The sequence below is a fragment of the Aulonocara sp. 'chitande type north' Nkhata Bay genome, linkage group LG7 (assembly GCF_057382095.1).
Source record: "Aulonocara sp. 'chitande type north' Nkhata Bay isolate Kocher_YH1m ecotype deep benthic linkage group LG7, A_spYH_male_GT1.1, whole genome shotgun sequence".
In the NCBI taxonomy this organism is placed as follows: Eukaryota; Metazoa; Chordata; class Actinopteri; order Cichliformes; family Cichlidae; genus Aulonocara; species Aulonocara sp. 'chitande type north' Nkhata Bay.
In genome coordinates, this window is record NC_141350.1 from 43,262,129 (window position 1) to 43,323,076 (window position 60,948).

Genomic DNA, 60,948 nt, shown 5'->3' on the forward strand with positions numbered 1-60,948 from the left:
GTCCTGGTAAGGAGAATATATATCTTGTTGGTTTTATTCTTTTATTCTTTATTTTTAGGAATCAGACTTAAATGAAACAGGTAAATATTAATTAGTGGTTTTGCTTGCTTGTTTAATACATTTAATTAGTAATAAGGTTGTTATCATGGAATAATTATAATAATGCACTGACATGAATCCAAATAAAACTTCTAAACTTCTTGCTCAGTTTCATTCAAATGGTCAGCACACATATTAGTCAGTTGATAGCGTGATGATGATCCCACATTATAAAATGCCCATTTCCTGCTGTACAGCGTGTCCCGTTGTGTTGCTGGAATTCACTCTGAATATTTTCTAGATCATTTTCCCAAGCTCTATCTCTCATCTGAACAAGGACTGTCTGTCTCCTGCTGGGTCCTTTGTAGTGTTGTGGGAACAGTGTTGTGAGGATCAAGTGACAGAGAGACAGAGAGGTTCCCTTGACCGCTAATCTGCTACTGAAACTTTGCGAGCGTACACACACACACACACACACACACACACACACACACACACACACACACACACATACACACACACACACACACACAAAGCCACCCTGTCCTTCACTACGTTTGACATCCAAAAAACAGTTAACCTTTTGTAAAGTCAAGGAAATACCATGAACACCTGTTGCGTTGGTACTAATATTAGTTAGTTAGTTTATTTGCTTGTTTTAATCAATTTTAAATCATGCTTTTTATTTGTTCTTGTTTCTAATGTCTCTGTAAAGCACTTTGAATCACCTTGTTGTTGAATTGTGCTATACAAATAAACTTGCCTTGCCTTGCCTAATATTACTGACAGTAACATCATTGATCATTAAAAACCGATTACAAAGACGTGCCATTTGAAGGCGCATAGACACCTGTATCCTTCTCTGTTTGCTTCTGTTCTTTTAGAAATCCTCTATCAGTCTCTTCTTGAATATAAAACACATCTTATTATCAGACGTAAAAGAATATGTGAGAGTCCCACAGTCTCAGTGAGAGGCTCTTCTTCAGCCCATAGCCGAGCTGTGGTCATTTGCATTTAGATTTTATGCTGACTTGAGTTGAATTATGTCTGCACAGAGCTGAGACTGACAGACTGAAGAGTCTCCAGCCACGAAGTCAGTCATCTCTTGATGCAGATGCTTAGGATGAACAGCCACGAGGCAGCCGTGCATACGCTCATTGAAAGACTCCTTTCATCATTTTCAGTGGGCGATCAGTGGTCTTGAATATAAGACCCTACTTGTATTTCCATCAAAGTCTGCTGAAATGCTAGAATAAAGCACATTTGCTCAAGGATCACAAAAGAGCTTTTCTACAACCGGATCTCATGCAACACTACATTTAAATGACTGCCAAAGGTCAAACAGACTGGCTTTTGAAGTTATGATGTGTGTAATTTAAACATTCATCTGCTCTCTTCGAAGATATGAACCTGTAAGAGACTAAACCTCTGTGATTGTGCTCTGGTTCTGTTTCTCAAGTTTATGCATTTCCTCCGTCTTGTCTTCGTAGTTAAAAATAAACGTATAAGTACCCCAAGGGTAAGTCATGCTACATAGCCAAACTTAGCTAATATGTAATAACAGAAATTAACCATTTAATGTAAGATGAGAGCAGGTTTCAGCATTAAAGACAACTAAAAGTAATGGCTAGCAATGGAAATACACAACCAAAATAAATGTACATATGCTTTAAATACAAACAACTGGCTGAGATTAGTAGCTAACATTATAGCTAACTGTCAGCTAATAGCACAGAACTACTAAAATCAAGTTTAAGCTGCTCACTTGTTAACTTATAGGATGGATAAATAAATAAATAAAACACATTTAAAAGTTGTCATTAAAGTTATTCTAGTCAGTCTTGAGGAAAAAAATATCTATTTACCAACTGGTTGGCGAGTGTTTGCTGGAAGTCGCTGGCTGTCGGTATGAAATCAGCTGCAAAGAGGAGGCTACCTTTTTAATGTTTAATGCAGATTGCCACAGTTGCCTGTAGTTTGCTTGGAAGGTGCCAGTTGTCTGCAAATAGTCACAAAATACTTGCCGAGCAGTAGTAGAAGTTTTAAAAGTTTGAGGCAAACCTTAAACGAAGAATGTTCATCTTTAAAGTAAAATTTGTACTTCGTTGCCCCAACCAACACGTTTCAAAAGGTGCAGCTTTTACTCTGAAGGCGCTCAGAGAGTAGTTAGTGAATCTTTGCACTCAAGAGCACATGCTCCACGGAAACTACCAACCAACAAAATCAAGCTTTTTGCCAAATGGTCGGGTATCTGGCAAGATCTGTCGCTGGCTGACGGGGCAAGGCCTAGCATCAACCTCCAGCGACCATTTGCCATCAGGTTGGGGAATACACATTTTGCCCTTGCGACCAATGGTGTCCAGGGCTGTGTAATTGGCGTCTTGTTCAACTGACCTGACATTTGTCACATTTACAAAAAATGCTAGACAAGTTAACGCCATGCGGTTAGTGGTCACATGACTGCAAAACCTTGATATTGTAAGGTAAAAGCTGTCCAGATCCAGTTTAAATTGAGTTGATAAAGGGGCCGTGAGGCATATCAGAAAGGTTGGGAACCACTGGCTTGAAACACAACATTGTTTAACCCCCAAACCTTTTTGCTTTGTTCTTTACGCCTTCACAGCCGCCAATCATGGCCTCCAGTATTTCAATGAAAAGCTACTCTATTGGCCGTCAGCCCTCCTTTTCCAGCCGTTCGCTGATGGACACCGGCCGTGCTCGCTCTCGGGCTTCTGTGTCTTTTGCTGTAGCGAGCCCGCTCACCCGTTCAGCTTCCATCAGCCAGGATCTCAACGGGCCAGCAAGCCTTCAAATTAGCGGACTGCATGGCAACAGCACCAATGAGAAGGAAGCTATGCAGAGTCTCAACAACCGTCTGGCCAACTACCTGGACAAGGTCTGACAATAACACAGCACTCCACTGTTACGTTATCAGCCCAGGAAATAACACAAGCAGTAAGCTGAAAGACTTTGATCATTAACCTGTGTCCTCCCTTCTCTGTGGCTCTTTGTATCCTCCAGGTGCGTTCACTGGAGCGCTCCAACGCTGATCTGGAAATGAAAATTAAGCAGCTGATGCTCGAACGCATTCCCAAAGGTCATGACCTCGATTCCATGATGGCCCAAGCTCATGCTGTTGAGCAAGAGGTAGGCATCGAGTGGCAGGCAGGCAGGGGAAAATGTCAGGTCAGCATAAGATCTGAGTTTAGAAGGGGCAAACAAGGCTCAAGGTTATAATGACTGATCACTTTACATAGACAAAACATTCATGCAAATATCAGATCTATTTTAGCAGGAAGTGCACTAGGAGAGTCATCACAGGCAGAATCAGCTCATACTTCTAGTTAACAAGTAGTAAAAGAAGCCAGGCCAGAGTTAATGATTGTTTTGTGCTTTTTAAAACAGAATTAGTCACAGTTCAATGAAGCTCGAACAAATCCAACTCTTAATGTATCATTTAGAAACCTTGTTGCTATTAGTGTAACACACAAAGGTAACATGAACATACACTAAAGTTAAATTATATTATATAAGCTTTAGTCCAGGATTTAATGCTATTATTGACCTATGTTAATATTTATCAGGTGAGGAAGAAGACCTTGGAAAATGCTCGTCTCATGCTAGAGATCGATAATGCTAAACTGGCTGCCGATGACTTCAGAATCAAGTGAGTGATTAATGATTGCACCATGGTGATATAAAGCTGTTTTCGCAGAATGATACAAAGAGATGTTTCTGTTAATAATGTCATTGACGCCTCTGTCATGTTTTGGTCAAACATTTGCTCAATCAACAAAAAAATGTTTGCACATTAACACAGCGTTCTTTGGAAAAAGTTATTTAAGTACTGATTATTAAATTAAAAGATTACTGTAGGAACACTAAAAAGCATAAAAAGGATAGTATGTCAGCTAACATACAGTTTTCATTACATACAGCCAAATATTTATCAGTATATATCAGTAAATGTATATTTAATACAAAGTTTTTCTTATTATTAGAAAATGTTTGTGTTCTTTGAGTTTTTATTGCTGTATTAATTAATTTCAGGCTACTTTTGTAAGACTTCCTGACTGCATAGCCATTTCTTACTACTTTGACTAATAAATATTATGCAAAGGGAAGTCAGAAGCAGAAGTACAGCAACACAAATGCAAATGTTTAACTTCAGTTCAGTTCAGTTCAGTTCATTTTTATTTCAAACATTTCAAACATGTGCCTTCACAATCATTACAAAATATCATTCCATTATTTGTTTGAAAAGGAGTAGGCTGAAGTATTTACTTATTTGTCCCTACCCCCTCAAGTTTTACCTCTCATTCATTTAATTTTTTTTTGTCTTAAATTAAACAAACAACATATGAAACATATAAACATATGAAGTAAAACAAAACATAACATACATAAATCAAAAACAAGAAATTAGCAAGCCCCACCACAGTATAGTTTCTTTCATTCATTCTTTCATTATGAAAAAACAAAACATGACAAAACAATACTTTTTCCTGCAAACATGTTATTTCATATCCAGTACAGGCAGTTTCTACCGCAGTAAAAACAAGGGGGGAAAAAGCAGTTTATCTGTGGAGGTAATGAATAAAAGTTTACTGTAATATACGATGCTGCTCGTCTTTCCAAACTACTAGATGGGAGACTGAAATGGTGATGTGTCAGTCTGTGGAGCGAGACTGTATTGCCCTGAAAAAGGCCAAGACCGATCACGAGCAGATCATCGCCTCTTTGAGGGGAGATTTGGACAGCCTGAAAGAGGAACTTTACTTCCTCAAGAAAAACCATGAAGAGGTTAGTGTGTTTGCCACCATCCCCATGTTCTCGTTTTCTCTTCTCACTACTTGACATTTGTGTAGTCTCATTTTCATTTTGGCCCTCTCCCTTCCCCAGCCTGCCCTCACAAACACTTGCTTGAAACACGCTTGACCCACTTTGGTGGACTCAGTGGGCTTTTTTAGCGCCAACATAGACAGAAAACGATGTGTGGTTGAGGAGAGCGCAGCGATAGGTGGTCCTCTGGTTACTGTGGACAAAAGCAGCAGGTAGATCTGGTTGCTCACACCTGCTCTCTCTGTCCAGTCAGCTGATCCGAGGTGTTCTCCAAGGCAAAGATAAACTTACCCCCTCACACCAAAGGAGGAACTGATCTCCCTTTTACTGAAACAAGACTGTGTAGATCCTATTTAGTGCCACTTAGAGGCCACTAGAATAATGTGATGCAAAGAAAGAAGCAATATGTCCGAGACTGGAGGTTTTTAAAACCTCATTTTCACAATGAAACAATGAACTGCTGCAAATATTCAGCATGAATTTAACCAAATAAGAGTAGATTATTAGAACAGATCACATATTCTTAATTTTTATGTATTTTACCCATGTGGTGCTTGCTTTGTGAATGTGAATCTCTGGAATCTATGCCTTTTTGTTGAATATATGGCAACTCATTTAGATAAGCAGTGTCTCTTTGGGGAGCATTGGGACATTAGATAGACCCTAAGCAAGAATTCAGTGACTAAGCATGAAATATATAAACTATAATTCAAGTTTGTTGCCCAATAAAGTTTAGAAAAATGTGTATAAACATATATCAAGAGCTTTAGTAATACACTACTTTAGAATAAAACAGACTAGTGACAGAGAACAATGTAACAAAGAAGAGAGAGTGAAAGAAATCCACCAAGCATGCTTGAGCAGGATTATTTGTGTGCAAGTTGAAAGGCCAGGGGTAAGCTGAGCTCTTTCCCATTCAGTATTTATGAGAAACATCTAAATAATTAAAGTGCCATCACATCCTCTCTGTCACTCTGCGGTGTAGGGTTCAGCGATCTCTTCCACGCCTTCTTCATATGCTGACTGTGGAAACCAGTGTTGGTTACATTTAATTAGAAGTGACATTTAATACACAGTGCAACTAAAATAATTTGGTTTAAAAATGACAATGTGAGCAATGTAATAAAAACAATCTCCTGTGTGCCTACAGGAACTCGAGCAGATGAAGTCTCGTATTGCCAGAGATGAGGTGAACGTGGAGGTGGACTCTGCCACCGGGCCCGAGCTGGGCACCATTCTGTCCGAGCTGCGTTCCCAATATGAGGGCATTGTGAAGAGGAACAAGGAACAGGCGGAGCAGTGGTATCGCAAGAAGGTGTGGGGAGTAATATCTAGTGTGAATCACTGTAATAATGTTGAATGGTCCTCGCAAAGTTACACAAAAGGTCACAGAAAACACTTCTTTGCCAGCTGGAGACGATGCAGAATGAGGTGAAGGAGAGCAACGAGGCTCTGAGGGGAGCTCAGGGAGAGCTGACCGAGAGGCAGCGCTTCCTGCAGACCCTGGAGGTGGAGCTGGAGAGTCTGCACAAACAGGTGAGCTGGGATGCAACAGCAAGATGAAACAGCGCACGGACATACTGTAAATTCCTTTAGCTTCCACTCATCACCAACTGGTCATGTTAGATGGTTTTTCCTTCCGACTGTCTTGTGCTTGCTCATAGGGGTTGTCTAATTGTTGGAATTTTCCCAGTTAGTGTATTTACCTTTAAATACAAAGCACCTTACTGTCATTTGACTGTATGTAAAATCGAATTGAAAAAGTCACTGTGTAGACAGAGAATGTCTACACAGTGACTACAGCAAGAAAAGTCGCCCATCCCTAGGAAAGGTTGTGGTGTAGGTGAGGGTGTGGTCTTACTTCACTGCTGTTTTTCCTTTCTGCAGGCAGAAGAGTGACGTGTCTGTGTTTCGGTTAAAAAAAACCATTTTGAGTTGTGCAAACATAGCCTAATACCCGCAAGAGCAGTGCAAACACACCTCAGGCGTGATTCTAAATTTATGGTTACGAGTATTAACTTTTCAAAAAGCCGCACTGAAATATGGTGTTGTATTAAAGAAAGAGATTTGTCCAACAGCAACAGAAAATCCTTACAGATGTCCAGATAAGTTGTACATTTCTTTGTACATTTCCAGACCACTGCATCTTATATTCTGGGAAAAAATCATTTTGTTTTTCTTTCGTTTAATCCTGTGTTGACAGTAAACATGTTTTACCGTGCAGGGACATATCACATTCAGTTGCAAAATAGTATGGGGTGCGGTTCAGTGGCGAGGTGGGTTAATTGTGTCTGAGCAGCAAATGTTTGCTTTAGGTGCCAAGGACTTGTCCGTTCACAGGAGTTTGTTGATATGGGCTTGGGAAGCAATTTCAGAATCAGGCGACCTACTATGTCATCATATTACTGATCGCTGGTTACAACACAACACAGCAGAGTCACTGTTATGAGGAGAATCATAGGGTTATCATGTCCGGTGGACATGCCGGTGTTTTTTAACTTGATACTGATATCACGACTATGAGGAATATTCACGGCAATTCCGGATATAGATTGCTTTGTTTTGTTCCCTTTTGCTCCTCAGATAGCAGCTCTGGAGGGAAACCTCGGTGAGACGGGTCAAAAGTATTCTGCTGAGATGGAACGGCTGCAGGTCACCCTGAACCAGCTGGAGGAGGACCTCTCTCAGCTCAGGCTGGACATGCAGCGCACCAAGACCGACTACGAGCAGCTTCTTCGCATCAAGCAAAACCTGGAGATGGAGATCGCCACCTACAGACGCCTGCTGGAGGGAGAGGACTCGTAAGTATAGCAATACTAATAAAGATGTAGCGCATGTCTCAAAGGGAAATTATAATTAAGTATGCTTTACCCAGCCCTTTAAAATAAATCTGTATGTTAGCTTTGGCCAGCAGGTAACACAGAAACTTTAGTGAAGAAGTTAGAGAAGGACAATAACACACCTGATATACTCAGAGATTATGGTGCATCCTTGTAGTTTGATGTTCAGTCAGAATGGGGATAATTTGGCTACACTGTTGCCTTGATCACAATACCTGTATGATCATCTTACATCAAGCGTTTCTTAGCCTGCCGCCTGGCATTGTTGGGTGTAGCCGTTCTCAGATGTCAGCTTTGGTGAGAACACTGTTACTGTGGCAATGTTCTCAACAGACAGGAAAACTGACGAGAGTGTAAACTGTACTGCGTTGTTTATAAAACCTAATCACAAAAAAATATAATGATAAGCAAGTTGTAAGAAACTGAAGCTTGCTGTCAGTGTCCGGGCGTGTTTCATGCTAAGAGTCCTTTTAGGGCAGTGTTTTTCTGATTGGCTGCCCCTAACAAACCGAAGGTTTGAACAACAAATGGGTGGGGCTTTTGCACTCACAGCCAGATCTGTGTGCCTGAGGTGACTATATTAAGGATATCTGCTCTCACTGACATCAAAAAGAGCTAAAAACTGAAATAAAGCTGCATGAAACCAGCTATTATAAAATATATATAAGTTCCCTTTAAATGATTGCTTTGATTGTGTTAGTCTTGCTTTAATTGAAAGGTAATTCTAACAGGTTTTCTTTCTGCCCTTCAGAGTCAAAGAAGTCCCTCCTCCACCAAAAAGTGAGTGAGTTATTGAAAACTTTATGGAAGGAAAGAATGACCAAAAGTGAAGTTATGAGAAAGATAAGTCAAGCAAAAAAGGAAAACTGTATTCAAAGTCAAATGTGGATCTGAGCCAGCATTGTAGTAGACAGACAGACAGACAGACAGACAGACAGAAGGGTATATCTATCTTTTACCACACCCAGGAGGCCCACAAATAATTATAGTTATGTAAATATCCAAACAATGCACAAACCACTTACAGCTCAGCTCCTATAGCAACTAATGTGGGTCTGAAAACATTTCCCCCGTGTTGTGTGTCCTAATCTCTCTGACTTGCACTGCTGGATTAAGAAACTGGAGTGTGATGTGATGTGAGATGAATAGGTAACACAACTTTTACAAACTCTGTGCTTTAGTAGCAGTCACATATCATCCTATATGTGAAACTACTGAGATTTTACATTTTTTTAATGTATTTATATGCGTAAAAAACTAGTTTAGTCAGCCTCACATTCTCTTCTCATGTCTTTTAAACACAGAGGAGCCCGAAGTCCGCACCAGAAAGATCGTGAAGGTGGTGACTCAGACCATGATCAACGGCAAGGTGGTGGACGAGTCCAGCGAAGTGGAGCAGATTGAGGAGTCGAAGAAATAGAACAAGCAAAGAGCCAGCTGAAATTTTAAAATAAACAAAATAAGTAGAAGTTAGAACTTTTTTCAAAAAAAAGGAGAAAAGGAAAAACAAGAAAAATTAAGAGTCCGCCCTATTACTCATGAATTGTGAAAATGAAGCTGAGAGCATTGTTGGAGGTACAGTAATGACTGACTATGAATGTCCTGTGTTTCCTATCATCTCACATGAAACGTGATTCAGACGTCACTACAAACAAGCTATGCTTTGCATGAGTTCATTGACTTTTAGATAGAAATGTGTGAAAACTGACTGATCACTGCTAAACTCTGTTTTACTAATAAAGGGTTTTGTAGTCAAATGATGTTTAATTCCTAGTGCGATAACATTCATTTTACTAAATGAACCTCTGTTCCTTTTACAACAATTTCATGTCTGCTGTTTACTGTTTGCATTCTGAATACAAAGACAGAATAAATCCACAATGTGTCCACCTTCTCTATTCTTACATCACCTTTGATAATGGCCTAGATTTTGGGATTTTTTGAGTCTGAATTGAGCAACTTAGAGTCAGCCTAAAGGCTTCATGAGGCTATTCTTCAGCACAGAAGTGCTTTGCCATGTTAAACGTCTGTGAAGGTTCTCATTCAACCAGGTCATCTTAGTCTAAGAAGATTGGAAAGAAAAGCGCCTGGACTTCTTTAAGTTGTTTGAAGACATTTCACCTCTCATCCGATAGCTTTTCTTTCCCAGCTCCTTAGGCCATGTTTAAAAGATTTTATTTAATTAAACAAGTTTACTGAAGTTAAGCATAAAGTGCAGCCAGGTTTAAAGGGACAATATATAAACAGTCATGAAAAGTACAACCTAGGGCGATCGTGGCTCAAGAGTTGGGAGTTCGCCTTGTAATTGGAATGTTGCCGGTTCGAGCCCCGGCTTGGACAGTCTCGGTCGTTGTGTCCTTGGGCGAGACACTTCACCCGTTGCCTACTGGTGGTGGTCAGGGGGCCCGGTGGCGCCAGTGTCCGGCAGCCTCGCCTCTGTCAGTGCGTCCCAGGGTGGCTGTGGCTACAATGTAGCTTGCCATCACCAGTGTGTGAATGTCAAATCAAATCACTTTTATTGTCACATCACGTGTGCAGGTACATTGGTACAGCACATGTGAGTGAAATTCTTGTGTGCGAGCTTCACAAGCAACAGAGTTGTGCAAAATACAATAATGTAAACAAGCAAAATACAAGAATGGCTACATCTGAAACTAATAAATATATGTACAATATATAATAGTATATGCATTTCTGGATGTGTATACTAAATATTTTTCTACGTGTGTGTGTGTGTGTGTGTGTGTGTGTGTGTGTGTGTGTATACACATATTTTACAAATTAAATAGAGTAAACAATAAATAAAATATATAAAATAAAATGTACAGAGTTGAGACATGTGCAAAACAGTGGCATTACTGTACAGTATGGAGTGCATAATGTTAAAGTTCCAGTAGTGAAGCTGAGGTGTCTATGACGTGTTCAGCAGTCTGATGGCCTGATGGAAAAAGCTGTCTCTCAGTCTGCTGGTACGGGACCGGATGCTGCAGAACCTCCTTCCTGATGGAAGCAGTCTGAACAGTTTATGGCTGGGGTGACTGGAGTCCTTGATGATCCTCCCCGCTTTCCTCAGGCAGCGCTTCCTGTAGATGTCTTGGAGGGAGGGAAGCTCACCTCCAATTATCCGTTCAGAGCACCGCGCTACTCGCTGGAGAGCTTTGCAGTTGTAGGCGGTGCTGTTTCCATACCAGGTGGTGATGCATCCAGTGAGGATGCTCTCAATGGCACAGTGATAGAAGGTCCTGAGGATGCGGGGGCTCATGCCGAATCTTTTCAGTCTCCTGAGAAAGTAGAGGCGCTGCTGCGCCTTCTTCACTGTTTTGTTTGTGTGTACTGACCACGTAAGATCCTCAGCCAGGTGTACACCAAGGAACCGGAAGCTGCTCACTCTCTCCACAGCAGCGCCGCTGATGGTGATGGGGGTGTGTACTTCTCTGCACCTCCGGAAGTCCACTATCAACTCCTTTGTCTTTGCGACGTTGAGGGTGAGATGGTTGTCTTGACACCAGTGGGTCAGGGCGCTGACCTCCTCCCTGTAAGCCGTCTCATCACCATTGGTGATAAGACCCACCACTGTAGTGTCGTCCGCAAACTTCACAATGATGTTGGAGCTGTTAGTGGCTGTGCAGTCGTAGGTGTGGATGATGTAAAGCGAACTGGATGTGTAAAGCGCTTTGGGGTCCTTAGGGACTAGTAAAGCACTATACAAATACAGGCCATTTACTTGTGGTGCCAGACAAAAAGTATGGCGATACCAGAAGTAGTAGGAATCATCCAAAGTAACAGACAGTGCACACGAGAAGTGCGGAAGAGAGTGCAGGCGGGTGGAGATGAGTGTCGGGGGTTATTTGTGACAAATAGATGGCAGCAAGAGTGAAAGGGAAGGTTTACAAGATGTCAGTGAGACCTTCTGTGATTCATGGTTTGGATACGGTGGCACAAAACAACAATAATGTGGCATATAGTAGGGTGGGCCTTGATGACTGTTTCCCTCTTTTGTTACAGGATTGTGCCATACTGCTGCTGTCTTGTTGTGTCTTGTTGTTGTTATCTTACAAGCGTCTATGGACTGGCCATGACTGACTCCCGGTTTTATGGTCTTTTACTTGGAATTGTTTGATATCTTTTAATCTTGCTTTTATAAAAAACTGTATCTTAGGCTGTATTTGTTTTATTTATATCTCTTTTACTAATTTGTTTAACGTTTTATGCTTTGTTTTGTTGCTTTACTGGAGGTGCGGCCGATTGTTGAGGGGCTAGGCACGTGAGGTGGAATCCCCTTCCCAATGTATGAGATTGTACACATACAGATGGTAGATTGCACCATTTAGATTTCAGTGTGAGTGACAGTGAGGTTTGCAGTGGAACTACACGGGTGAGTAATTGGGGGCACCCTTGGGCACTGCTCTCTGTAGGGTTGCCTCCTCAAGTGGCCGGTCTCCACCATTTTTAGGTATTTTTATTGAGCCGTGATTGTTCTAGGGTAGCATCGTGGCAGCAGCCTGGTCATTTTAATCATTGTTTGTTAAAAAGGCATTTTAATTAACTGTCTTGCAGTCAGTTACCTTAAGAACTTTTCTGATTTTACAGTTCTATGCTTTTAGTAGTTTTTCTTAATACATTTTGATTTGTGGAATTGATCTGCCTCACCTCTTCTGAGCTTGGTAGCTAGTGTAACATTTACATTGGCTATAGAAATCTGTCCTGGGGTGTAACTCCCTCTCCAGGTGGCGTTGTCAGCATCTCATAGTCACCTTCACTGGTTATCCCTCCTTCACGCCACCACATGATTTTCGTTGGGAATGACCAGAACAGACAAGATTAGAGCATCATGGGTACATCAACTCACGGTGTGCTGCAGGGGGCTGGTGTGACAGAAGATGATGTGATGGATAGGGTGAGATGGAAGTAAATGATTTGCTGTGGCAACCCATAAAGGGAGCAGCAAAAAAAAAGAAGATGAAGAAGAAAATAATACTAATCATTTTTAGGGGTGTGCAGTTAAATTTTAACACAAATTTTGTATCGAACCACAATTTCTGTGACTCATTAAAAGTAAAGAATGATGATAGACAGACCTGGAGGGATGGTCTCACTAACTTGACATATATGAGCACAATGTATATGCTGTACAGTCTTTTTATTTATTTTTATTAATGTTTGGGTTAATGGTTAACCTAAAATCCATCCCCAGAACTATCTTAATATCTGAAAATGATGGGCTCAGTCAAAAGTCAAATTTTCTCTGCTGGTGTCGTCACAGTTGCTCCTTTTCAGGCAATGAAACCACGGCCTACAGCCCGAGCTATTCATAAACAGAAAACTATATTAAATTGGGCTCAAAATCCAATCAAAACACACTGATTAGAAAGCAGGATTTGTGAATAATGCTTTTGTTGTTTAATAATTGATTGTTGTTAATTTTCTGCAATAAATGTTTATTTAAAGAAGGCCAAAGTAAATTTCCAAACATGTTCCTCCATTAAAACATTGTTGGGAAAACAATTTCACTCTAAGAAAATGAAAAGAAAAAAATCAGAATGAAATGAGTATTAAATGGATTGTAACAGTTAGTTTAATTCAAAGGTTCAATGTCCAACAGGATCGCTGAGATAACGCAGAGAACAGGAAAGTACAAGGAGCCCACCTGGAGTAACTATCAAGGGGAATCCCGTTCAGATTACATCACTGTCTTTTGTTCTCAGTGTATTGTAAAGAGGATAATTACAGTCATGGTTCTGAACCAAAACCTGACTTTATTTATGCTTTATACATTTTTCTTGTCAATTACATTTTAGTTGCAAATACACTGAACAAAAATATAAACGCAACACTTTTGTTTTTGCTCCCATTCCCCATGGGATGGACGTAGAGACCTAAAATTCATTCCAGATACACAATATAACCATCCCTCCCAAACAGTGGTCACAAATCAGTCCAAATGTGTGGTAGTGGGCACATCTGCTATATTGAGATAATCCATCCCACCTCACAGGTGTGCCACATCAGGATGCTGATCTGACATCATGAGTAGTGCACAGGTGTACCTCAGACTGCCCACAACAAAAGGCCACCCTGGAATGTGCAGTTTTGTCTCACAGCAAAATGCCACAGATGCCACAAGCAATGAGGGAGCGTGCAATTGGCATGCTGACAGCAGGAATGTCAACCAGATCTGTCGCCCGTGCATTGAATGTTCATTTCTCAACCATAAGCTGTCTCCACAGGCGTTTCAGAGAATATGGCAGCACATCCAACCGGCCTCACAACCGCAGACCTCGTGTAACCACACCAGCCCAGGACCTCCACATCCAGCAGGTTCACCTCCAAGATCGTCTGAGACCAGCCACCCAGACAGCTGCTGGAACAATTGGTTTGCACAACCAAACAATTTCTGCACAAACTGTCAGAAACCGTCTCAGGGACGCTCAACTGCATGCCCGTCGTCCTCATCGGGGTCTTGACCTGACTCCAGCTCGTCGCCGTAACAGACTTGTGTGGGCAAATGCTCACATTCGATGGCGTCTGGCACGTTGGAGAGGTGTGCGCTTCACGGATGAATCATGGTTCACATTGTTCAGGGCAGATGGCAGCTGAGAATGTCCCAGTTCTTGCATGGCCAGCATACTCACCGGACATGTCACCCATTGAGCATGTTCGGGATGTGCTTGACCGGCGTATACGACAGCTTGTACCAGTTCCCACGAATATCCAACAACCTCGCACAGCCATTGAAGTGGAGTGGACCAACATTCCACAGGCCACAATTGACAATCTGATAGACTCCATGCGACGATGTGTTGCACTGCATGAGGCAAATGGTGGTCACACCAGATACTGACCGGTTCTGGGTCCCCAGACCCCCAATAGCGCAAAAAACTGCACATTCCAGGGTGGCCTTTTGTTGTGGGCAGTCTGAGGTACACCTGTGCACTACTCATGATGTCAGATCAGCATCCTGATGTGGCACACCTGTGAGGTGGGATGGATTATCTCAATATGGCAGATGTGCCCACTACCACACATTTGGACTGATTTGTGACCACTGTTTGGGAGGGATGGTTATATTGTGTATCTGGAATGAATTTTAGGTCTCTACGTCCATCCCATGGGGAATGGGAGCAAAAACAAAAGTGTTGCGTTTATATTTTTGTTCAGTGTAGTTACTCAGTCATTTTGTACTCCACTGATAAAAACTGCCACCTTTTCTCAAAAGTTTTAAAGTCAGAAGATGATGTTGCTCCCTGCCATTTGTGCAAAATGCCCAAGAACACAAACTATGCAAACAAACAACAAACTCCAGAGAGTGTCTCAGCGCAGCAGCCTTTTAAATTATGTGCAGCAAGCAAAGCAAAAACTAAAAAAAAGAAAAAAGTGGTGCTTAAAAGAAGAAGAGGAGAGTGCAGGATTAGGACATTGCACTTTGGATTTGAGCAGTTCTGTCAATGACTTTGCTGCGCAAAGAGTCTGAGTATGAGAAGTTGTGTTTGCTCTGGTACAGTGTGGTGGTAAGAGCCCAAAGAAATATCTGCCCCGGGGCCTATCACAGAGTTATTACGCCTGCGGTTCAGCTGCAAACATGTGAAGCCCAAAGTCATTATGTGGGAGGGCATGTTTGTTGTCACTGAGGTAAAGTGTTGAGTAATATCTCAAAAGCACTGAAAACATACTGCAGTTCTTTCACTAAAGACATTTTTGAGGTAGCTCCTCTAATGCCGAGGCAAATATAGAAAAAAATAGGCTGAAAATAACAGGGTCCTATAGTGACGGGTGATGTACTTGTAAGTCTTTCCTGTCTGATTTATATGAAGCACATTATCTAGAATGACTGACAGCTCTATAGTTCACACAGACTTAGTAATTAGTTTGGTTGTATAATCTTTATGAGTGACATTTAGGGTTTTTTCCTCTGGCATGATAATCCTTTAAAAGCTCATGCTATTATATGAATGCACACTTTCATGATTCTACAACCAAACCGTCACAACAAACCCAAACAAAAAAATAAATAAAGATAAATCAGGACAAAAGCAGGTACCAGTTATGACAACACTGTCAACTTGTTTATAAAAAAATGTATCATCCATGTGTAACAACAAACAATCGCAGGAGCCACTTTTACACGGGTTCAAACGGGAAGACTTTTTTAGCGGTCAAACATTTTGTTTTTGTGGAAAGGAGCATGATAAAAAGGAGCAGACCAACAAAAAACATAATAAGACATCAACAGGCTTCCTGAGATCATGTTACAAATATACATTTTCTGTGAGTGTTTATAGAAATCTGTGGTTTTAAAAGGCCACAAAACAAAGTTTTGTTTTATTTAATCAGATTTTCGTGTATAGAAAACTGAAACACCACTGACTCAACGCCTTTTCCCGTTACTCTGAATAAATAAGACAGATACATGCAAGTCCTGTTCACAGAGCACTGAGTTTGTAAAGACCAAGGCTGATGCATTGTCGGCCAGCTCACAGTGTTATAAAGCAATTGACACAGAAAGTCTGATAAACTTTAGGACAAACAAACTCTGAGAACTGCCTCACACTAGTGCCACATGGTTACATGGCAAGAAGCAGCGAGATTAATTATTAATATGCCTGAAATAATTTCTAGATTCATGGATTCAGAAAATGAAAATCTTCTTTGTACAGACCAATTGCTGTCAATTTGAAAACAAGGCTTTCAGATGTTGGACAGTTTGGGGCCTCTACTGTAATATTTCCAACTTCATAACCTGCCAGATGTTTTCAGTAGGTGACTGGACTGCAGACAGGCCAGTTGTGATGACCCTCACCCTAATGTCCTTTCATCGGCTCCACTTGGCAGTTCCTTTCTGCAGCTCTTGGAGCGGACGAGTGGTTTGCTCCCAATTAGCAACATTAGCAACAGCTGAGCTCTAATTTAAATCCCTTAGAGCTCAGCTGCCGGGTGGGTCTCTTCCCTCATGAATCATTTGGGATTTTGGTTGTGTGTTGCTTAATTTTCTTTCACTGAACAACACTACATTCCCTGCTCACTCACAGTGCTGACTACACATGTCTTGGTTAATTCAAGTTCCTAAAGGATGTTGCTTTAAAATAAACAGTTTTTTAAAGGGACATTTGTGTGAATCTCACTCTTGGTCATGGCATTGTGACCCAGGTTGTGACACGGTTTAGCATTTCAGCTGTTTCACCATGCAACCAGCTAATGTGTGCCTCTGCTGAGAGCATACATAGTTTCTTTTAGGCAGAATTGTCTTATTAAAAAAATCCATTGCTGAAAATGCATCATCCGAATGGCAACACAAGTTAATGCAACATCTGCATAAATATAGTTAAATAACAAAGGTATATTCACAGATGTGAAAGTTACCCCTGCCATAAGTACCTAATGGACCTAATAAAGACGTATAATAAAAATTTAATTCTTACTTCTGTATTAAAGCTATGATAAAGAATATATTTCTTATATTGTATGTTTTTCTTCTTCTGGTAATTCATCCAGAAAGAGCTGCAAAAATTTTGCATTAATAGCTAGAAGCAGTGGCACAAATTAATCTGGCAACCCATGTCAGTAATTATTTAAGTAGTGAACAACTTTACTCCAGATTACATGAATGAGACTCATATTATCCATTTACATCCTCAGAGCCGCACAGGATGCACAGTGAGGCCTTCTAGGAAAGAAATCACAATTTCACACCAGAAATCTCTCTAAACAATAATTAACAATCAAAGACTCTTAATCAAAGAGTACTAATAAGTCTGTTTACTCTGACAAACTTGTTTGTTTACAGTCTGCCTGATGAGATGTTTTTACTTCAGTATAGTGTATTTTTACTGTATTGCCAAAAGTATTCTCTCATCTCACCCTTGAGTGACATCCCATTCTTAATCTGTTGGGTTTAATATGATGTCGGCTCACCAGACTGTCGTTTTGTGCTACCACCTCTCAGCTTCAACTCTTGTGGGAAGGCTCTCCACGGAATTTAGGGGTTTATTTATTTATTTTTTGACCATTTTTCCAGGAGCACATCTGTGAGTTCAGACACTGATGTTGGGTGAGAAGGCCTGGGTCATAATCTCTGTTCTAATTCAGTTCTGTGCAGGCCAGTCAAATTCTTCCACATCAAACTTGCTCGTCCATTTCTTTATGGACCTTGCTGTGTGCAATCCTGTTTTAATAGGAAGGGACAATTCCAAACCTTTCCCACAAAATTGGGAGCATGAAGTTATTCAAAATGTCTCTTTATGCTGAAGCTCTAATAGTTCCTTTCCCTGGAATTAAGCTTGATCCCAACTCCTGAAAAACAATCCCACACCATAATCTCCTGGCAACCGCCAAACCCAGACTCATCCGTCACATTGCCAGATGGAGATGTGTGATTTATCATTCCAGAGAACAAGTCTCCGCTGCTCCAGAGTCCAATGGCAGTGTGCTTCACGACACTGCGTGCTGATGCTTTGCATTGGATTTCATAATTTAAGGCTTGGATGTAGCTACTCGGCCATGAAAACCAATTCCATGACTGCTGTTCTTAATCTGTAGGCCAGATTGGAGGTCTGAAATAAATGACATGGTGGGCCGAGTAAACACTTTTGGCAGTATAGTGTAGCAGATTTATGGAGCTCAACCTGCTTGTAGATGTTCATCCTTTGTTGTGTCCACTGAAGTGCAGAGCAGTTACATTACTTCTTTAGTGTAGAGAGAATCACAGAGAATGTGCGAGTAGATGACTGTAAAGACGAGGAGACAAGCAGATCTGTGGATTAAGCAGTCTCGTGGTGTTTCAAAAACAAGCACTGCAAGTTTTCTCTGAGTACAGACGATGGTTGGACAGCATTTGAAAGATTTCATCTCAGCAAAATATTGCCGTAAATTAAATCCATTATATTTCATGCTCAAGTTTATCCTTCTGTTATTGTGCTATGGGAAAACGTTTCAAGGCCATTCTCTAATAATTTATTTTCTATTTTTCATGCCTTGGTCTCTGATATAGTTTGTTTTTTCTGCAGAATTGTTTAGCCACAGAGGCTGTGAGCAGTCATGTTGGAAACTTCTGCTTGCTTTTCTTTGGATTTTGTGATGACATCTGTCATCTGCAGACAAGGCAACAAAAGAAATGCATTAGATATAATAAGCAACTGTTTAAATATTTGAAATCACCAAAGATTGCACACATAAGGAGTATAAAAGTTTATGTTTTACTGTTACCGTGTTGGTCACTCCAATCATCCAGTAATTTATCAAGGGAGATAATAGTGAATGAAATGCTTCATGAAATTGTCAAGGTTGTGTAGTATTTTTCAAGCCTGGGGTTTAACGTTTAACGTTATTTAGCTGCCCTCTGCTGGACAGATTTTATTGTGGTGATTAATTTGTAAAGAAAACATCCATCCAGTGCATTTAGGTATATGCCAGTATGGACCAAAATCTCAGAAATGTTTTCAGCAATATGTTGAATCTCCACCATGAAGAATTCACACAACTCCCAAAAGGGACCCAATGTGGGACCAGCAAGGTGTACCCAAGGAAGTGGCTGGTGAGTGGGGGGAAAGAGTTTATGAGGAAGGTCTAATAATGATAATAATAAACTGGGATTGCAGACTTTTGTCACACAGAAGCATAAAGCGCTGCTGGGACTTAGCAGATCTGATGGAAACTAGGAGATGGTGTTATTGGCGTTAAACAATCCTATCAGAGTTAAGCCTGCTGCCTAACCGACTAATTCTAACTAACACTGTCCAGACTGGCCTGCCAGACATTCCTCTTACTAATATCCACGATCCCCCGAATCTCTGAGCAAGAAAGACCCAACAACAAAATATTAGAGTCCCTAAAACTCCCTGGTTCTATCTGAGTAAATACATTACTTTCCAGCTTATTGTAGAACACCAACACAATCACTCACCAGCTATAGAAAGCATTTCTGTCTCTGTCATTCTTGAAATTAAAGACGTATTATTATGTTGACAGATGTCTTTCCTCTTTCTCTTGCAGCATTTGATCTAACTTGTATTGTAACTTTACAAAAAAAGAAGGGCACAGAGGGTCAGTTGATCTTTGTGGTTGTGAGGCCTAACCTGCTGACACAAACAGTCCAGACAAGAACACTCCTAATTTGATCCATGACCCTAGAGTACCCTCAGCTGAGTTAGTATAACAGGACTAAGATCGCAAAACATTAGTAAGCTCATTACTGCTCGAGTGTATTGCGTGGTTTTGGCTGCATTTTCGTGGGCTCAGAGAGGATTACCCACTTACTTTACATGGCTGTGTTTTCAAAGCTGGAGCACTGACAAACATTCCCTATGTTTCTGTGGTTCGGTGTGCTACTTAACATCTTATCTTAGTCCGTTTAGGTTGAATTTTCTTCTTTATGGGCCAGATTTTTGAGCAGCATAAAGAAGGATGTTTTTCAGACATATTTTGTTTAGAAAAAACATTTATTTTAGCTTTCACATTCACACGAGACTCTGGAAGACTGATGTTTTCCTTTAACAGACAGTAGATGGATTTGAGAAACAGTGGAAGATCTCAGATATTCCTCTACTTTCATGTGTTCCTCATGCACATTCACTCTCACATTCTCCCACTTCTTGGTGTCAAACCACCTAGACTGCAGCTAGCTGGCACACTCTTCTGCTCCTCACTCTTTCTCTTAATCCCTTTCGATTCAGCAGGCTCCAGACTGCAGGACAGGTTGGAACTCTCCAGCCATGCAGATATCGTCCTGCTTTTGGCGGACGACACGCTGGATGGCGGGAGGAAGGCCACGGGGGTTCCTGGAAAAGACAAGGGCGTAGCCGTCCTCACAGCTGCCGTCTTCTTTCAGGGTACGGCAGGCGTAGGTGATGGCGTAGTTGTCGTAGTCTGTGTCAATCACCCAGTAGTTGTCGCCTGAGTTATAGAAAGGAGGAGTGTGAGGAGGAATGAGGGGATAAAAGAAATATACGGGAGGGTTCAAGTGTGCAGAACCAACCTCCACTGGACAGGTAGCTGGCCAGTCCTTGGTAGTTCATGAACATCTTGCCGGGTGTGGAAGGGTCAGGTACAGAGTACTGTGCAGCCATGTCAGCACACACAACCCAGAAGCTGCGAAACAGTGATACAAACACAAATATGTCTAATACTATATTTTACACTTTCTCTAAACAAAGCCTAGCTCATTGCATGCTTATCTAAGCTTACATTCCTGTATAAAAACCCTCTCTCTAAACTGTGTTTCTTCCTAATCCTTCCTAATCCTGAGAAAGCCAAGCCTGCAGCTAATGCTGTCCAGAATGTTCTTCTAAAAAGTGTATGTGTTTATGTCTTAAAGCTTTACTGGAACTCAAGCACCACGTGTAAGCTTTTCTTAACCGCTGACCTGATAAACTGAAGGTTCAAGTTACCTTCACCTCATCAGGTCTTACAGATAATGAGCAGATAATGAGATAATGAGTGTAATACAGCAATATGGATGCATACATCAACTGTGAGGGCAAAAAATCTGCACCCGACCTTTTAACTTACCCAAACAGAGTGACGCGTCCCTTGGAGGAGGCGGTCATGGAGCCATCGTCATCGATGGTGTACTCTGCTGAGATGTTGTCCTGCAGGAACAGGCCTTCAGGGTCCTTCTTCTGCAGTGCATACCACTTCCCTGCATACTTCAGTGAAAATGAAACGAGAAAAGCAAAGTCAGAAATTATCCTTTTGTTGTTCATCATTGTTGCTGTCTGTGTATTTTAAATTCACTCACCCTCTTGGGGTCAAAGTCCTCTTTCACAGAGAAGCTATCAACAACGCAGGAGGCAGACAGACAGCGTTCCACGCAGGACACCAAGACCAACAGCAGGGCAAGCTTAGAGGATCCCATTCTGTAATGAACTTATATATCAGTGTTTTCAGAGTAATCAAAGATTCAGTACAAGAGAGCCCGCAGTATTCATTGTAATAGGCTGTTAAATACAAATTTGAATGAATAAGTTCCACCGATGAAAGAAAAATATTTCTGGAAAGTTCACGACAACGCCTGGAGTCTGTATACTAAAATCGGAGATACAGTCAGTCAGATCTCATTTTACACTCGAGCACTATGTTCCAGTCTATCATTAATGATATCATGTAAGACTATAGGAAAATGACTAATTCACAGCTATATATGTCCAGCTCACCACTCTCAATAATTAAACCTAACGGGAGCTGAAGGAACATAAATCACACAATTTCTGATCATCACGACTGACAGAATTAAAAGAAATTCCCGAAAAGTAGCTGAAAGGATATTTTTTTCAAATAAATATTTCAATGTCATACCTGTTTTGGGTTAAATTAGCAATAGGAGTTAAAAATAAGTTTTCTGTGTGCAGTTATCCACCAGGCTGGGTCTTGTGTCAGAAGCTGCCTTTATATACATGCACCACAGACAAGCTTATGGCTGATTTTCATTGCCTGGGACTAAATAAGGTGCTTAAATCTAGAGCTAATCCTGTTCGTCTGAAATCCTTAACGTAATCTGGCTTTTACCTTCAAACCTGCCCAAGACTTACTATAAAAACAATTAGACCATTATGTAAGTGACTGGAAGAGCTGTAAAACAAGACACATGCTGCCAACAGATGGCAAGTGAAATGTGTCTGACTGTGTGCAAAATACAAGCAGTGGTTGATTTTTAAACTTAGAGATTTGATAATAGTAATGAAAATGCATGTCTGAAATCCAAACAATGAGGTCAATTGTTTGGATTGTTTTGTCCATTTTATTAAAACCAGGAATCTTTATTGGGAGTTTAATTAAAGGACAAAACGCCAGGCTACACAATGAAGACAGAGGGAGACTAAAATCACTGTGTGACACCACATTGAAAAATTGAAAATTCCAAAATTTACTGGATTTTGATAAACCCAAAAAGGTATTTTATGAGGAAGCAGGTTAGTCTTTTCTTTTTAGTAGATAAAATAATGGCAAAAACAAAAGAGTTTGGGGTCAAAAAAGGGTCAAGAGGTCAAAAGTCAATTTCAGCAATGGAAAAGTGCTGTGTTAGCATAGTACAAATTCACCTGAGAAACTTCCGTGTCTGTTTAGGATGAGAAAACAAACAGGAAAGAATGAGTACATGCTCCCTTTTCCGACATGCATTTCTTGAAAAACAGCCATGCAGTAAGGAAATAAGCTCTATCTTAGATCCCACATGCAACATTTGTGTGTGAAGTGAGAGAAAAAGAACAACTTGGAGCTCAAACCACCAAAAAACCTATGTTTTTATCAGCTGCATAATAAAAACGTGGTCAGAAAACACTGATTTGAGATGTGAGCTGTATTCTGTTTTGCTTTGATACTTTGGCAAGTCTGGAAAGTGTTGTAAACAACTGAGATGCACTTCATTGATAAGCACAATTTAATGGACACTAGCTCAGGCCACCAGGCAGGAGAGGGTGAATAAAAGTAGACAATCTAGTTATGTCATCTTGTTTTGGCTGAACAATCAAGGTGTAATGCTCTTTAAAAAAGTCCAAAAATACTGATAGATGAGTAAAATAAGAAAATGTGCCCCACCTGTTAAAAAATATATATATTTTAAAGAATTTTGGTAATTTCAGAGAATTGGCCTCACAAGAGTACAAACTAAGCCCACAAGAACATACCGGACATCGCATTGTTATTCATAAACTTACACACAGACCCCTGTTTGTGATTTCTACTTTCCTGGATTGACCTTGGTCACCTGAGATTACTGCTGGCATTTTACATCATGTAATAATATCCACAGGTGTCTGTTTTAAAATTTACCTTAGTGTCTGTTTGTTTATATTCGACTTACTACTGTTACAAATCCTGTTTAATCCGATATCCGGTGAAAAATTAAGCAATCGGTGTAAACTAGTGCAGCTCCGAAAGTAAACAGCGTCTTCAGTGAGATGCTGCTATCCCTTCAACTGGTTTGCCTAGACCAGTCCTTGCTACAGAAGATGAGACTCCCTTTGATTTCCTGGCCTTATCACGGCAGGATCCCGACCAGATCTCATGTGTTCAACCTGCTGTTCCTTTAGCTGAGGTGAGGTTCTGTTTGGGTTTTTATTTTATGTAATGTTAAGGTAATGAGTAACTTGAATCTCTGTTTTTTTTCCGCACTTCCACACGGGGCGGCAGCTGAGCATTGGCAGTCCATGTGTGTCTTTGTTTCCTTCCTTTTTTGCCTTATTTATTTGAGAATAAAAGGAGTACCCTGAAAATAATTCTGCATTAGATGGCTGCTTTTCTTATTCTAACCGGATGAGCCCATGAAGCTGATTGCTTCAGCCCTGAACCTTCCTCCCTTCAAAACATGACAAGTCAGTCAAGACAGCAGCTCTATTTTCTCCACTGACTGGAGGAATACAGTTTAATCCTGCTTGTAAGAACAGAAATAGATCCCTGATAAAAATACGTACTCTACACCATCATTAAATTCCTATGTGAAGAAATACAGTTAGTTCCCTTATAATACTGTTGTATTTTCATTTAACCTTGAAAAAATCTAAGCGTGGTATATGTGTATGTAAAGGTTATGAAACTGGCCACAGTAATTACTAACAGTTAAAAAAAAAAACTGGTGTCATTGTTTGACCTTCAACTACTTTAAATCTCAAGAATGATCTTCAGGTAATTTTTTTTTACACTTCTGTGAGCCTTTCTTTAGAGTGTGTAGGTCTTAGGCTTTAAGAGCTCTAACTAAAAATATGTTTTCTATCCTTAATGCAAGATGTTCTTTGTATAAATCTGAGGTTCCTTGTTTGAACAAAATGTTTTGATGTGACCGTAAATGGAAACAACATTTACAAATTGTGTTTATCAGTGGCTTTTTGGTCTGTGAGCCTTTCTTTAGAGTGTGTAGGTCTTAGGCTTTAAGAGCTCTAACTAAAAATATGTTTTCTATCCTTAATGCAAGATGTTCTTTGTATAAATCTGAGGTTCCTTGTTTGAACAAAATGTTTTGATGTGACCGTAAATGGAAACAACATGGTGGCAATCTGGTATCGGTCATTTTGCTAATTTGCTACGATATGTATCAAAGGCGAAAGCCCCAAAATGTAAAAAAAAAAAGTAAATTTTTTTTAAAGTACTGGCAGCTTTGTAAAAATACTTTCAGTAGCCTGCAAAAAAATACAAATAAAAAATAAAAATGCAAAAAAGTGGAATAAACCCAAATCACCAAGCCTCAAACAATGGATGGATGCTGTCAATGACATCTACAGTATGTAGTGGAAAGTTCACTTTTAGCCCAAGAGGAGAAATCTTTACGAGAAAATACACTTCTTTTTTTCAGTGAACTCATTATGAACAATCCAGATTCATAATTCATTGAGGCAGAGTTGTATTGACTGATGTGCCCCAATATGTATGCTTAATAAAGACTAATAAAAAAAAAGGAAACCCCCCAAAATAAAGAACAAAGTGAAAAGTATGGGGAAGTCTGTTAATCCTTTTCGGCAGCACATACTTTGTAACATATGCTTAGATAACCACTGCATGTGCCCACACAGAAGGAAAAATAGGAGACTTGCAGATCATGGATCACTCAACATCTTTCTAGCCTGCGTCTGTTGCCATCGTGTGGTGCATGGCAGGATTGCAATATAAGAAAGCTAATATGTGAGTAAATCTTTCAGTTTATTTTCATTTTTTCATGTACTAAACTAAAAGTCTACATCTTTGGTTTCATCTCTGTTATTGTAGAGTCTTTAGGTCACAATATAAAGCACATTGAGATGACTCTTGTTGTGATTTGGTGCTACATAAATACTATTGAATTGAACTGAATTGAATAGCTCGACAAATACTGAAATAGTAGTAACATTAATGACCATATGGCTTTTCATCCAGACCCATAATTAGGTAACATTTTCTATTACTTGGTTCATGATCAACACATGCAAAACAAATGACACTGACATCGGCTTTATATGTGCTTTGTTTTGCTAACAGTGCTAATGAAAAAATGTTCACATGCTAACAGAAGGTGAAAACAGTAGACATTACTATTCATTAGCATGTTGAACAATGTCATTGATTCAGTTCAATTTGTCTCTATTCAAATTAACAATTAGATTTATTTCAAGGAACTTTACATTATAAGCTGTTTTACTTGCTATGATTAGTGCTGTAGCATGCTGATTGCAGCTGTTAGCTTTAAGTGTTTGCTCAAGTACCGTATTAGAGACCACTGATTAGGCACAAGGAAACAAGTTTATCTGACCTAAAAAAGTTAAGAATAAACTTTGGGCTTTTACAAATCCTGAACTAAATTCAGGATTTATCTGAAGTAAATTGGGACATACCTAAAAATAACACTGCTAGCTAATGTCTAAAAAATACTTGACCAAAACTAAACAAAGAATCATGGGAAACGACAAACAAGAACAACAAAAAAACAGTTAGTGTAACAGTTACTTTTAACTTAACATTAATCAAATCCAAACCAACCACATACAGAACATCAAAACCAATGAATTAAATCAAGGTATTTTGACAAAACAATTCCATTCCACCCCTGTGATGTGGCAACACTTGGTATATTCCAATTACCACTTCCTGTATTTATAGGAGCTCCATCCACTTCATTCAGAATATACCACCAGAAGCATTAACAGAGCCAGAAAACAAAATTATATATGTGTAATTTAGCCAGACTAAAAACTAAGATGATTCAAATGCGTGTTCAAGTGTTTTTAGGTGACTTATACTATACTATTATACACTATAGTTGTGTGGCTGATAATGTGGCCGTCTCAGTACTTCACAGAGCTGCTAACATGGTGATGGTGGGACGCTTTAGTTTGCTGGTCACTGTGTAAGATTTAAGCATTCATTCATATTAGGTAAACTAAAGCACTAAGAAGAGGAAATATGCTGGTGCACAAGTGAGCATGCATAGTGAGGCTCAGGTGAGTGCGTACATGATTCCTGTGTAGATGATACATGGAGTAACACAACCGGTGCACATCATACACATCCTTATCAAACTAAATCAATAAACACCTCCTGACCCTATCATGAATGTGCACAGATACGCACTCACACAGACACACACAGTACCAGTAATCTATTGTAGTGGAAGGAGATTATGTATTTGACCTTTTGTTTAAGATGTTTATGAAACCTTATTATAGACAGGACCTCAGTGCACTGAATCAAAGGATTAATTTTCCCACAGAAGCACACAGCGTCTCATTTTCCACTGTCTATATGTGCATTACAGGTTTAAAGACTACATGAGGAGAAAGCCAGAGTTTGGGTGCTGACCTCATCAGGCAGCGTTTTAACTAAACAGAGCTTATAAAGAGGAGGTCGAGATTAATGAGGAACTAAAGAGCTTTCACAGGTAGACCTAGGAGAGAGAGACAGAGAGAGGGAGAGAGAGGCAGAACTGGCATACTGTAACTGAAAAATATAACATATACAGTAGACATGAAAAGCAAAGGGTGTGTATGTAATACAAATATATATCTTATAATTTTGTAGATTTTATAATCATTTAGATTTAATAATGCAACAAATTTTTCATTCACAGCAGTGCAGAAATATGGAGACAAATAATATTTTATTTACTGATTTTATGTTTCATTAAAGTTTTCAGTAATCAGTCAGCTAATTAATTTGTTTTTTTCATATTTGTTTTTCTTACTAGTCATTTTTACTGTGGATCCATTGCTATATCAGCATTTACAAGTAAATTTACACATTTACAAATTGTGTTTATCAGTGGTGCACATCAATTTTGTATTAGCTAAATATTCCTAGTAAAATTGAGTAAAATTGTATTATTGTTATTATTTATATTTTGGACTAGCACAAAAGAGATAGAAAATATATTTATACTAATGATTATTAGTGGAGAATTTAAAAAATGTTAATAAAATAATAAAATTGCTATTTTAAACATCTGTATTGACCCAGAAATTTAAAAACAGGACCATCATTTCTATTTATTGGTTTCAGAGCCTTTAAACCTATATCTGTATATCTATAATGCTTATATATTTAAACAAATGTTTAAATGTTTAAAACACCTCAATAAAAAAAACAGTCTGAGACCAACGAAGAAGACTCGCTGTTTTTTCATTGGTTTTTAAGCTTTTTATTATATTCTCCCCTCAGAATTTTAAAGAAAAGTTATAGTTATTGTGTATTAAGTTATTGTGCCACGATGCTTAAATGCGTACATCAACAAAATCAGTAATTAACAGCAAAAAATGAGCCAAGTTGAATTTGTAGTGCAATGCCAGCAGAAAACCTAAAAAATAATTATTCCTTTAGGGACCTGACAGTATATATTTTACTTTTGTTTTGGACAAAAGCACAATGGTGTCTGGATCCTTTGGCCTACATATCCCTTACTACATGATCAGCTGATGAGTTTAGTGTAGGCAGATCCCCACTAACCTTCAGCACTATCTGCTGATGACAGAGGGATTGTTGGATTCAGCCCGCTGCCTTCTCCTCAGGGATCTCCCTTTCTCAGTCTGCTTATCCCACTAACAAGAGGGGATTATTTTTTTTATTTTTTTATACCTGCATTTGAATGTGTCCACTTCTGTTTCCCACCTTTGTGTGTAGTATCTGGGTAAGATTTCTTTCTTTCTTGGGGGGTAAAGTTTAGAAAGTTGTCACTATGCAAGTGTTTCCTTTCTTATTTTGTCTTCGATTTCTAGGTGGGGAAGTTGGAGGAGCAGTGTTGGACGTAGTGGGAGCTCGATCACTGAGCTGAAGAGGGAGAAGACAGGGACACTTGGAAGAGGACAAGGAAGAAGCAATCATGGGTGTACAAAAGGAAGACGTGGAAAAGTTCCTGAACGGGAATCCTGATTTTGCTAAGAAGTACTTTGCCAAGAAGATGAACACCTCCACCATATCGAAGGTTTCAGGACTCCCAGAGAAACAGATCGACTTCAGCCAGTTTCAAGAGCTCAGTCAGGTAAGTTACAGTTTTATTTTTTGTTTATTATTAATATTATTTTTGATCTTTAGTGATTTTTCTGTCCTTTTCAAGATCGAGGAAAGCAAAATCATGTATGACCTGATCAAAGACATGCAAGAGAACATCAACATGGAAAAGGTGGTTTTCAAGATCCTGAGAAGAGTCAGCGCACTCTTGCACGCCGACCGCTGCAGCTTGTTCATGTACCGCCAGCGCAATGGCGTGGGAGAGCTCGCCACACGACTCTTCAACGTGAGCAAAGACTCCGAGTTTGACGATTGCATTGTGCCACCAGACTCTGAGATCGTGTATCCGCTGGACATGGGAATAGTTGGCAATGTGGCTCTGACCAAGAAGTCAGTTAATGTGAAAAACGTCAAGGAGGTAAGGAGGAGGGAGGGCTAATTAATTAGAGGGAAAGCTTAGATGATGAAGGTGTGATTCATATTAGATCACCACCAGGTGACACACAGTGGCTAGAATTAAGAATTAAATCAGTTATAAATATATCACAATAACAGTTTTGATTTATATTCTCATTTATTCTCTCCAATGGAAGGTAAAGGTGGTGGCAAGTTACCCATGATCTGTTCAGTTCTGTTGGATAATCTCATTGGTTGCACATGAAAGAGGCAAGAATGTCAAGATTTGTTACAGTCTCTTTAAAATCAGCCTCTTTAAAATCAAACAGCAGGAGCTGCCGCTGCTCTTTTCCTCACAGAGTAACAACAAAGTAACATTTTTGCACGTTTGCTTTCGTAAATATTCACATATATTAGATATCATACCCTAAAGCCTCATGGTTATAGGGCGAGTAAAAGAAAAGCTAGTCACACACTACACTTGACCACCTGAAGGTGTAAATCCCCTTGTCAGACATAATCCATTTATTTTCAGATCCCATGAGGCTCTGCTCTAGCTGTGGATTAGACACCTCTGGCATTTAGTCAGCAGGAATCTAAAACAGATCATTTCACTTTGATAGCTTACTTTTATATCCCTGTATAAACCTTATATTGTTATTTACACTGTTATATTTTAAAGGAACAGTAGCGTGCATCATACGTTTTGTAGTTTCATAATTAAATTGAGTTGACAAACTAATAAAAATGTGGGATTTGTGGGCCATATCATGCGTTCTTACCTACACACTTACCTCTTATTATAGACTCTATTTATTCTCTAATAAATCTACTCTTGGCTCCTGCAGAACTCTGCTGTATAAAAGTTGTTCATTGTCTCTATGTCACCGTGTTAAGTTGGAGTATTTACTATAAGTGTACACACATTAACTGTAGTACATTGTAAAAGTCTTCTGTCTTCAAAACAATAATCTTAAATGAATTTTTCTAGCGATGTATTCGGCTTTCAGTAAGGCCTTATGAAAGCCTTTGCGGTGTTATATTAATAATGTTTTCTGGATGAGCAATTACATGTCTATGTGCTCTGAAGGCATCTTTCCTGCATTTTAGAACCAGCACTTCAGCTCATTTGTTGACGAGCTCACAGACTACGAGACCAGGAATATTCTGGCTACACCCATCCTCAACGGCAAAGACATGGTGGCAGTGGTCATGGCTGTGAACAAGACCACAGGACCACATTTCACTGCTGAAGATGAAGATGTGAGTCCAAACCACAAAAGCACACGTGCTTGAACCACTCACAGTTGAAACTAATGTGCACAATTCTGTAAACAATGTTTTTCTGCTTTAAGGTAAAGACAATCAGCTTTAGACAGTCAGTCAGCCTTAAGATTGTAATTAAAGACAATTAGTTTCTTATTACAACTGATAAGTATTGCATGAAATATGGGCAAGGTCAGTATGTTCTCTGTTTAAAAAAAGGCACAATAATAAATATAATAATAATAATAATGTGATGTTGCTGATTATATTTATAGTACATTATCTTCATCACCCCTCGACCTTCATTTACAGCATTTTTTTGTACCACAAATTTAATTCTGCCACTTATTTTTTATGTTATTTTGACCCCGTTTCCTCCATCCTCACAGCTTTTTTTGAAGTATATGAGAGTTGCCACTTTGAACTTGAAGATCTACTACCTGAGTTACCTCCACAGCTGTGAGACGCGTAAAGGACAGGTACAGCAATTTTAATGTGCTGTCTTTGATGTAGATACAGAAATATTACTGCAGTGTTACACTTGCACCATGTATTAACCTAATTTTCACCCTTCTTTAATGTATATTTTGCATGTTTTGTAGCTGCTGCTATGGTCAGCCAACAAGGTATTCGAAGAGCTGACAGACATCGAGCGACAGTTTCACAAAGCCTTGTACACAGTCCGAGCCTACCTCAACTGTGACCGCTACTCTGTTGGTTTACTAGACATGACGAAGGAAAAGGTGTGGCTTCTTTCTGTATCTTTGTGTGTGTTAAGCTGTATTTTTGTACCACCGTGAAGTTACTGACTCGTTCTCTGCTTCCAGGAGTTCTTTGACATCTGGCCAGTTTTGATGGGAGAGCAGGCACCTTACTCTGGCCCTGTAACCCCTGATGGCAGGGTATGTTCTTTTATTTTATTTATCTAACATTATTACCAGCACTGCCTTTGCTAGTAAATGTCTACACACTGCTTCCTCTTTCTTCCTGTTTTATTTTGATTTTAGGAGGTAATCTTCTACAAAGTGATTGATTATATTTTACACGGAAAGGAAGACATCAAAGTAATACCGTAAGTGGTTAGATGAAAAAATAAAAGAGATTAATAAAGTTTTAGTGAGAGATAACATCTGTTGATTTACTGCCTGTGTGTCTTATAGCAATCCTCCCGCAGATCACTGGGCTTTGAGTAGTGGCCTTCCCACTTATGTTGCTGAGAGCGGCTTTGTAAGTTTCTTTTTAATTACTTGCAGAAAGCTGTCAAACCAGTTTAACCTAATAAATATTTCCAAACTGATCAGGTTGTTCTCTTCCCTCTCGTAGATTTGTAACATTATGAATGCAGGCGCTGATGAGACGTTCAATTTTCAGGTAAGATATTGTAGACGTCACTGTGTAGAGAGGACGCTACTTTATTAAAAATAAACAGACAAAAAACAAGCAAAAAACAGTGCAGAGTACTTTCAGAGCAGTGGCAGTCACAGTGGTATCCGGGAACGCCCAGGGGTCTGTGACCCATAGCCAAGGTTTGTCGTAATTTTAAAACGTTAATATCTAAAACTTCAGTCGGGGTTTATCAAACCTGTGCTGCTTCTTCCTGGTTTATTATCCAGGTGACTAGTGGGCAAGAGGGATATCTGAATCAGTTATCATCTTTAAGTTATTCCAGGAACAAACTGGTTAAACAGAGAAAATATGCAGACAATCATACTAAGCTTGAATTTTTTTGAAAACACCAAAATGCATCATTAAACCAGACAGAATGATTTACTGGAAAATGAACATGATTAAAATGAAACCTGTTTCTTCATTATTATTAAGACCCCCTGAAGTATTTGGGCTACAATGTTTTAGATTGTAGTTACAGTTCTAAGCTTAAACAGGCCACGCAAGATGTTCTGCTTGTAAAAAAAGCTAAAGAACCTTTTGCATGTAGACATATGTTATGAGGTCTGCTTGTTTCTTGTGTGTTGCAGAAAGAGCCATTGGACAGCAGTGGCTGGACAATAAAAAATGTTCTCTCGCTGCCAATCGTCAACAAAAAGGAAGAGATAGTTGGCGTAGCCACGTTTTACAACAGAAAAGATGGAAAGCCTTTTGATGATCAGGATGAGCAGCTCATGGAGGTAACAGTAATCTTCACAAAATCATTTAGTGCAAATAAAGACAAATACAGTCCCACCAATGTAATCTGGGAAGATAAAGTGTCTATATCTGTTTTATGTTTATGTGTGGAGTCCACTGCCGACACTGTTTGTGGTGAAGGCTGTACGTGTAACATAGATGGCCATCTTCTGATGATTTTCCTGTTTCTCAGGCTTTGACTCAGTTCCTGGGATGGTCAGCGTTGAACACAGACACCTACGACAAGATGAATAAGCTTGAGAACCGCAAAGACATCGCTCAGGACATGGTGCTCTACCACGTCAAATGTCGAGATGATGAGATTCAGAACATCCTGGTTTGTCCTGTTTAAATGTGTTTTCTCTCCCAGCTGTTAACTGACTGTAAACATTAGAGTATTTAGATGAATGACAATAGAAAAGGTTTCCAGCCTCATTTGATCTCCCACCTCACCAAAAGACATTGCAAACCATCCAAAAAGAACCAAAAAAAGCTTTTCTTTTTTGACAAGATTCACTAATTTTTCTCTTTGTAGGAGACCAAACTAACACTTGCCATCTTTGTACTTGGCGTTGTTGCCTCAGTTTAAACCTATAACATCAATGGTTTTTGTAATTTCTCCCAGTACACCAGAGAGCTCTATGACTGTGAACCCAGAGACTGTGAAGAGGACGAGCTCCTAGCTATCCTGGTATGTCCAACATGCGTATTCTGATGTCCAGCACATGAATTTGTCCCTCAATTTGGCATATGTTACCAGAAAAGTTTGACATTTTCCATATATGTCTCTTTTTCATTCATTTCCCTCACAGAAAAAAGACCTTCCTCCACTAATTAAGAAGTTTGAGATCTATGAGTTCCGCTTTTCAGATTTTAATTGCACAGAGATGGAGTTGGTGAAGTGCGGGATCCAGATGTACTATGAAGTCGGTGTGGTCAAGAAGTTCCAGATTCCACAAGAGGTAATGCAGATAAACACAAGTGTGCATCTTTATCTTCAGTTTGTGAACAGCCTTTTGGAGCTGTGTCGTTTTTAAATAGATTTAATGATTTGCTGCTCTCCTCTCAGGTGCTGGTTCGATTCATGTATTCAGTCAGCAAAGGGTACAGAAGGATCACCTACCACAACTGGCGTCACGGCTTTAATGTTGGACAGACGATGTTTACGCTACTGACGGTATTTCTTTAATTTTATTAACCTCCATTTACCTCAGCTTAAATGTATATCTTTATACACAGCAGGGCAATATCTTGTGTGTCTCTGTGTGCTCAGACAGGAATGCTGAAGCGATACTACACTGACTTGGAGGTAATGGCGATGATAACCGCAGGATTCCTTCACGATATTGATCACAGAGGGACAAATAACTTATACCAGGTCAAGTAAGTGCTTATGGGAACTTTTTGATTTCTCACAACAAAATAAAGAAAACTGCTTAAGGTTTGCAGCATTATATAGCATTTAGCAATATATTGTACAGTACCTTGTGCAATATAATTACAATACCTTGTAATCCGAGTAAAGAGATTCTCCTCTTTCTGAAACAGTTTGAATTTTGTCTCTAACACAAACAATTACAGAGTTATGGTCATTTAAAGAGTGCTTGTAAAGTGGGCCTGCTGGCAGGTCGATGATAAAAAGAAAAGTTAAGGAAGGAATTTTTGACGTAGTCACTATATTAGGTTTATTTTGAAAGGGGGAAATGATGAGGTAAATTCTCATTTACTTTCCAGCAACGTGTTCTATAAAGTAATTAGCAACATGCCCTAAAAAGGAAAAAAACTACTGGCCGTTTAGCTTCGATGCTACTCTGCTGCATGTGCTGCAGATGTCACTGAAATGGCTGCAAATGGTGAAATCTAAGGCACAAATCAAGTAATTACACGATTTCTGAATTATGCCAAGCAATCAGCTTGTAAACAGAAACAGTGAGTCGTCATTGTTCTGTTCATTTGATGAACCATAGCTACACATATACACACACAGGATATAGTGATCCACAGTCATTACTACAGTGATTATGCATTCACTTGTAGTTCAGAATGAGCATTAGATCATCTTAAAAGTTCACCTGCACATTTTAACCTTTCAGGAGATCTTTTGAAAACAAAAGGGGAAAAATGTGGTAATAAACTGAATGATGTTTTAAAAAGCCTGTAAATTCTTTTAAAATCTTTCATATATAGTAACTATTATGATAACCGACTTCAGTCCCATTTGAAATCTTGCTGGTATCTGAGGATTTTTATTTTCATTCAACAGATCTGGTAATCCTCTGGCCAAGTTACACGGCTCTTCCATTTTGGAACGGCACCATCTAGAGTTTGGAAAGTTCCTCTTGGCTGACGAGGTGAGTAACAAGACGCTAACGAGAGATTAGCTTAGGTTACTTGTATTCTTTATTCGGTCACTAATGACATTTCTTTGCTCCTCTCCTATGCAGACACTGAATATCTATCAGAACCTTAACAGGCGACAGGTTGACCACGTGATCCATCTCATGGACATCGCCATCATCGCCACTGACCTGGCTCTTTATTTCAAGTCAGTACTACTTTTCATTTGCCTGCCCTTGCTCCCTGACGATAAATGTCTTATTTTTCTAATGTTTTTACTGTCAAACTACATTAAAAAGTAGACAAACAGTAAGTAAATGATTCTTCTCCTTGCACCTTTCTAGGAAGAGAACCATGTTCCAAAAGATTGTGGACCTCTCACATACGTATGAGGATGAAAAGAAATGGGTCGACTTCATGTCACTAGAAACAACCAGAAAAGAGATTGTCATGTGAGTGCAGCTAACATGCACAGTGTTACTTGCTCCTGCACATTTCTCTGAGGCTGCAAACTGTTTTCTATTTCAGGGCCATGATGATGACCGCATGTGACCTGTCCGCAATCACAAAGCCTTGGGAAGTTCAGAGCAAGGTGAGAAGCACAGAAATTATTGGTGTTGATAGTAAGCTGAGTCACAAATGAGTAAATAATGATTTTTGCATTATTTAAGAGCATAACCACGTTTGTATGTCTTCCAGGTCGCCTTGTCTGTGGCAGCAGAGTTTTGGGAACAGGGTGACTTGGAGAGGACTGTACTGGAGCAGCAACCCATTGTGAGTTTATTTACTGCTGGAGTGTATTTGTGCTCATAAAAATAGACTTATTTGTTTCACATTTAAATGTATAATTATTCATTTGTTGTTGTTTTTTTCATGATACTGCCAGCTAGATACAATGTCCAGCACTATATTTCCTAGCTTATTACAGATGTGTAAAGGGCAGAATAAAGTTGTAGTGTCTCTTCAGCAGCCCACACACGTCACTTTAGGGATCGCACTCATTATGTAGCTGAGCAGAAACCCACCTGAGGAAAGGTGAACTACTCGTACAGAGGCAAAGGACGTCATAAGACAAGTGTCAAGTAAAAAAATAAAGCTTTTTCAGACAAAGTGAAGTGACTGGGGGCGATCGTGGCTCAAGAGTTGGCAGTTCGTCTTCTAATCGGAAGGTTGCCAGCTCGAGCCCCGGCTCCGACAGTCTCCATCGTTGTGTCCTTGGGCAAGACACTTCACCCGTTGCCTACTGGTGGTGGTCAGAGGGCCCGGTGGCGCCTGTGTCCGGCAGCCTCGCCTCTGTCAGTGCGCCCCAGGGTGGCTGTGGCTACAATGTAGCTTGCCATCACCAGTGTGTGAATGTGTGTGACTGGGTGGTTGACTGAATGTGTAAAGCGCTTTGGGGTCTTTAGGGACTAAGTAAAGCGCTATACAAATACAGGCCGTTTTTACTATTTTAAAGTAAAAATGTAACCATGTGTGGAAGTGTGTGTGATTAGCTACAGACTTGCACTGATTTCATTAATTATATGACAGTTCTGACTGCGCTAAATGTTTGTCCCTCCCACCAGCCCATGATGGACAGGAACAAGTCAGCTGAGCTTCCAAAGCTTCAGTGTGGTTTCATTGACTTTGTCTGCACGTTTGTCTACAAGGTAATAATGATTATTACATTCTTGCTCACCGAATATGTGCACTGCATGGCTCCTGTCACTGTTTCTGTGCAAAAACTAGGTTAGTCTGAACACATTTAAACCACTGGGTCAATTCTTCTTCTTATTGTTATTTTTTTTTATTATGTATTTGTGTTTTCAATGGAGCATCACCATCTCCTGTACAGCTCCCCTCTTCTGTGCTGCTCCATGCTAATTTTTCATTTCTTCTTTGCATCTTATCTTTAAGGAGTTTTCTCGCTTCCACCCACAAATCCAGCCCATGCTGGATGGCATCTTAAACAACAGGAAGGAGTGGAATGCCAAAAAGGAAGAGTACGAGGCTAAGCTCAAAGCCATCGAAGAAGAAAAAGCTGCTAAAGAGGCAGCGGCAGCCAGCAAAGGTAGGGTGTGTCTTTACAATAATCAGAACCCTACAAGGAACTGTTAAAAAGGTTGTTGACTCAGAGAGGCAGAGCACTGAACCCAAACAGGTGGAACAATGTAAAGTGCAAAAATAAAAGAAATGCAATGATTTGAAAGTTATTAAGTAATCTGAAGGTAGCACAGAGACAACCTTTCACAGTGCTAAAAAAACAAACAACAACAACAAAAAACCCCACTTTTAAATCGATACCAATTAGCCCAGTTTGGTGTCTGGACTGTTTAATACATGCAGAATTCAATGGATAGCTGAATATGCTGTGCCCAAACCTTCAAATATCATTCAGCATTAATGGGGCCTTCATAGAAGGGCAAGTTACTCACATCATGTGCACTAATCCATCTCTACACTGTTGAGCTGCATGCTGATAGTAAGCCAGGTTGAATCCTCCGTCTTTAGTGTGGAGGATTCAACATTAAAAAACAAAAAAACAAAACAAGAAATAATGTCAGTTTTCTACTTTTTTTCCACCTCAGTTCATCTTGAATGGGTTCAGGCCCAGAGGAGGTGATAGTGCTTTTAATTTGCTTCACATCTGAAACACCAAACCTCTCTGAGGTCTCTTTTTCTACCTAACTATGTCATTGACTTGTCATGAAACTTTCCACCAGGTTTTCAGCCTTTCTTTGGTCTAACACCAATATTTTTGAAGTGTTGTGTCTATTTTTAGTTAAATATCTCGTTTGGATTGTAGAATGGGTTCATATATTAAAATTAGCCACAACACAAGTGATCATTTGGTTTCTAGTGCTTTAATTGTATACTTACCCTTTTGTTGAATATTTAATTGTTTAACAGCGGCTGCAAACAACCCCAGTGGTGGGTCTGGCTCCAAGACCTGCTCTGTGTGCTAATCAGCCAAAGAACTGCTGACATTCCTGGGGTCTACGAAGACACTCATGACAGACTGAGTCTCACCCCAGCAGAAACAAACAAAAGAAAAAGTCAGGGAGACGGATATATGAATGCACAGCCCTGTAGTAACTCTTCAGAAAAGGGGGTCCAGTCGGAAAAGGAAAAACCTGAACACGGCGAGATCTCCACCAAGAAGAGCAAAGCTTTATTTTTAAGAGGCCAGGTGAGCCAAAAATTAATTCGGATCAAGGAAAGACTGACCACATTTTGAAAAAAGGAAAAAAATCCTGCGATTACATTTGAGGCAAAATTGCTGCTTCCTGTCTTAAAATAATTGTACTTTTATGAATCAAGACTGAAGATGATTTTTGCATCTCGTGTTCCTCTGATCTTAAAAAAGTTTGCTTATCTTTAAAGGATTTGTGTTAGTGACAATGTGTGAATGTGTGTGTGCTTGTTGTGTGTTTCTCATATGTACAACTTTTTTATTTTTTCCCCAATTCTTCCAAGTATTTATTTACATGGCAAACATCTCAGGAGGACACAGCCTACATCTGTGTAGTAAACAATAATCCTGTACAGAAAGGGAGTGCAGTGCTTTTTTTTAAATGCTCGGGCCTCTTTAGATTATTTAAAATGTTTGGGCTTTTAATTTTCCATATATTTACTATTATAGTACTTTAGTTTTCACAGAACATAGAGTTATTGTTTAATCATATTCAAAAGTAATCCACTGTTGACTACTTCCAGTCACTATTTACAAATGAGAGTCTGTTTACTTTGTCTGCAGAGAGCCAAAGGTAAATGTTCGGTCGTGCTACAGGAACAGCTTTTAAAAAGAGTTTTACAGTGAACACTTATGAGTTCACAGTCAGCAAAAGTCTGTAGATGCTTATTCATGATGCCTTTATATTGTAAATATACAGTATGTGGTCTATGAATGTGAGACGGTAGCCTCGGATATGTATTTTCCAAATATAGAATTATAAATGTCTTATTAAATAAGAGCGGGAAATCAGGTGGTCACACATAAAACTGATTTATTTGGTTGATTTTGTCTGAGATTTAATTAATTTTGCTCTGTTCATATCTGCTACAACATGAGCACAATCAAATACTGGGATCAGAAAGTTTACTCAAACTGCTTTAGAGGGAGTTGTACTACATCAATCCCTGATTGAAAGCTTCTCCCTGCACTGGACTCCTCCCAAATAGGACGAGGAGTCAGTCAGAGCTCACCATCAGGAAGAGTAACCATAATGACAAACAACCATGTGGCTTATGTGAAAGGATACAAAAGGAAAAGCAAGAACAAGCAAACGCCACACGACTGGTCAGGTTTCGAGACCCAAACCCAGGACTGTTGTGCTGCGAGGCAGCAGCACTAATCGCTGAGCCATCAGGCTATTCTTATAACAATCCCTGAGTGCAGGCCTCGAAGGCAACAAGGACACAGAGCTGTTTGAGACAGCATGAAGAAGCAACTGAGCTTTGTGTATAGACTTGTACATACCATCGCCCTTCCTGTAAATATAAAGATGCAAATATTTTTCTAGTTTGATGCTAGAGGGCCTTACCTTATTATTTATAAAGCACTAGAAAAAGAGTCATAAAGCTGAATAACAAATGCATTGTGCTAGCTTCAATTTACAAATATTTAAAGTGTTCCAGATATGGCACTGCTATGATAAAAATGCCTGTGTGATAACATTAGGTCCCAAATCAATTTAAATGTGCTTTGGATGTACCGTGGATGTTTTTTTAATAGACTTAAATTACTTTTTGGTCAGCATTTCAAAGCTTGCCTCCTCATGTGCTCCAAATGTACAATGATGACCCCAATAAAAGCAAGTGTATTTTTAACCGAGTGGATTTATTTCCTGTGATGGTGAAACTTACCAAGAGCCAACATTATTGTTGGAATCTGGTCATTTATTCATCTTCCCCTCATCCTGAATGCAGGGGTCAGTTAAGGCGCGTCCTGGCCTTAACTGACCCCCAGCCATTATGATTATAATGCAAGAACATGTTCTATATAATGCTATAATGCAATATGGAGTTCATTATGAAGGTTACAATATTACACAACCCACAAGAGTATTGAGGGATCGCTTCTGTCCACACTGCACTTTCTACTACTGGTCCCTGACCCCAATCCTAGGATTGCTGCTAAACTAGGCCAGGATTACAACCACGCTCCTCCTCCAGACTCAATTCCCACTGAAGGACAGGTGTACACACAAACACAGACTAGCTCGAGTTACGAAATGTGCATGTGTGTTTGTCAAACGCAACTAGAAGGTTCAAAAGGCTTAGTTCAAAATAAGAAGTGACGACTAATACGAGGCAAATTCAAAAAAAGAAAAAAAAGTAAAGGACACTTTATTGATTACATTGGAAATATTTATTGTTCAGCAACATAAGTCAGGAAATGGTTCATTTGAGGATGGTGTCAGAATTTGCTGCAGAGACAGAAAAAGAATGAGGAAACATGAATATGTTGGCATTAAAACAAACAAACCTAATTTCATGTGACAGACAAACAAAGGCTGTGTGTGATTCTGCGTTACCTTCAGAGAGTTGTTTGTAGATGCGTTCCTGCTCCTCTCTGGCCTTCTTCTCCGCTTCCTCAACCCTCCTCTCCTCCTCAGCAATGGGCTTCAGGTAATCTTAACAAAAATTACAGAGCCCATCACTAAGCATTCTTAGAAATCACAGTGGTATTCTTAAGACACATTACATAAGTGTATCTGAGCATAGATAGCCCTCATTTTCTAAGACTTTTGTGACTTCATAAATCCATCCTTTAGTTCCCCCTCCCCATGTGCTAAAGACATCTTCATGGAAATTAAGGGTGCCCTAAAGTAATCCTTGCAAGCACATATCCCTTCCTCTGTGACATAAATTTATTAATAAGCAACTCCTGGAGTTAGTAGTAGTTTTCGCAACTGTTTTTCCTTCTGTCATACTAGTCTGTGTCTAATTATGTGTGCCTTCTTACATGCTTCATTCTTAATATAATTTTAGTAATTCAAGAATTAAGGCGGCAACGTCCTGAAGCTTTATGACTTTCAAAAGATAAAGAGTTAAATGACTAAAGCAGATAAAATTATCTTAGAATAAAAAGAAAGCTTTCTATGAAAACTTTACTTTAAAGAAAATGTATGTGTTTTAAAAGACCCTGGAAATTTTAGCTAACAAAAGCAAAGTGGCTAAACTACAAGCATGAAGTCTCGGTGTTAGCAAAGGAGCTCAAAGCAGCTATGAGCTATGAGCAGCTATGAAACAGAGAAAAACAAATCTGTTGCACCTGCTTTTGAGCAACACCTAATCAGTTGTTTCAGTAAGAGAAGATCCTAGAAATCAGAATCAACCACGAAAACTGCAATTGGTGCATCTCCTGTTTAGGGTATAAATGCTGTGATATGTGGTACAGTAAAAAATAAAATAAAACCCTTGCATCTGTCACAAACAATGTACATTCCTGACTTTCTGTTCCAAGTTTTTCCTTTTACGCACTGACACAAACCAGTTAACGCATGCGCACACATGGACTTACCAAATCGCTGTTTGCCGTAGATCACGCCGAGTAGCAGGGCAGACCATCTGGCCGTCTGAAATGGAAAACATATGGTGTTAACAAACATGTTATCAAGCGAAACATGTGTGAATAACCAGCTAACCATGCGTGATTCATATGTCGCAGCTCACGCACGGTTATCTTGTTCATCTTATCATCTTGTTCATATCATATGAACAAGATGAACTTAATTTCCACAGCCTGTTCTGTCGTTACTGTCAATCGCTGATATATAACTACCATTTTATGCTTAATTTTGTAATTTCATATTTAAAAACATCGTGTGTGGTCACGATACCGTACAAAAACCTAAACGAAGTGCGCCAAATGAGCCGTGACAAGGGACGAAGTCCAGTTTTTCTCTGACCTTTCAGCATACGTAGTGAACAACAACCACAACACTATTAACTATTACTCAGCCTAACAACATGGCATGGGTATTACTAGTCATAATACCTGCCTCTGTCAGATGTGAAAGATGCCGCAGAAAGCAACCGTTTGCGAGGAAGCATTCACCTCTCAATGTCACTGCTAGCAAACACTAGCTAAGATGCTAATACATTAACTTCCATTAACGCGAGTCTGCGTGTATTAGGGACAGACTGTGGCTTAGACATATTTGTCCATTTACATTTACAGTAATAAAAGCTATACAAGCTACAAAATTAATGTTTTACCTTGATGAGCGGCGACACTGCAACGGGGGGAACCATGTTGAAGCTAGGATGTGACTTCCGGTCGAAGCGGAAATAGTTTTTTTTCCCTTGAAGCAGTGCAAAATTGGACTTTTAGCGGAACATGAAATAATAATAATAATAATAATAATAATAATAATAATAATAATAATAATAATAATAATAATAATTATCATCATCATCATCATCATCATCATCATCATCATCATCATACGTCAATGCAAACAGTGGGCTAACACAACAGATATAAAGCTGCAATGTCGTGCCAACTTACCACACGGACAAGGTAGAGTGCTTTAACAAGTTAGAAATAAATAATTATTTGTTGAATATCTGTTGCAAACAATATTTCGTTAGACAACACGGTTTAATTCAAGTTTTTCTTCTATTTATATCTAACCTTTTATTAATGGGGCAGTGTTTGTTTGATAAATCTTAGAACTTGCATTATGTATTTTCAGAGGACGTTTCCAAAAATGTGTAAGAGATACTGATTTGGTCCGTTTTAGTGTTTATTTCAGTTCTGTTTAGTTTCATTTAGTTTACACGTTTTTATTTAGTTAGGATTTACTTTATTTAAATGTTCATTTTATTTTTGTTTTGGGCAATATTTGTAAAAGTCAGTATTTATGAATCTTAGAATATACCATATAGAACATACCATAGCAATATACCAATATATCCAGACATGGACAGAAATATGTCAGATTAGTGTGCTTTCTTCAGCATATGAACAGTTATTCAGTGGTAAGCTTGGCTCAGAATGAAGGCCTGATAGTCAGAAATAACAGGAAAATCCAGAGTATCTGATAAACAAAAGTGCATTATACGTGAGTAAAACTAACATTTCTGATGATAAAAGCATCTTTGTTTTTAAAGTTTTTAAAGAGTTTTACAATGAAAACACTTAAATTGTTCACAATTTAGTGTTTCATTCGTAAGTGTTTCAATTGAATCACGTGGTTTAGGTGTTATGTACGTAGTCATGTGTCAGTACTGCCAGGTTTTTATTTGTTTTTGTGATTTGTGTCTCATTGAAGTTTGAATTCGCTGTAGTTTCTAATAGCTGCCACTAGAGGCTACTAATCCCCTTCTCCTAAAAAACAAATAAATAAACAATCCTTTGTTGACTCACCACCATCCATTAACCAGCCAAACTTACATTATTTAAGTTCAGAGGTACATATCGAAAGATGCAGTGCATATTAATTTGGGGTCTTTATTATCTTTCTCAGGTATTGTCTTATTGCAACAACAGGACAAAATATAATGTGTTGAGAAAAAAATCCAAATAAATCAAAAAACAAAACAAAACAGGAAGTTCTTCTTAACTTTCTATACAGTGCATGAAAAGTACTTTGGCACAGAATTACGTTTGTCTAAATCTTTAGTTAGACAAAGATAAATGTTTGAATTGGCCTTATAGAAAGGAATATACAAACAGTACATCATCCGCCGAAAAGACAACAAAAGTACAATCTTTTTATTAGCTGTATACTGCAAATATTCTTAAATTTTTGCAAAATCTTTGAAGCAAATTCATAAATTAAAGCCCAAACAAGGAAGAAATGAAGAAAACAGACAGAGAAATATATTAAAATACTGTTGTTTGAACAAATATTTGACACATAGTTTGATTTAGAGCTTTTTTGGGGGGTGGGGGTTAAAGTATGAGATTGTATGTGGCTAGCCTGGCTCCAGCAGTTGGAGCCACCAACCACACATTTTTTTCTGTCTAATTTCGATGATATAAAGAAAAAAAATAGATTGACACCAAATGGCCATTTTATACCAACTCCCAGTGTATAGCAACAGTAAACATAATAAATAACAAAAGATGCAAATAAGCAATATAAAACAAAAAAGCTGGTGCAGGATGTTCATTAATCGTTGTCGTAGATGCACTCTGAAATGAAAGCAAAACAATAGTTAAAATGTATTTCCTGTGAGGGTCGTATCCACAGCCAGACAAATAAAATAATTTTTTTAATATTAACCCACACTCAACACACAAATCAGAAGTACAGCTTTTTTGGTTTCACACTCTTCTACTGGTTTCACATTTGTTTGGTTTAGCTGTTTTGGTTATTTTGTTTTAATACACTGACACCGCAAAGTATTCGACATGATGACAAATGGATTTCGTTTACATAGTTTACAATTGATAAGTTGAATGAATTTCTTTTTCTCAGTGTTTTGAGTCATGTGTCTGCTGCTCAGGTCCTTCCCACTTTTGTGAAAGAGGAGGGAATACACAATCTTAACCAACCATCTTAACCATTAATAGTACTGCACTTGTTTTGCAGTCAGAGGACCTGGGCACTGTGCAGTCGTTGAGTCAACCATGAACTCCCAAAGTATTGTGGAGTTAAATATGAGGGTGTGTCAAACACTGTCAAATTCCAGAACTCAACCATATAGAAAGTCTGTGGTGGGACCTCAAGAGAGCTGTGCATAAAGAGCCATACCTGCAAACCTCAATGTACTGAGGTTTGTGGGAGGGTTAAAATAAAATCCACTTTTTAAAGACTGCTCTGTCAGCAGTTATACTCCTAAAAGTTCAGCTGCACAGCAATGTATTCAGAACGTACCGTCTCCAATATCATCATAGATATCTCCATCGCTGTAAACAAAAACAAAAACATCAGTACTGCCAGTATGTTGTTTAGTTTCTAGCTTAGCATAAATGTGTGAATGTCTGTAGTACTTACTCCATAGCAATGTGGCTGGTCGAGACATAACCAACTGTAAAATGCACATTTTAAGGGTTTAATGGTAAATAGTGCTAGGATTTGTTAATTGGGTAAATGGAGATCTTAAATATATCTATCAATTAATCAATATAATTGAGTAAATAGATACTCACACTTGCCGTCTTCATTTCGACAGATCAGTTTGTTATCCACAGCTTTAGCAATCACATCAAGGGCCTCTCCTGCTTTTACTGGCAGCTCTTTGCCACTCCATTTTTTATTTGTAAGATTGTGGATGACATTCACCTGGTACAGCACCTGTATTTCTCCTTCATACTGAAACAGATTTAAAATTTATATATCTATATATGTGTGTGTATATATAAAAACATGCGAAATAAGATAAAAGATATTGTAAGTGTGGTTGAAACATGTTAGAGTGACAAACCTTAAACTTCTTCCTGAATTCCTTCTCCTCCTTCTCAAACCTTTTCTGCTTCTTAGGGTCCATTTCGTCAACTTTGGTTTTGATTTTCCCAGGTGGAATACTTGATGGGAAAACAAACAGAAATTGGAAAGAAATAACAGCTGTATTAAGACATTTCAGTTCATGGATCTAAACAGGTTGGAGTTGATCTTAAATACAGTCTTTTGTTGTGAGGTTGATCTACCTGCTGATGGGAGGTGGGATAGGTGCATTTTGAGAGTCGACGTCATCATATATTTCCTCATCAATTGCTTGACCCGGCTTATCTGTGTTAACACAAGGAAATGGTCGGTGAGTATTGGATTGGATAGTTTTCACTAAGCCTGAATGAAGCTTTAGTTTGCAAACCTTTCTTAAAGGAACACCGTAGACATTATAATAAATGTTACAAAAGAGTAAATATAACAAGTATAACTCACAGACCATCACTATAGTGTTACAGTGGAAAAATACTACAAGTTAAAGTCAAGAAAGTGGGACAGAAATGGCAACGACACAATAGTATCAATATAAAGTTGAACGATCTTAGAACCGATTAGCCTCAATAAGCCTTTGGGTCCTAAAAGACAAACCAACCTGTACCAGAAAAACTTATGTGTGCATTAACGTCTTGTTATGTTAGAGAAACCGTGCCAAGTTGTGTTATTTTGAAATGGACAGTAAAGTGGTCAAATGAGTCAAATGAGTTATACCTGAATTCCCATCTGCTGTAAATTGGCTGGGTGGAGGCACTCTGGGACAACAGAGGAAAAGATAGTTAAAAAATATTATATCCTTTATATTGCTACAGTATCATCAGTTAAAAGTGTGTTAATGTGACTTAAAGCAGCCCTGATTAACAATCATATTCAACTCTGGTTAAAACATGCTTTTGACAGTGTTAGCTGTTAATACATTGATTTTTCTGATTGAGTTGTACAGCAGTCGCGCACATGCAAATTACTCCCAAAGATTAGTAAAATCACAGGTAGTCAGTGATCAGACACAAACATGTAAACGTGACCGTTAGACTCCAGCTTCTCAGACTGCGGAAGTTAAACTGCAAATTAGGACGTTTCAGTGTTATTCAGACAGAGGTGAAGTGTTTTTTCTGATGCCGATGTCGGGAGAAATCAAAACTGAAATGCGGCGTCACTGATAAAAGAGGAGTGACGGCTGAAAGATTAAGGATTAACAACAGTGGACAGTAGATCTGTGGTCAGTCTTACTACTGAGTGTATTTTACACTTTAGAGCTGGCAGGGCGTCTGTTTCGGTCAAACATCCGCAGGAAGCTGCGGGGCTTCAAAGAAGACCTGGGATCGAAGGGACTGGAAAGCCAACCAAGGATGTAATGATCTGCTCTTCTGTCATGTTTTCTGAATCTTTCCAGAGTGTCTTTACGTTTGCATTTACCCGTTTTTTTAAATAACAAAACCAGTTCTCACCTGACTTCTAAGTTTGGATCGACAACATCATCATATATTTCTCCTTCTTCTCCTCCTGGTAGAGGTGGTAGGACAACTACAAGGCATAAGAGATGTAATCAGCAAGATTTCATTGTGTGAGCAACAATATTATTAATATAATAATATATAATAATAAAATGAAACACAGTATTGTAAAATGTACCTCCTGGTCCTTTTTTAGTGCTGTAGAGAAAAAAAAGAGAGATATTAAATGAGAAGCAGGCCAACTTGGCTAACTTTGTTTTTTCACAGTAAATTGGAGAAGTGCTTCATGGGGTAACAGCAAGACAGTAACACTGGAGTTGCCATTAGCGTTTCATAACCCTGACTGACTAGCATTTTCAAATGTATTATCTACGTCTGTGTCTGTGAAGAAGTGTTGGGGCCACATTAAGGACTCATCATTTACAGTTGCAATCCCGTACCTGTTATCAACTACATCGATGTCATCGTAGACTTCGGGTTCGTACGCCTGCTGAAGTGAGGCTCCTTGATTCTTCAAGGAGTTAAAGTCAATTTCTACTGAAGTCGTCTTCACGTAGCCAACTGTGAGAGCAAAATGAAGCATTGACGAGATGTTAGTGTTGCTCCTACAGTCAGCTTTGAAGCTAAAATATTGACTAAAAATGGAAAAAAAGACCATAGATGGTGCATAGAGAGATAGCTGATCCTGTATTTGCTGATACAAGTGACAATTTATCCTGTCAGCAAAGAGTTAGAGTGGAAGGTGACGAGAAACTGAGAAAATTGAGGGGTAGATTGTGAACCTACTGGATCCATCCTGTGCTCTTCCCAACCATTTACCCTCGGGGTTTCCCTGGACTCGAATGATGTCCACGGGGTCTCCCTGCTTCAGACCAAGGTCAGTCTTGCTGCTTCGACAATCTGTGGATGCCTTTCCTTTCTGAAGGACCTCCAGGGGACCAACCAACTAACATACAACCACGCATGCACATGAATTCAAATGTGCACATGACAAATAACTTGGTTTTGATGACTGAGGTGTGACAGTCTTATTGATTCTACCTGAGACGTTCACTCACTTTGAATCTTTTCCGGGCCTCTTGTTCCTTCTTCTCGCGTTCCTTCTGCTCCTTCTTCTCAGCCTCCTGACGTTTTTTCTCCTCTTTGTCCTCTTTCTCTTTCTTCTTCTCTTGCTTTTGTTCCGCTGCTTCCCTTTAACACCAAAAGTACAAAGCATTTAAAAACAAAAGTTTTGATAGATGGATGGATAAATAGGTTTAAGATTCAGTTTTATTGGGTAAGAAAGGTGAAGAAGAGCTTTCAGACTGGGTGGAGTTTGTGACAGAAAGCTAACAGGAAGCCTTGAAGGGAACAGATTACAAGATGGTAGCGATGTATAGTTTAATGAGCCACACATCAATGCTGAAGATGCTCAGATTCTCACTGGGAGTAACAGGGATTGATTGTACCAATTTAGTCAAAATAAACCTGGTTTATAAATGTATATATTTTATGTTTATGTAAGATATTCTTAGGTTCTATAAAAACAAGAGCTTTATTTGATATCATTACCCAAAATATTCCAAGACTTCTGATGTCCCTTAAAAAGTGAAGTTAGAAAGGAGATTTAATTTACTCTAAGTTTGTCTGCTCCCTTGTTTTAATCGGTTAAAGTGCCACAGACCGAAAAGCAACAACATCTCATAGTGATGCAAAACAACCACTAGATGGTAGTGTTAATAAGGTGTGACGTGGACACAGCTGAACATTTACCGCAGACATTTTGAACTTTGGGTCTAAGCAGACTTATTTCATACGCAGTCCTCAAACATTGTGTATAAAAAGGCCAGTTATTCTTTCACACTTTAAAACCTAGACATCACGAGTGAGGTGTGGGATAAGCCAATGGAGGTGTGACAATCTCTCACCATCGTTCATCAAGATCTTCATACATCTCTCCATCATCATCATCGTCGTCATTAATTTCCTCCTGGGAGGAGAGGACATAAAGCAACAGAAATATATAAGGCTATAACCTTAGTCAAGTTAAGACACGTTTAATTTTAGAGTATAAACTTTTCAACTTAATTATTTGAATTCGTTAAAGATATTTAACCTCCAGAAGTTCTGCTTGGACTACAAAAGCCTCTTTGAAGCAGACCTACAATCTGTCAAAAGTCATGTTTTTTTACCCATACGTTCATTTATAATTACTTCCAGGGCTCGTGTTATTTAGTCACTATTCTGTTGCCGTTTCCTTCTGTGGTACCACTGGTGGTGATGTGGTTTATTCTGCACTTTCACCTGCATGGCAATCTGTATTTATATGAGTGAAAGTAATTCAGCATGTCTCACCTTTCCTCTCTGGCTTGGGTGGGCTGCAAAAAGAGAAACAATAAAGCAGCGTTACAATGAGACCCTTTTGAAGCAGATATCACTATCTGAATTCATGTTCATACTGTGAAGTTTAACGTGCTCAATGCTGACTGTCAACTGTACCAAAAACATTTTAAGAATTAGTCTTTTTTTAAGTATGATATGAAAATACATAATATTTAGAAAACTAAATCTCTTTAGCTTCATGCTAACTTTTTCATCTTTCAGCTGCTGCCTTCAAGGGTCGCCACAGCAGATCATCTGGGTCCATCTCACCATATCCCTAGCATCTTCCTCACCATCTTGTAAACTTTCTCTTTCAGTCTAGCTGCTATCCTTCTGTCAAAAATCACTTGTCTCCATCGGCTCCACCCTGCCTGCACTCTCTTCTTCACCTCTCTTGTGCGGGTCTGTTGCTTTGTACGGTAAAGTATTCATGTTCACTGCTTCTGCTCCCTGCATCTTATCCTTATGCTAACTAATGTAGGTAAAGGTAGGTAAACAGTGATGGTGAGGTTGCACTAGAATCCACTGGATTAAAAAAATATTTTGGGATTACTCCAAAATGAAGCATTTAAAATAGTATACTTTATACTTAGGAATAGTTGAAGCCATAACATTTTGAGTTCTAAAAATATTCTTTTCTTCCTTTCATACAACTCCACACATTTTCAATGCCAATAAAATGCATTTTACGTATTTAGAAATTACCACTGTCTCCTAGCACAAAGTTCAGCTTCTTCTGTTTTCCTGTGATGTTAAAAAAAAGTTGTGCAACACTAGTTTTAGAGACTTAGAGACTTTTACTGGACCTGCAGATGGTGGTAGAGGCGGAGGAGAATTGGTCACGTGATCGACATCGTCGTAAGTGTCTTCTTGCTGGTTCCTAAACAGCAGGTTAGGATTTAGCTGTTATTAATTCGAGTAGCATTATCCAGATAATACACAGCATGTCCAACATTTATCACCGTGTTTCTGTTCAAACAGGAAAATGAAAAAGTGTGTTTAATGTGTCACTCACATGGCTCCAGGATGTCGTGGGGGCAGATTTGGCAGTGCAGGTGGTGGGGCTTGATTCTGGGCCACATGGTTGCTCGCAGCAATGGGTTTCTTAAAACTGGGACCTGCAGCAGAAACATGCAGTGTTGACGCTGTGTTAGCCGATTACTCTTTAGGTGGTTTTGCTGTACTTTACTTGCTTCCAGTGTAAATTTAGCACTTTTTAGACCAATGCAAATGAATTTCACCAACACTGTCTGACACCATCTCTGATGACCACACAAGACGTGTACATAAATAGATGGGTATCTATGTTTCTAAATGTGAAAAACTTCCATTTTTCTTTGAAATAGGTCTCTCTAATTTCTGTGATGATTATATATGTCAAAGAGTCACATCAGTCTCATCTAGACACATCGAAACTGGCGCAAAGATGGTCCTCTGTACATAATCTTCAGAGACTGTTGACGGTATGTGTTAATAGGACTCTGACTATGATCAAGAATAATATATAAAAAATTTCTGCAACGAGGCATTTGAATCTCCTAGAGTGTTTTTCCTGCTTAAGTAACCCTTGTGTCACAAGATTTCGAGAACAATGACCAATCTTCGTTCACTGTCCACATAAAAAAATGTCCCAGGAACTTTAAAATGTGACTCACGGAGTTTTGAGAGTACTGAAAGTAAAAGTGAAAATGGCTACGTCTTTATGGAGTCTTTTTTGCCATGAAATGTATTCAGGTGTATAATGTGTAATGCACAACAACCAGGAAGTAATTAACAGTAAGTGCTTCAAAATGGTGTGTCTGTAATGTCGGTAAATGTGTTTCTTTGGCCACTAAATTTGAATGATGCACCTAAAAACAAACTCCAGTAATGTAGGCGATGCGAATTATGTAAATCTTTATAACTTTACTCAAGATCAATATAGGATCACAAAAGCCATAAGAAATAAAGGAAAGAAAGTGAGAGTACAGTGTTATTATCCAGAGTTATTACTAGTGGACGCTAGGCAATGTGGTTTGGTGGAATGAATCTCACAAAACTGCAAAACTGTGATCAGAACATTGCTCTCTTGGCCTTTAGAATTCCAGCCAAGACAGCCGACCCGACCTCTGACTGGAATATATTCACGTATGTTTCTATAGACAGAGCCTGTCTTTAAAAAGGCTCGCTGGCTTGCTGGAACTTACTTCCCCATGTGGTGAAACAAACTCGGCTGTCAGAGTGGCGAGTGAAGTGGGGGTAGAAAAGAGAAACTGGACAGGGAACTTGCAAATAGAGGAACCTAGTGTCACTTTAGTCTCTTATGTGAAGCTTGGAAGAACTGCAGCATTTGTGTAAACACACTGAAAATACACAGAGTATCTTATGCAGTGCAATATTTCATGCACAAGCATACTTTGTGTATTTCTTTTAGGTCTTATAAGCTAAAGTATGCTCAATAACTGCTGGCCAAACACTGCCCACGTCACTGAAACCACACTGACTTGTGAAGCAACTTCTATTTCACACTTCAGAAATGCGTTAACAGATCCTGTCCAAAGTAGCATTGCGGGCAATATAGAGGAAATGCACTTCAACCAATAAAATAAGAGGAACACCTTCTTTAGACAGTCACGAGAGCTGCATGCTCTTGAGTGCCCCACATTAACTCTTACACATTTAACCCTTTTCACGGGGGTGGGGAGACTGACTCTGCTTCTATAGAGAGTCCATTACATAAAATGTTGCTGGGGCTTGTTTTCCTGCAAATTCTGCTGTGTTTAATTTGCCATATGTGTTGTATACAGATTGAGATTAGAGAACCAAACACCCATGAGACCAAACTGAAAACAAAGGATGTAAAATCAAACAAAAAGCTGAAGTATTTCTGACTGGGGGGGTGGGGGGGCGCACATGTGCATCCCTGCTGGCTGGCAAAAGTTTACTGCCTGAAGCTGAACTCCCTGTCTCACATATGTAGAGCATATTTTCTACTTTCTTGTACGTTAGGCCATACTGCAAAGCAATAAAATGTTCATTTTCATCTCATTTTGAAAAGCCTATTTTGTGAGTTTGTTAAGCATTTTTTTAGAGTTCTCTTTTGATAGAGATACACATGATCTCATCAAGATTTGTCAGCAACCACAGCGGTCATCCATTTTTTATTAATAAAAAACAAATCCAAGACCTAAGTTTGGGTTTAAATGCTGTTTTCTAGTATTTCTTAGTGTACTCTTTGGATATTCAGCATTTCTTTAAACTAGAAACACCGAACTGTTCATCTATCAAATAAAATAAGTTTTTTTTCTAGTACAAGTGTATTTATTTACTTTCAAATAGTAAGGTTTCTTGTTCTGTATTGAAAAGTACACATTCTAGTCTTGCAACACTTCTGCTGTCATCTTACAGTAATGGGTGATAACAGGTAATTAAAATAAACAACAAATATATTTACATCTATGTATATTTTTTAAAGTAAAATTCTGAACTCTCCTTCGATTCTGAATAAAGGAAGTAGCTAACGTGCTGGGTTAACTTTAGCTTCATGAAGGTGTGATCACACGTGTCTGGGACAACGTTAAACTGTGAAAGCACGCCTCCACTGCATACTTGTGTAGAAAACACCAGACTGCTTTTCATTTAGGTTTAGTATCTTGCCCTAAGATCCTGTGTCATGCAGACTGGAGGAGGGATCAAACCACTGACCTTCAACTTAGTAGAAAACCTGCTTGACCTGCTGAGCCACAGCCACCATAAGTGGTACCATATAAATGAAACTGAATTGAATGATTCAGTAGATGATTACATTTAACTTTTACAAATATGGAAGGCTGTCAGCAGGTTTCTGAATGTGATAACTCGAGAACAAAGCAACATAGGAGTGCCAAATTGATACAATTGTATCTACTAAAACTATTAGGAGTTGTTTAAATCTCAGTGACCTCGGCCTCAAGGTCAGGGGTCAGGGGTCAGAGGATAAGTTTCCTCAAAATCTTGTGAATGTGACAACTTTATCATGGCTTGCTATACAGGTGGATGTCAGCAACCTGTCTGCTATCCGCCTAACTCAGTAATTCAGTCAATTTATGCTCACGACACCCTAAACAAACCAAAGTTTCAAGGCACACTTGTGTTCATATTTGTGAAAAACAGCATCTCAAACATTTTACATGCTCGTGGTGCTTCTTTTGATTACACTGTCAGATTAAAAGACTTTTGGTCATTTGGACCTGCATTACGTTCCATTAGTTTATAACTTGCCTCAATAACCTTATCAGACCCTTACACACAGGCCAACAAACGGTCTTGGTTCAGATCCACCACTCTATTGAAGCAGGCCAAGTTTTCTCAAAATATATATTTGGCTTCTACGTGGCTTCCTTCCTTTTGACACCCTGAGCCAGATGAAGCCACAATCCAAAAGGCAATGACCTTTGGCTGAAACGTGGCCCATCTCTTTACTTTTCTTTGGGAGTTGACTCAGGATGAGTACAAACACCACATGTCAGCCACAGGTCTACCAATTATGGGCCAGATGTCAGATGTGTTATAACATTTGGGTCACATCATGTACATGCTTGCCATAACCCATATCGAGCATGGCTCATGACATTTAGCTCAGGGCTGGGCCACATATCACAACTAAAGGTGGGTCTTGATACATCATTTGGTCTCAGTGTTGCTAATTCAAGTCAATAACCTGGACTTATCTATAGCTTGTGTGTCATTGGGGTCTTTTGGGGCATATTTATAACAAGTACAAAATCTCTCAGCTTTGTGGTTATTTGTGGTTAATTATATTAATAGCCTGCCTGTGCAACGGTTTTGGTTGAGCGAAATTATAGTATTTTATTTTTATGTTATCCCTGCATAGTACTACTTTTCAAGTATATGCGTCTGTGCAGTGTACAGATCCAGAGTGTACTATCCGAGATTGCTAGTGTCAGCAGACAATTTAGCATCCAACCAAACTGTTACGCCTCTTGGCTGTATGTATGGCAAAAAGTCAGCATGCCACTGACCAAAATGATAGTGTGGCTTTGCGGTTACACGGACAAATCCAACTTACCCTCGTCAGAGGCCTCTGAGCCTCTTTTAATGTTCTCCAGGTTGACTTTCGGAGGTCGGTTAGGTTTAGCAGGAGGAGGACCCAGAGCCAAGCTGTTGGGGAGAGGGTTACGCTTTGGGCCTGATGAATCATTTCCATTAACACCACCGCTGGCCAGAGGAGAGGGCTTGACTGGCTTCTTAAAACTGGGCTTCTTACTGGCTGGAGGTTTTGGAGGAGGAATGGAGTTAGTAGCTGTAAGGCCAGGTTTGCTGGTCCCACCACTCTCTGTCTGCTCAGTCTTTTCCTCCTTGTTGAACAGATTCTGAGCAGTCCTGAAGTTTGAAGTGGGCTTAGAAGAAGAGTTGGCCAGCGATGAAGGTTTGATCACATTGTCTTTGTTCCCTCCTGCCTGTTCCTCAGCTTGCTGCCGTAATTTTACAATGCCGCCAATCGGTTTTTGTTGCACACCAGGCAATTTAAGTGGCGCAGGACTGCTGTTTGGTGCTGCATTGTTTTCGTCTTTAACCCAGCTGGGCTTGTTGCTGATTGCTGGTGAAGGTTTAGGAAAGGCAGGTTTGGACTCAGACACGGTGGAGGTAAGAGGAGGTTTGTTGAATGGAGGCTTCTGTGCCAGGCTTTTAACTTCAGGAGCCTGTGATAAGGGTGATTTCAAGGGTGTCTGCTGTTTATTAACAGTAAAGGGTTTGCTGTTCGTGTTGCTATCATCCTGGATGTTGGCAAATCTGCTTGCCAAGGCTTTAGCTTTATTTGGCTCTTGTACCTCTGTGTCACTTTTAGTAGATACTGTGTTTTTTAGGAAACTTGGTTTTGGAGCCGTATTTACTGCACTGCCAGAGAGGCTTTCCAAGACTGGTTTCTTCTGTATAGGTGGGCCAGAGGAGAGGGTCGGGTGCAAGGGTTGTTTGATACGTCCAGGGGGCGCAGAGGAAGTCTCGTCAGTGCTTCCCCCACCTGCTTGGAAGCGAGCCATGATGGCCTTTACATCTGACTTATTGTCCTGAAGGGGAAAAAAAGACATAAGGGGTTCAGAAAGTGAGTTAATAAGAATCCAACACCACAGTAAGGATCAAACAGATGTTTACTTAAAGAAGAATCTAAGCTAAAGGAAAATAAGACCGTGCTTGCTAGAACATAAATGGCTTCAGCAGAAAATAAAATCCAGACAGAGCAAAAAGGGAATTTAAAAAAATGAGTTGCTCACACTGAGCTGCCATGAAAGTTCAAATAGGAACAGAAAGTTTCATTTCCTCTCATTTCCTTTCATTGTCCAGTCAGTAGAATTTGTGCTTTCTCTTCAGTTTCTCTTTCACTGCTCAATTAAACGGTCTTTTTTTCTCCCCAGTAATTTACCCAAGATCCCTCTCACACTATTTTTTTCTATGCACACATAGAAACTTAATGCACAGAGCTTTGTCTCAAAAGGTTAATCACAGGCTTTGTGGTTCAAACATGTTCAAATGACACTACATCTCAAAGTGTAGTAGTGGTTAGGCCAGCACCTTGATTGCAGCTACGGATTTGCAAAAGTGACCCTGTTTGTTAGTGTCTCTCTGTTAAAGATTTAATGTTTATAACAAAATATCCTCTGTCATGAAAATAAGGGATTTTATGTTCCTTGACTATAAGTATTCTCAGCATTTACAGGATTGTGTAATACAGGAACTTTGCAGATGACTCATGTCATTATTTTTCTATGTTTGGCACTCTTAAGCAATATTTGGAAAAAAAGAGACTATTTTCTGTCTTACAGTATTTTACCTTGAGAATTGCCAGCATTCAAAACACATCTGTTTCTGAGTCTGTTGCATTTGGCAGCATGGTGCAGTGGTTAGTATTGTTGACTCATACCTGGTATGAGTTCTGACCCTTGTGGTCAGGCTTTGTATGTGCATGTTCTGCCTGTGTAGGTTTTCTCCAGGTGCTCTAGCATCATTTCACAGTCTAAAGACATGGATATTTGGCTAACTGGTGGTTGTAAAGTTGTTGTAGGTACACTCTTATGTTGCCCTGTGATAAACTGGCGAGTTATCCCTACTCTCACATGATGTCAGAGTAAATGTGCTACATATGTCTGTACAACAAAAGCATCCTATAGGTTAAGATTAATAAAAGAAAAGATAATCAATCGAAGGATTGAGTGATTTTTCTTTTCTTCAGATGTTTAATATACTTGTCTTACAATCCCACACAATAATGTGGAAGTCTTAACATCAACTACTGCCCAGTTATTGTCTTCACTCCAGGTTTCATCATTTAAAAAACACACAATAACTAAAAACTTCCGACTAAAAAAAAACCCTTCTCTCAAACCACACTCTGTACCAACTTCCTGGTTTGTCACTGTCATAAACACAAGTTTCAAATGGCCCCAGTTTAAAAGCATTTATTACATGGACCTTTGTAATATACCTGTTTCAAGGTAGCTGCAAAATGGTGTTTACACTGGAAATAATTTAGATGGTCTGTGTTTTTAGAGTGGCTTTGAATGAATGAGGAGTTCAAATATGTGAACTGGAACAGTCGGTCTGTGAGTATGTAAAAGTGTGAGGCAGGAATAAGCTGCATTACTAACCTGAGGTACATTATTAACCACACTTTCATCCAGCGTCAGTTTAACAAAGTGTCATATATTTGGCTCGTGACCAACTAGGAGCCACACCTATTCTAATGAAGCTGGCTTGAGCAGGAAGTAGAGATAAGAGCATGAGGACACACAGCTGCAGCTATTCCTATGGAGCAATAAAAGCAAGGGAACACAATGCAATGGAAAGTGCAAATGTGCACCGCTATAAACAGAAACACTTAGCACACAGTGTTAACGTGCACTTATGTGCTGAGACTTAGACACAAAAACACAGAGTGAAGTGGAAGCTGATTTCTCTTGCTGACTTCTCATTGTAATAATGTGATATTGCATATGATGGCTCAGTGAGTTTCATAATCAGCATACAGTCCTGTGAAAAAGGAATATCACCCCATGGTTCAGTAGCTTGTAGAAACACCCTTAGTAACAATAACTAAAAATAGTTCTCTTCTGTATTACGTTGCAACGTTATAGAGGAATTTTAAAACACTGCTTCTGTTCATTGAAATTTGTGGGCATTTTTGCATTTGTATTGGTTTTGGATGCACAGCTCTCTTAAGGTCCCACCACAGCGAGGTTGAGGTCTGGACTCTGACTAGAGCATTGCAGTCCCTTGTGTTTTTTCTTTTTCTATTTTAGTCATTATATGTGGTTTACTGCTGTGCTTGGCATCATTGATCTGTTTCGTGACCCAATTTCAACCAAGATTTAGCTGAAACTGCACATTTAATTCTAGAACACTTTGGTATACAGAGGACTTCATGGTTGACTCAGTGACTGCAAGGTGCACATGTCCTGTGGCTGCAAAGCAAACCCAAATCATCAGCATCATCTATCAATAAGCTTGAAAGCTAGTGTGAGCCGCTTGTATCAACATGCTGTTTAGTTTTCCCCAAGCATGGTACAGTGTATTATTATTGCCAAACATTTGCTCTTTGGTCTCATCTGTCCAAAAGGCACTGTTCCAGGAGTCTTGTGATTTTTTCAGATGCAACTTTGTAACCTAAGTTGTGCGGCTCTGCTCTTTTTAGAAAGAAGAAGCTTTTTCTTTCAGCCTTTCCAGACATGTCATACTGTAGCGTCTGAGAAATACACTTCCAGTATATTTTACTGATGACATAATGCCCCAGTACTGTACATGGATCTATCTACTCTGGCGACCCTCTCTCTGGAAAGTAAGGGAGTGACAAAAAGTACCAGTCTCAGTCTTTAAGATGATGACTTTAGTCACCACCAGTGACCATGGACCAGACCATGTAGGGAATTTCGAGTCTTTAAAAGCTACACTGTCTAAAGAACTGAATCAGCAGTGGAGAAGTGGATGGTGTTTTATTTGATACATTTGGACACATTTTATTCTGAAATGTGCATTCACTGTTATCAATGAATGCACATCCACTGTCAACAACATGGCTTCAGTGTTGAAGAGAGAAATGTCAGTATATGCTCTTTAACAGCCAATCTCTCAGTAAACTGAGAGAGACAGTGGGTGGAACTTCACTGCAGTGGTGCCAGTAACATCAAGCGTTAAATATGTTAACGCTGAGCCTGAAATGCGGTTGAATATTAAATCGGTAGAAAGAAAAAGAGGAAAGTTCCCTCATAATACTTCTGTTTTTTAACCGCGGTAAGCTATAAATTGCCCAATATGTTATGTACAGGATTATTGCAGTTGCTTCTTCTCGAGATACGGGTGCACTGCAGTTGCAATTTTGTAAAGGACCTGCAAATTTTGTCACATACCAGAAACACCTCTTGATAGGATAGCCATTTATTGCACTACAGCTCAACACAAAGCTGCCATAGTTTGTGTGGCACCTATATACTTCTCTGAGATGGTTCAAAGGTTTGAACCATAAATTTAATGCAAAGCTGTTTAATGTAATTCTAGCTATGAAAATAATTATATGTAAATAATCCATTGTTATGGTGCAGGGTCAATGCACAAATAACATAATAAGCACAGAGTCTTGGATGCTAAACCAGTTACTCCAAACACATTTTCTCTTTTAATGTTTGTTCTTTCACAGAAGCCTTGTGAAAAGTGACCAGCTGAGAAACGACAGAGGAAGAGGAACCACGATTTCTATTTACAGTGTGATGAAAAGTGCAGAGCAAAGGTGCCTTGCTTAATCGAACTGACACAAAACCCAGAACCACCAACCCCAACTGTGAGGTTGAACTTTTCATTTTTTACACAGTACGTGAAAAGAAAATTGGGACAAAAATGCTTTAAATATCAAACTATTTTTAACGAGTTTAAACACGTGGTTTTAATTCAGCATTTTACTTTACTTAACTTTAACGATCACTGAAATGAATGAAAGCTTATGTTGACTGCTCAGAATACAAATATGACAACTCTGCTTTTGTCAGTGTGTACACATTAACTCGCTCAAGCAAATTAAAATGTACCAGTTTGTAATAATAATCAAGTATGGCTGACTTCTAAAAGATACAAAAGCTCATGCTATCCTGTCACGATAAGCCGTCTATAACACACATAACAACCATTCTGCAGTTTCAAGAGCAAGTTCCTTCTGTTAAACCCACAGTGCCCACTTAGAGTATTTCAATCATTTAAAATGTGATGATTAATTATTTAAGTGTCTTAAGTTTTACTCACCATCTTGAGGAAGACTTTCCCAGGCAGAGAGCTGGTCAACGACTGGCTGGTGGATAAAGGAGAGTGTTTGTTCAGTGCCTCTGTGCGAGTTTCTGTTTCTGTCACAGAGAGAAAGGCACTGAGATAGTGAGTGTTGATAGTGAATGACAAAGAGTGTGGCTGAGCATTGAGCATGTATGTCTGGGGGGGGATGTATACTCCCGTTCTTTCAGTGACATAAGCATCTGTCTACAACTGACTACTTCCTCTCTTAGTAGTATGTGTGTTTTGTGTGACTGTGGGTGTCACAACTCCTGTTATCTCCGTGTTTTGATCTCATTGATTTGCCTATCCCTGGCAAATTCCCTGCAGTTTCCCACTGTCCTTAACAAATGATGTTCACTCAGTCAGAGGCAGGTCAAAATGAAAAAACAAACCAAAACAGCCACAGTCAAAACTGTTTCATGGCAACTGTGTTAAAGAGGTGTTATAGCTTGTATGATGAAAAGGTTTTTGGTCAGCAGTGCGGGAAGACAACAAGCCATAGCCAATGAACAACATTAGAAGACAGCACAGGAAACATTGTGGTCATATGAGCGGCGCAAAGACAAGACAAGCGTATAAGACCAGCGTACGTCCATGCTAGTGGCTCTTTGAAGCCTTAGAAGTGCTTTGAGCTAAAGCAGAGGTGCCACAGTTCATTTCACAGAGGGGCAAACTGGTAAATGACAATCACATAAAGGGCCAAGCTTATATATTGAATTTATCACATGGCCTCATGTACTTTATGCAATTGTGTTCTCACACACTTATCTTTAAATATGTGAGAACACTTTAGGTTTATCTTATCATGTTTTCAAATGATAAGTCAGTGGTTTTATGGAAGAAAATGGTGTTATTTACATGCACTATTCAGCCTTCTGACATGAAAATTGGCTGCATGTTAGGATTTAAGAATTGCAAATGCGCACAGTTTTTCTGTTGTGAGAAAGTGAGCTTTACAGCTTCACTAAAAGAATACTTATAGTACTAGGCTTCATTTAGAAAACCTCTGTTAACGCTTCATGGCTTAAGTTTTGTTGTGGGTGTGTAGATCAAAAATGGCAATGATGATTACAAATAATCTTGTAGGAAATGCACAAGGGTTGTCATGGTCCTGGGTCGGTGACCCAGCGCTTTAAGTTTATTATTATCATTTTCCAATTTATTATCATGATTATTATTATTGTTTGAGTTCTACGTGTTATATTCGGTCTGCCTCTGAGTCTGCGTCTGTATCTCTGTCTGTCTATGGTGTCACCCCGTCTGTTTGTGAATCTGTCTGTTTAGTTCAATGTCTTGTCTGGTTCCATGTGTCTGAGTTTCCTGTTTTATTGTGAAGGTCTGTGTCGTATGTGAGTGTGCTCTGTTTACGTTTCCCCTGTCTCGTCAGCTGTGATTTCTCCCCGGTGTGTCCCCCTCCTGTCTCTCATCCCTTGATTACTGCCATCTGTGTATTTAAGCCCTGTGTTTCTCTGTGTCAGTGTCGCATCGTACCCTCAACTTGCTGTGTGTTTGTAATGTCCTGTCCTACAGCACCTCGGTTTAGAGTTTTGTTTTTGTAAGTTTTATTTCGTGAATCATTCCTCCAGCAATAAAGCTGCGTTTTCAGTTTATTCCCATCTCCAAGAGTCCTGCAATTTTGGGTCCACCACTTCTGCTTGCCTGCCACACAGCCAACCATGACAAGGGTGAAGAAGTAATTTATGTAGTCTGCCACTTCATGAATTGTCTGCCTTC

General features: G+C 39.3%; 4 protein-coding genes across 5 annotated transcripts in view; 2 read left to right on the forward strand and 2 right to left on the reverse strand.

Annotated features, from left to right (window-relative positions):
• The window catches only part of LOC147325824 (keratin, type I cytoskeletal 18), a 9,649-nt gene extending 44 nt beyond the window's left edge, over positions 1 to 9,605 (forward strand). Inside the window, exons 1-10 of the mRNA XM_086302527.1 lie at positions 1 to 6; positions 2,663 to 2,935; positions 3,061 to 3,186; positions 3,624 to 3,706; positions 4,686 to 4,842; positions 6,032 to 6,196; positions 6,292 to 6,417; positions 7,465 to 7,682; positions 8,473 to 8,501; positions 9,026 to 9,605. The exon at positions 1 to 6 is cut by the window's left edge and continues 44 nt beyond it. Coding sequence (XP_086158653.1) covers positions 2,672 to 2,935; positions 3,061 to 3,186; positions 3,624 to 3,706; positions 4,686 to 4,842; positions 6,032 to 6,196; positions 6,292 to 6,417; positions 7,465 to 7,682; positions 8,473 to 8,501; positions 9,026 to 9,141 — 1,284 coding nt within the window. The 5' untranslated portion in view covers positions 1 to 6; positions 2,663 to 2,671 and the 3' untranslated portion in view covers positions 9,142 to 9,605. The remainder of the gene's footprint in view (positions 7 to 2,662; positions 2,936 to 3,060; positions 3,187 to 3,623; positions 3,707 to 4,685; positions 4,843 to 6,031; positions 6,197 to 6,291; positions 6,418 to 7,464; positions 7,683 to 8,472; positions 8,502 to 9,025) is intronic.
• Positions 9,606 to 20,133: 10,528 nt separating this feature from the next.
• Positions 20,134 to 22,129, reverse strand: rbp4l (retinol binding protein 4, like). Its single transcript, XM_086300549.1, has 5 exons — positions 22,008 to 22,129; positions 21,451 to 21,568; positions 21,222 to 21,358; positions 20,689 to 20,801; positions 20,134 to 20,606 (listed from the first exon to the last, which is right to left on the reverse strand). The coding sequence occupies exons 2-5, from the start codon at positions 21,565 to 21,567 to the stop codon at positions 20,383 to 20,385; spliced, it is 591 nt and encodes a 196-aa protein (XP_086156675.1). The 5' UTR covers position 21,568; positions 22,008 to 22,129; the 3' UTR covers positions 20,134 to 20,382.
• A 5,987-nt stretch (positions 22,130 to 28,116) lies between these two features.
• Positions 28,117 to 39,545, forward strand: pde6b (phosphodiesterase 6B, cGMP-specific, rod, beta). The gene is made up of 24 exons (XM_086300550.1): positions 28,117 to 28,293; positions 28,382 to 28,644; positions 28,720 to 29,031; positions 30,120 to 30,272; positions 30,665 to 30,754; positions 30,878 to 31,018; positions 31,103 to 31,177; positions 31,283 to 31,347; positions 31,436 to 31,502; positions 31,599 to 31,646; positions 32,252 to 32,401; positions 32,593 to 32,736; positions 33,025 to 33,090; positions 33,212 to 33,361; positions 33,469 to 33,576; positions 33,673 to 33,782; positions 34,663 to 34,750; positions 34,844 to 34,944; positions 35,081 to 35,188; positions 35,265 to 35,328; positions 35,436 to 35,510; positions 36,302 to 36,385; positions 36,633 to 36,786; positions 37,626 to 39,545. Exons 2-24 carry the CDS (start codon positions 28,486 to 28,488, stop codon positions 37,679 to 37,681), a joined length of 2,568 nt encoding a protein of 855 aa, XP_086156676.1. The 5' UTR covers positions 28,117 to 28,293; positions 28,382 to 28,485; the 3' UTR covers positions 37,682 to 39,545.
• Positions 39,546 to 43,038: 3,493 nt separating this feature from the next.
• Positions 43,039 to 59,365, reverse strand: fyb1b (FYN binding protein 1 b). Of its 2 annotated transcripts, XM_086300551.1 has the most exons (19): positions 59,191 to 59,365; positions 53,978 to 54,977; positions 49,946 to 50,048; positions 49,737 to 49,810; positions 48,904 to 48,926; positions 48,477 to 48,538; positions 47,628 to 47,760; positions 47,356 to 47,515; positions 47,010 to 47,130; positions 46,748 to 46,767; positions 46,564 to 46,639; positions 46,363 to 46,446; positions 45,830 to 45,870; positions 45,322 to 45,403; positions 45,099 to 45,198; positions 44,824 to 44,986; positions 44,669 to 44,702; positions 44,549 to 44,580; positions 43,039 to 43,863 (listed from the first exon to the last, which is right to left on the reverse strand). In XM_086300551.1, the coding sequence occupies exons 1-19, from the start codon at positions 59,362 to 59,364 to the stop codon at positions 43,841 to 43,843; spliced, it is 2,505 nt and encodes an 834-aa protein (XP_086156677.1). In that variant the 5' UTR covers position 59,365; the 3' UTR covers positions 43,039 to 43,840. The 2 variants fall into 2 exon arrangements, with proteins under 2 accessions (XP_086156677.1, XP_086156678.1); XM_086300552.1 differs by lacking the exon at positions 46,363 to 46,446 and having other exon boundaries at positions 43,041 to 43,863.
• Between the last annotated feature and the right edge of the window lie 1,583 nt (positions 59,366 to 60,948).

Coding starts and splice junctions, on each gene's coding strand:
- rbp4l (XM_086300549.1), bottom strand. CDS start 21,567: ATGGGATCCTCTAAGCTTGCCCTGCTGTTGGTCTTGGTGTCCTGCGTG. Junction 21,359..21,450: donor AGGACTTTGACCCCAAGAGG/GTGAGTGAATTT, acceptor TTTTCACTGAAG/TATGCAGGGAAGTGGTATGC. Junction 20,802..21,221: donor GGACGCGTCACTCTGTTTGG/GTAAGTTAAAAG, acceptor ACTGTTTCGCAG/CTTCTGGGTTGTGTGTGCTG.
- pde6b (XM_086300550.1), top strand. CDS start 28,486: ATGGGTGTACAAAAGGAAGACGTGGAAAAGTTCCTGAACGGGAATCCT. Junction 29,032..30,119: donor ATGTGAAAAACGTCAAGGAG/GTAAGGAGGAGG, acceptor CCTGCATTTTAG/AACCAGCACTTCAGCTCATT. Junction 31,019..31,102: donor TAGACATGACGAAGGAAAAG/GTGTGGCTTCTT, acceptor CTCTGCTTCCAG/GAGTTCTTTGACATCTGGCC.
- fyb1b (XM_086300551.1), bottom strand. CDS start 59,364: ATGCTCAATGCTCAGCCACACTCTTTGTCATTCACTATCAACACTCAC. Junction 47,761..48,476: donor GAAGATCTTGATGAACGATG/GTGAGAGATTGT, acceptor TTGGTGTTAAAG/GGAAGCAGCGGAACAAAAGC. Junction 45,404..45,829: donor TACAGCAGATGGGAATTCAG/GTATAACTCATT, acceptor GTGTTAACACAG/ATAAGCCGGGTCAAGCAATT.